We start from the raw sequence: 72089 nt of genomic DNA on the forward strand, positions 1-72089 counted from the left end.
TGCAATAGCAATTATATGTCAAAATATTAAAATATGGACAAGGAACAGTATTGGAAACACTGTAGTATTTCTCAAAATATACCCCTCATATGAGAGCGTATCAATGAAAAGCGAGATACGGATTTCTAGGACTTATAACAATCAGACAGCTATTCGCCCCAGTGTATATGGAACAGACATCTCCTCAGGGATACAGGTGAAGATGACAAACACGACGACTGCATATTTCGCGGACAACTCAACTTTGAGGTAAGATTATGTAATTTCACATGCACAATCGCAATTATCACCATGCTTAATATCTCAAACAACGTATTTCTGCTCCAATTCTATAACATCGCTTCCGAGATTCCAGATGTCTCCACAAGACTTCAAAGTCAGATATATCTGTGGTCCTATTTTGCGATCAGACTATATACTGATCAAAGTCAAATTATTTGATCAATTAAAGCCCACCGCTATATAATAATGCTCATATCGTTCCATATTTCCATATTTCCATTTTAATTCCACCCTCTATAACAGGGAAGATCACGGATCTGCTGCAGCTTACCAAGATATATTAATTTGGGCGAATACAACAACTGCATTTGACGTGGAAAACACAACTACGCGGTAACATTGTAATAAAGATGATGCACAACACAATTATAGTCATGTCGTAATAGTTACTCTTTCCGACGTTTCCATAACATAGTTTCCATAACTGTGTGGATTATTCTATTAGCTAGAGCTCAATGTACCATAATACATAAATCGTTCCATATAGCTTTAGTTCCATGCCACCGTCTATTACAGGGAAGATCCAGGATCCGCTCAGTTCGTACAAGATCTATTACTATGGGTGTTCGTGTCGTCGATGGCGGCGACAGGAATAATTGGAAATACAATAACCTTCATTGTCATTGGAAAGGACAAAAAGTTGCGAAGGTGAGTTCTGCGTTATGTCCAATGGTGCCACCGTAGATGACTCTCCGCACATAAGGCAGATGTGGTACAGATCAGTGTTGGGATGACTCGAGTCATGACTTGACTCGAGTCAGACTCGAGTCACCTTTTCCGTATGACTTGACTTGACTCGAGTCACTTTGCTAAAATGACTTGACTGGACTTGACTCGGCGTATCAGAAATGGTGATTGACTCGTGACTCGGAGCAAAATTCACGAGTCAATTTCAAGTCATCAAGCAATCGATGTCGATAAAAGTCACTGTATCTTGCATATGGTCGGATTGTTCGCGAAACACTGGTGTAGCCCGTGAAACCGACCAATCATTCAATGATCGTGTGTTTTACTGAGCCTCCATTGTTTTCTCACAAATAAATTGACCGCAAACGAAGTGACCGAAGCTTACAGCTTACGCTGTCGTAAACTAGTATAGTGAAGTAATTTAATAGCAAAATGTCTATTTCTGTTCTCTGTTCTTACCTTAACCAAACATCTTGTTTAATTAAAATTGAATTCGAATGAAGTTTATATAGTCCTCAATCATTGGCGCAGGTATCATATTAATCTGTAAATTGGTATTGTATTGCATCTTAGCAATTCGTTTTTCTATTCTCTATTTTGGCTGGTAACTACTGAGGCTATGCAATTACTTACGTAGTTTAATATTTCTACATATATGTGAGCGATGCAGCACCTTCTTTCGTGTGTATTTAACTCTATATTCGTTTATCGGTTCAGAATCCATGACCATTCAATTTGTATTTCAGAATGCTAGCAAAATGCAATGACGTAAGCATGCCTCATACTTCGGAAAAGCAGCTTGACTTGAATTGTGACTTGACTCGTGACTTGACTTGACTTGACTCGACTTGACTCGAGTCACCTCCAGAAATCGATTGACTTGACTTGTCTCGAGTCACCTTCGAAAATCGATTGACTTGACTTGACTCGAGTCAAAATGTGCAATGACTCGAAATGACTCGTGACTCGAAGGTAGTGACTTGATCCCAACACTGGTACAGATAAACTAGAATGCGAAATCGCTTCTGGTGTACAAACTTCCACCCATTAGAAGAGAGCTTTTAGTCATCAGACACCTTGGTGTTAGCGTTACCTATCCTGAACATATCCTGAAATCTCCACCTTCTCAATAGAATTTATGAACGTTGAAAAATTGTTGCTTAAACGAATGATCCATCCTCAACACGGTGATTCAACGACACTTAACCTGGCAGCTGATGAAACATTCACTCAAATACTCAAATGATCCGAGATCTTTATTGTGTATCAAAATCTAAGCAACGGAAAGTCAACAGTAATGTTTAATAGTTACCGTCAAGAAATGGAATGAATAATAACTCAAACTTTAGAATGTATTGATATTTCGGTTTAAGCCCACGGTTAAAAATATAATTCCCATAATACGGCCAGTGACCTCATTCGCGGTCAAGACTAGGCCTACCTTGACATTGCAATAAAGCAAAACGTGAAAAATTAATATTATAAACAATCATTACGACGTTTAGATAACGAAAGAATAGAGTCGGAATGGCTGAGTAATGGTAAATGTTACAAATTAGTTCGCAAACTAATTCGAGATTTATTGGACCCAAACATCTGATATCTATGGTTCAAGTGAAAACGCTCTATTACAGGCAACATGTTTCGCAAGTAATTTAGATTCCATTGCATAGTCCATAGGATTTTGTACATTTTTATCAAGGAAGTGGCTGTTCTTACCCTCCACTATACCCCCTATATGTTTTTTTTATGTTTAACCAACGGGTCACAAATACATCAGGTCAATAGAGCCTACTTACGTATCACGTAGAGCCCCAACTCCAGCTTCGCTAGACATGTACAGTACAGCTCCGGGGCTCCTCACCGTGACTAGGATTTCAATCCTCGTGTGTTGTATGTAATTTGAAATGCTCAAATTTCAGCAAGCCATTCAATCTCATCCTGATGGGACTATGTGTATCGGACTTCATGTCAGCATCGGTCAGTCCCTTAATGTATTACAAGTCAACTTGGCTGCCCAGAGACTACAATCTACCACTATGGATCTGCAAGGTGAGGTAACCGCGTCAGCAATCGAATGCGTCATGGGATATAGAACAACTAGAAATTGCTTAAATGTTGAGGAGCTTTAGCGCTCAAAATCACCTTTGGTGGCCATGCTGTATTGTAGTGGTCTTGGACTCATTCGTTCAGTGAAATTCTTATTGTGCGGGGAAAAATGGATTCAAGTTACGTTAGGCTAGGGTTGCCATACGTCCAGAATTTCCCGGACATGTCCGGAATTTCACTATTAAAACTGTCTAAAATATGCCTAAATGTCCGTCGCAAAAACTGCGATCAAATATAAATAAAAATAACATAAAGTTACAGAAATAAGTCTAATTGTAATCGCAATTACAAGATAACGGTATATTCATAGAGTCGGTTTAGGCCGTTTGGACATATGACTCAAGGATGTACAACACGAGGCAGTGTTGGGATGACTCGAGTCACCTTTTTCGTATGACTTGACTTGACTCGAGTTACTTTGTTAAAATGACTTGACTTGACTTGACTTGGCGTATTAGAAATGTGGATTGACTCGTGACTCGGCGCAAAAGTCACGAGTCAATTTCAAGTCATCAGGTAATCGGTGTCTATAAAAATCACTGTATCGTGCATATGTTCGGATTGTTCGCGAAACGCTGGTGTAACCCGTGTGAGCGAACAATCATTCAATGATCGTGCGTTTTACTGAGCCTTCATTGTTCTTTCACAAATAAACTGACCGCAACCAAGGTGATCGAAACTTACAGCTTACGTTATCGTAAACTAGTATAGTAAAGTAATTTAATAGCAAAATGTATATTTCTGTTCTCCTTCTTACCTTAACCGAACCTCTTGTTTTATTGATATTGAATTAGGATTGGTTTATTTTATAGTCCTCAACCATTGGTGCAGGGTTGAATTGTAACATATTAATTTCTAAATGGGTGATGCATTGCATCTTATCAATTCGTTTATCTATGCTCTATTCTGGTTGGTAACTATGAACTGAGGCAATGCAATTACTTATGTAGCTTAGCAGTTCTACGTATAGGCGCCCATGTGAGCGATGCAGCGCCTTCTTGAGCGTATATATTTAACTCTATATTCGTTCATGGGTTCTAATCAATGACTAATCAATCTGTATTTCAAACGGTTAGCAAAATGCAATGACTTAATCATGCCCCATACTTCGAAAAGGCAACTTGACTTGAATTGTGACTTGACTCGACTTGACTAGAGTCACCTTCAAAAATCGAGTCACCTTTAAAACTTGACTTGACTCGAGTCACCTTTAAAACTCGAGTGACTTGACTTGACTCGAGTCACCTTCAAAAATCGATTGACTTGACTTCATTCGAGTCAAAATGTGCATGACTCGAAATGACTCGTGAATCGAAGGTAGTGACTTGATCCTAACACTGGTACGAGGTAGCGTAAACCGACAAGATACTATAGCGTAATGGGGAGCGTCCGGCTTCGTGATCGGTGGGTCGTGTGTTCGATCCCCGGCTGGGTCAAACCAAAGACGTGATTGGTAGGTAACACCGGTATTCATGACTTCCGCGCTTGGCGCATTGGGATTTCAAGGAGCATATGCATTCATTGTATGCATATGCACAGATCATGTGTATGTCAATCATGAGTCGGTGTTTATGCAGCAAAAACGTCAACTCAGACCATATATATAATGATATGCGGAAGAACCAATGCTATTGACATAATTGATTGAAATCATTTAACGATCAGATGTATATAGAAAGCCCTCAGAAGTTGCTTCGATTAACCTACGGTCGGCTCAAGATCAGTGGTTATGTTGGCGGGAGGGGGCTGAAAAAATGTGGCTTTGGCCCTGGTTACAACTTACAACACACAACCACAAACTCCTGAACCGGATCGCGACCACCTTTAGTCTATTGGAAAAGCTTTGCTGGTGTGACGTGATATCGATCCACAATGTGCTCATACCTCGATTTGAAATCTGCTAATGGGCGCTAAAGAGCGTCCGGAATTTGTGTGACAAAAATATGGTAACCCTACGTTAGGCATTAATTGATTTAGCAGCTTTGGTTTCGGGTCTACCAATATGTAATATTGTATTTGCAATTGTATTTAGTTAGATCAGGGGTTTTACACCTAGGGTCGCGAACCCAATGAGGTCGCTTGCCTATTCTCTGGTGTTCGCGAAGACGAAAGTTACGTAATAATGAATATCACGAGAATGCTAATTAACCGGATACTATCGGCGGCACATTTCTGAAAATTAAGTTTGTTTTTCAGTCACTTGGGGTTGCGACCCGCAGGTAGCCGACCACCGATAAAGTATGTGTATTCATTATTTTAAGCAATGGACTTCCAACCTTTTTTCGGTTGTGGCCCATTTCCGGTTTGAAAATATTCAGTGGCCCACCTCTTAATCATGCTTAAAACCAAGCAGGAAATATGTACTTCTATTGTAGGCTAATAGTCGCAGGTTATATCATGCTTCTGAAGATTGCCAGTGAACTGGGACGAGGGTAAATTGAAATGGACGAAATGAGTTTTACTATTCAAGTTGTGCGTCTGTCTTGCAGCTACTGACGTTGCTATGGCAGAACATTAAACCCAGCGGTGATGCAATTAATTCATGCAGATCTTGCGTTTACGTACAATGATTTTGAGTTTATGATTTCAAGGCAGGGAATTTTAGACCGACGCCAAATATTAATGCGCTGCGCAAAATCCCCGATTATTTACTGTTCGCTCCCGTGGTACCGTATATTTCCACCGGAAGTTGATAATTCATCATAGTACTTATAAATTGAAATTATGGCAATTTCTATGCTACAATAATATGACCGACCGCAGTGATGTATGCCTCTATCAAATACACTTCAGACGACTTTAGTGGATACGACACGTGAGATATGACCCTGCCGGAATACTTGGAATACTAATTAATTTTTAGTTATTGTGTAATCGAAATTATTTTCGTTGCTCTTAGTCGTGGATTTTTGCCTCTCCCCCGCCCATTTTTTTCTTGATGCCATACGTGTCACTACGTCTCAATATCAAATTCACGGGAAAATTTCGATGTATAGCATATTTTGACAATGTGAATATATGTTTTGTCTGAAAAATATGACAAATATTGTTGAACTTTCGCTAACTTCATATCATAATTTTCCAAATAGCTTTGTGCCCACCTCGTTATGTTCCTAATTCTCAACAGTGGGCCATGGCCAACCGGTTCAAACCCCTGTTCTACGCTAACGACACAAAATAATACTGACTAACCATGTGTGAGGGTAATGCCAGACATGTTGCACGAATTGAATGGATTAAATATTTTTTATGAAAATATTCTTCGCTCATAGCTCATTTTCCCAACAACGGATCACGATATTGTTGGCGATCAGTGTTATTCTGGTGGGAACTGACTCTCGAAATATATAACCATGTTGATGTAGGCTATATCTGGTGATATGAAGGAATTCTGTATTGATATCCTAACAATCAGTCATGTTCCAAGAGATTGTAAATAAATCCACCAAATTGTGTTTTGCGGACCGTCCGGACCGTGGCGGACGGGAACAGAGTCCTTCATTGTGATTATTGTATTATCATTGAGTTGACTAACGGTGTAATCCAGTTATGGCCTCATTGAAAAATATCCGGATTTGAGGCCTGAACCTGGTCTACACAAGTTCACAAGTTGTTCAACCTAATTTTATTTAGGCTTGGTATCGCTTGCAGATAAACCCTCGACATTTATTATAAATGCTACTAATAAATGTCTAAAAATCCACAGCTTCAAGTACGCTTTAGGTAATCACGTACCATTAGTGGTACGTGTACCGCAGTTTAGGAATTTTAGAAAGCTATATTCTATTCCGCGATGTGCTCGTTATGTTTGCTGGTTTGTACTCGACTTATATCATAAACATTATTATTAGCGCACAAGAACGGCGGCCCTGACAGAACTCACATCAAACATACTACAGCATATTGGCAGAGACTCGCAATCAAACATTGGCCATCCACTTGTATGTCAATTTTATAAACGTAATTCTTTCATAACTCGATCGTAAGCAACGACAGTAATACGAATATTCTCCCGACTCAAAGGGTTCGCGCTACAAGCTTTTCCACAGTGCAATCATTCCTTCTGCACCAGATACACGCTACAGTCGCCCCTTAAACGCCTCATCTTTCGACTACGGTATGGGTCCGGCGGATAACATCCCATATATTTAGAATCGGTTACTTTGACTCCAGGAAACGTCCGATCGCGCGAATCGCGAATTTTTTTTCAGTTCACCGCTTCTTCGCGCCCCTTCAGATGCTTTCACGCCCCCCAGGTTGAGAACCACTGTTTTAAACCATTGCCAATTCATAATCTATCGCAATTCTGTAACCTAACATCTTTACATATTGCATGGAAATAACAATTTGACTTTATAACAGAATTTCTGAAAGTTAATTCCAATATCGACATTCTCCCTTTTGCGGACAGGTTGCTTCAGGACTGGGCTATGTGTATTTACCAGTTTTACTGTAATTAAAGAATATAATAATAATAATAAAAACGGCGGAAAAGTTTCCAACCAATGAAAGGTCGAAAATTACCTGTAGCCTATATAAACTAATTTCCGCGACGTTGATTTTCAAGGTGTCTGTCGCAATAGACCACTGGACAACGATCGTAACGGTACACCATGTTTTTGCTGTAGCAATGTTTCGTTTTGCTGGTATCAAGTTTCCCTTTCTACTGAAGAAACTCACTCAAAAGCGTACTGTGGTGAGAAAACGGTTGTTGAAATGAATGTTGCAAAGGTTGCATCGCACAGTACTCATTCTATTTCAGGTGTTGGTGAGCGTTCTATGGATCGAAACCTTTGCAACCAGTGGGTGGTATCCACTATTTGGAATGACTTTCGTGCAATCTCGACGCCGTATATGCAGAATAACTGGCTATTGGTAAGTGCTGACTCCCAACACGGTAACAACCCTACATCACATTCATCAGTTTTTACCTGCAATTAACATGCACCACTACTTCTCTATATCGATATATAAGCAAAGGTGGTGAAAATCCTAAATTTCTATTCAAGTAGAAGTAGAAGTAGCGATTTTCAAGTGAGTAAAGGTATGTATTCTAGGCCAAGTTTTGCCGCAGAAATTACAGAAGTACTTTAAAACCACTCTAAAGAAATATATGAAAATTTCATAAATATACTAGTACAGCAATAAGCAACTTTTTGATCGTGAGCTTACTTTTTTTGTTTTGCGAAATTTAGCAAATCGTATCTTGAGCTTAATGCAATTGTCATGTTATAACTGTTGCTTTTACAAGCAACGTATCGTTGTGAATGTGGGTTCTCAACAATGTCAATTCTGAAGACTAAGCTGCGCAGTATCTTAGATATTCAATGTTACATGCGGCTGCGGCAATTAAGACATTGTCAGACAAATCAAGCTCAACCATCGCATTAACTGAAGATATGATAGTTAGGTAATGTAGCCTACTATCATTTTTATCGTTTATTCACTTTATATAATGTTATCATTCCAACTACCGTTGCTGTACACACCAGATTTTAAACTACATAACCGTGTCTTACGTTTTTCATAAGGTTGAAAAGAAGGTTTCCATCGATTTTTCCAAATTTTCAAATGGGGCCACGGTGTAAAAGAGGTTGGGAAACCCTATTTGAAATCTTCCATTCTTGTGCAAATCCCTCGAATTTTTGAACTACAGCTCAGGTGTGCTTAAAATTCGAATTGCAAGATGATTTTGTTCTCCTAATCGTGGGATAGTCATGCCGAATCTATCACAATGTGGCCTCAATTGAAAGCGTTTACTGTTACCACAATTCAACGTTTGTCCAATCGCGTACAATACATGCCAAGTTCATAAATTCAAATCAAAGTCATCACAAGGGAACTGGATGATTTATATTTAGTCAACAGCTACCCAATCAGGATAATTTATTGCCAAATTTAGCACAATGTTTCCACAATGGAAGGTGACCACTTCTTTTCCTTTGATTTATCTATTTGCAAGACAACAGTAGACCTAGTTTTGAATAAATTGATATGGAATCGGCCGGCGGTAACTTATCAAAGTGTAATGCGGTCTGTATTCGAAATAATTTGGACATCTCTGTCATAGAGCATCAAAGTGGCGGCGCCCGTCTTATGTTTCAGACAACATACGGCATTTTTAGTTACTGGGCAACTTCTTCTTAGGGGTCTATGGAAATGACATATCTGTGCAGTCGTGGTCAGTCCACAGCACTATCACAAAGTGTATTGAATAGGCATGGTCGAAGAATATCAAATCATCTTCAATGTGATGTAAATTTGGATTATATACTTTGTGGTAGCGTGAACAGTACATCGGACCAGACATGATAACTTATACTATGATATATACCGCAGGTTTAAGTATGCGCTGATGTACACGAGATTTTACATCCCGTTGACGTTTTTCCTCGTGATATTGCTCACCATCTTCTTGTCGTGCTACACTCTTATGCTCATTGCCTACAGACGTAACAAGAAAAGTAAGGACCTTTATATGTGATAGTCTTACGACTTCTGTGTCAAACTACACTGCCACCAATGACAATTTGATACTGTTGCTTCGGATTCAGTGTTTCTACCGTTACATATTACAGGCGGCTGCATATAGTCGAATTATAGAATACCTATAATCAATTGGAAGTAATGCCGTACATTGTTACTATGTTATATGTAAAATTTGCAATTTCCAAGATATGGCAAAACAACTTCAAGTGAATGTAAAAACTGAGAGGTCTGAAAAACACTCAAGTAAGTATAGTCTCATAAATTACTTTTGGTCGAGAGGTCGCTAACTTTTAGAAGCGGCAGCATACTTTTAATATTACAAGATGTATCTTCACGACCAATGTAAAATGGCTATTGACACTACGAATAGGTAAAATTTTCAAAAATGTATGCAGTTACCGTGATGAAGGAACTGTTTCAGGCTGTTCCTATGTCGATTGCGACAGTCACTCGTAAAGGTGACAAAAACAAATCCCAAAACTACTTTCTACTGATAACTGAACTCAGAATAGACCACTTATATCATTTTAGGCCCATGTCACTCTCCACAAAAATATCTTATTGCGGCAATACTTAACTTACAGAAAAGGCAAAGTCTGATGCTGATCTGACTAAAGAGAACATGGCTTTCAAGCAGATATCATGCATCGTAGGCTCATTCATATTCGGCTACGCACCAGAGATAGGTACGTGGATGTAAAAATTTCGGTTCAGCTCGATTTATTGATTCTTTGGTGAGTTTTGCATTCAGAGGTATCAGTATCTCCAAATGTTATGTACACGGAGCTGGCATGTGGGCTACCATGCGTGTAAATATGAGGAAAACGGTGTGATGCCGTGGCAGCTTGATATAGATAAGGCATACGGGGGCAAGGGTGTAGAATCGCGTTGTTTTGCCAAAATGGGGTATTCTGACATGAAAATATGGGATCTGGTAGTCATACGAATCCTCTAGATCAGAGGTTCTTCACCTTGGCTCCAGCTCCCCCAGGAGGCGGAATCGGGGCTCTGGGCTCGGCGGTGGTATTCAATAAGCATGGAGGGCGCTGAAGGGAAAATGGCGTCACAGTAGATCAGGGGTGAGCAAACTACGGCCGCGAAAGGCTCATGAATCTCATTTAAAATATTGAAAAAATGCGCAGTAAAAATCTAATTTCTGCAGGGACTCGATTAAACTTTTCTCATTATGTTTCACCATGATAATTATAAGTTATATTCTGACTAGCAAATTTTTATTTCATTGCTGGTGCGATAGACCGACCACGCATTTTAAAAGGTTTCAATTGCTAAACATTACCGAAAGTCAAAATGGGAATGACTTACGGATCATGAGTGTAATTTTACATTGGCCACTCCAATGCTGTACTTGGATAAACCGATTCGCACGTGTTCTAGTTAGAATCGTTCTCTGTATGTGCAGAAGTATTTATATTTATAAAATCTATTTCAAGCTAACATATTTGAAGCTAACATGGTTATGACGCTGTCAGCATTGTGCGTCCTGGAGTTGAACCAAAAGTAGAATCAGCAAATCTATAAACAGGTGACTGCTCACGGATTCAAATCTCCATCCTGTTCTAAGAATCGGGACAACGAACCTTCATCCCTACTTTTGAAAATTGCTCATATTGAGGTTGACCAGCAGCTTTTGAAATCTCGCCAATGTTTCTGACGCGCGTACCATATCCTCAAATCAATGGTTGGTTTGTTTTAAATAAAAATATATAGAATTTTCTTAAATGCAGTGGTTTATTATAATTCCTGTAAAATGACTTGCGTGTACTTTTACATCGCCAATTTCCGGTTAAAACACTCACGTCACTCTAACTGAGGTTATTTTTCGACAAAAGAATTCAAACTGGGTATATTGTATCGGGCAGCGCACATAGCGTGTTGAAATCGAAGAAAGAGGCACTGTACCACTTTTGGGAGTGAGCCCTTTGTACATTAAAGATGCTTTGAAGCTTTTGATCAAAATGATTAACTAACTATACTTGTTGCCGGAATATTTCTTCATCTTATCATAAAATATGATACTGTTTATGGGGTTGTGGCCCACACAGCCTCACATGTGTGTTATATAATATTGGTTATGGGTTACTATGTTTACGATACATTCATGTTGAAATTAATAACTGGGTGCAGCAGTAAATTAAATGTGAGCAAATATATCCCTAATATACCGAGTTGATTGATCATTCACATAAAGGAATAAAACAAAACCAAATACAATTAATTTCCTCCTTTTGCCAAACGCAGAGATAAACTCGGAATGAGTACCAGAACCAGATGGTATGTGCTCGTATACGCAATGGATGTTGTAACAACCTTGAGTTGATCCCGAATATTGTACATACAATTATTATGTCGTTAATTAGTCGAGTGGTCCTCGGGCGCGATTCAAGGGCAAAATATTTCCAATAGTAAAGTCCCAACCTCAAAAGAATGACCGAACTTTGACCTCTTACACATTGCTTTTACGACAGTCAGATATGAGGGGAGGGCGCCGGACCTAGACAATTTTTGAAAAGGGCGCTTAAGGGAAAAGGTCAGGAACCACTACTCTAGCCAGCGCATCAGTGCTATTCAACATTTTTTTGATTTAGTGAACCGTAACGTGGTTGTAACCGACTCATGCACCAACTCCTGCACAATCATTTCGCTGTACAGTCGATGTCGCTTAATTCGGACACTTTGGTCCCGCTGTCACAATTAGGAGGGAAATCTATTAAAACTCAGCGGAATCATAAGAGCTCTCTCTCTCCCTCCCTCTCTCTCACTCTTTCGCACTCATTCTCTCTCTCACTCTCTCTCTTTTCTCTCTCACCCTCTCTCTTTTTTCTCTCATGCTCTCTCTTTTCTCTGTCACTCTCTCTCTCTTCTCTCTCTCTACTTGAGTCAGGGATAAGTTATAGATAGAAGTTATAGATATCCCTGACTTGAATAAGTACTACAAGTAGTGTAGAATTACTTGACTACTTTAAAAAAGTAGAAGAACTTCGTTACCTCTGAATTATTACTGTGTAACTGCCGATCTGTCAAAGGAAATCTCTCCCTTTTTTCATCGTTTTCTATGGTCAACAATTTCGCTTTTTCTGCTTAACGTTTCTGTACCATTCTGTTCTACAAGATGGACGCAATTCTAGTGAAGTAGAAGTGACTATGAAGCTGACACAACGTTAGATGAGTTCATTGCCGATTGTTACTGCATGTATCGTCATTGTTTCACCAAAGTCACTCAATTTGTGTCGAAACGAACGAAATACTGTTATTGTCTCATAATCTAACTATAGGAATTTCGAACATGTGTCTGAATCAAGCGGAGAATTGTCCGAAATAACGAGAGTTTTCCATGTGTAATATATACTTCTGCTCCGTTTCTAAGTATTTTGGTCGAATAAAGCGGTTGTCCGGGTTTTCCGATTTCCGAATTGAGCGGATTCGACTGTATTTCATTATATCGATTGCTATTGTCGGCAGGAAGTTGCTGGTAAGCTATGGGTGAGCTCTGAAAAGTTCGTGTCCTTTCTGTAGGTCGTGTCAGGGTTGTAACCAAGTCACATGGTTCCGAGTCACGAGTCAATCATACTTTTGTGGTTTTGACTCGAGTCGAGTCGAGTCATTTTTAATTCATCACAGACTCGAGTCCGAGTCCAAGTCACCGTTTAAGGGGTCAAGTCCGAGTCATGGTGTTATGATTCGAGTCGAGTCCAAGTCACAGTATTGAAGTCATGTTCAACTCATGTTTTCAATCCTGCTTGGTGATATCGAATTCCTTGCTTGCGAAACATGCTCATTTTGTCCCTATCAGAGTCTTAGCACGTGTTTATTTAGGCAGATAACGGACAGGTCCTGGCCTCATTTACCGATGCTAAATATAACTTTACTAATCTTAGAACTTAAAATCAAATATCTCTCTTGTCAGTCTGATACATCACCAATACCAGCATTCAGTTTTTATTATGAGCACATCGACGATAGCTCACGAATAGCTGATAGAGAACCAACGAATTCACGTCTACATACTATCTGATAGAGAACCGACAAATTCAAGTCAAGATACTAGTTGACAGAGAATCAATAGATGCATGTTTATGTAGAGGTATTTACAACAGGCCAGCATTCTGTAAAAGCGTGCATGCAACTATGTGCATTGTGCAGTGACAACAGAACAGATACCTTTTGATTATACTAAAGGTTTTCCCAATTGCATTACAGACTACATCGCAGTTACAGCATTGGATAAATAATTGTACAATGGGGCTGTTCAAAAACATTTTTTCAAATTTTCCGGCTACTTCTTAAAATTGCTAGATTGCCTAAAAAATCAAATTTGGCTCAATTCCAACCAGTAGAAAGCAATGCCATGAAAGAAAATTTTAGACTACTTACAAATAGAGATTTTAGAATTTTACCGGCTATCTCCTGATATTGTTACATTGTGTAAAAATATGATTCATAGCAAATTTGACTCAATTCCAACGAGAAAAAGTGAAGTTATTAGAGTAGAATGTTTTGGATATGAAAAAATAGTCGGCTTACAACTATGCAATTACATTATATGAAAGAATTTCTCACTAAAATACTCCATTTATTTTCAAATCCAAAATATTCTCCTCTCACATCATTGATTCCACTTTTTTCAAATTAAGCCAGATTCAGTGTTCCTTTTATGCAACATAACAATTTTATCAAGTAACCACCCAGTAAAATAAAAAAGAAGTTATTTGAGAACAGCCATATTGTACAAACATCACACAACATTAGCCATTCATTATTATACTCACGTGCACAATGCACATACCTAACAAAACGTCAAATGGACGAGGGGCATTGTGTGTTTTCACAGACAGCAGATCAAATCAATGAGTTACACCTCAAAAATACTAATGTGGAAAGGAGATCCTCAGATATGTTAAAGCGGCATGGCCGTAGAATGAATCCACATCTACTGAGTACACGTTCCACTAGAGCACTAGATGCAGGAATTGACAAGCATTTTTGAACCACACTGAAGAGCATTGAATACTCATTCTTTCTAGTCGCCCAAAAATGCAAAGAATCATCGCCTTCAAATCTACACATGAGCTTATCAGTCTCTTGACCATCTGAGTCATTTCATTGGCTCTAATTGAACTTTGCTTCAATTGTTTGCTTGTATAATTGAAAAGTCTTGAGTACTTTAATTGCGGAGGATCTATTACCTCTTCATCACTGGACGATTTTGTACAATACATGATTGCTACTATGTATCATTTTCTGTTGTTTTTACGGTGGCATATCTGATATCAGACGAGTGCAACGAAAGCAGTGGTGACAAATAGCGATGTCGGCAGAATTCTTCGGATGCGTTTATCTAGCCATTACGATTCGAAAATTTCTTCATCTTCAAGCCATATAAAATAAGCCGAGTCAATGACTTGGGTCGAGTCATGCGTAATGACTCGAGTACAAGTCGAGTCAATCCAAATATTGACTCGAGTCGAGTCGAGTCATTTTCCCATTTCAAGAAAATGACTCGAGTCAAGTCGAGTCATAAAGAAATCGTGACTCGAGTCATTACAACCCTGGGTCGTGTTCGTGTTTTATGGACATATCTTCATTCATTCACACATAGGCGCCGAGTTACGGGGTGGCGGCCACCCCATACAAAATGCTTGAACGTCCGCCGTCTGTGCTGTCAATCAGCGAGTCTGTGATTATCGCGTAAATGCCAACTATTTACTATTAACCGATACGCGCGCGAATAATTAAATACGCAGTTTAAACAAGTGCTTAAATCGACCTAATAAATTGTAATCAGTGATTAGTAATCATTAGGGCGAAATAGTAAAGTGTGTTAGTTAGTGTATGCCTGCGAATTGAAAGTCATTCCTGCGCAAAGTGCGCATCTTCAATTGCAAACAATTGTCGCGATGTCAGACTCGGAACCCCATTGTGCTATACGCAAGTTGAGGAATTACTGATTAGATACCAGTGTTGGGATCAAGTCACTACCTTCGAGTCACAAGTCATTTCGAGTCATTGCACATTTTGACTCGAGTCAAGTCAAGTCACTCGATTTTGGGAGGTGACTCGAGTCAATTTCGAGTCAAGTCAAGTCAAGTCACGAGTCAAGTCACAATTCTTTTCGAAGTATGAGCCTTGATTACGTCTTTGCATTTTGCTAGCTGTCAGAAATACAGATTGAGTCGTCATTGATTTTGAAGCGACGAACCAATACAGACTTAAATATACACGCAAGAAGGCGCTGTATCGTTCAAATATACGTAGAACTGCAAACTACGTAAGTAATTGCATAGCCTCAATTTATAGTTACCAGCCAAAATAGAGAATAGAGAAACGAATTGATAAGATGCAATATTTACAAATTGATATGGTACAATTCAAGCCTGCGCCAATGGTTGGGGATCGACTATATATAAACTATATTCGAATTCAATTTCATTAAGACAAGAGGTTTTGTTGATGTAAGACATGGAACAGAAATTTTGCTATAAGGTTACTCCACTATGCTAGTTTACGACAGCGTAAGCTGTAAGCTTCGATCACTTCGTTTGCGGTCAATTTGTTTGTGAGAAAACAATGGAGGCTCAGTAAAACGCCCGATCATTGAATTATTGGTCGCTCTCACGGGTTACATCAGCGTTTCGCGAACAATTCGATCATATGCAAGATAAAGTGATTTTTATTGACACCGATTACTTGATGACTTGAAATTGACTCGTGAATTTTGCTCCGGATCACGAGTCAATTCACATTTCTGATACGCCGAGTCAAGTCAAGTCAATTCATTTCAGCAAAGTGACTCGAGTCAAGTCAAGTCATGAGAAAATGGTGACTCGAGTCATCCCAACATTGTTAGATACACGCTTTCTCGTTTGCTATCATCTCCAGGCTATTAATTCTTGTCTGCTTTATACACTCGTGTTCCCTCGATGACTTATCAGTGTTTGATTTGTTATTCTTATTGCGCATTGTGCAGTTCATGGCGTTGAATCATGTTGTCAAATATTGATGCAACAAGAGATCGTCGGTGGCGGAAATTCTGAATTTATTCGATTAGTTTGAGCGGGAACCTTCTATGTTCCAACCAACTTCGCTAGACGGACTCTTTCGGGCGCAACCATGTCGCGGATCGAATTTCAAACCATCGGGATTTGTATTTCTATTGATAAGGTTGCGGCATGCGCCATATTGCTCTTGCTGCAATTACACCTGGGTAATTAAAGTCGCACCATTTCACGATCAAATTCGACTGGCTGATCGGGACTTACGTATGCCGTAGGCCCCTGGCTAATATTAATCAGCGCGTCGGTATTAAAACCCGAGGTGCGTAGCCAGTGAGTTTCTCAATTAAAACTAGAAATCCAGTCCTTTTGAAATGCCAATTCACTAATTCGTATTATCGATGCTGCATACTGCAAATTAGCGAGAATCATTTGTATGCGAAATGGGTCATCGATATCCCATGTGCACTATCGGCGGTGGTTTGATTTAGCGCGTCAGCATGCAGGCCTACTACCGTCCGCAGAAACACTTTCGCCAAACAGTAACAACCTCTGAGTGTAATATTGTTTGTGTTTGTGTATCTTTTTGATTAAAACTTATGCCCGCGTCTGAACAAATTGTGCTCGTTGCCATTGCCAAATCAGGGTATTCAGGTATGACTAGCGCACCATGTAATTGTAATTATTGCAGGTTTGCGGCATGTCTGCAATTTCGTTATTAGCGCAACCTTGCCGGCCGATTGTAAGGTCCGATAAAATTGATCAGTACTATGTATTTTGCACAGTGAACTGATGCTGATTTCAGCAAACTAACTATCCTTATTAGATATACAAATTCGACCTCATCGTTAGAAACGTAGATTTCATCGCGCGCTCTGAGAAACACCATCAACTATCGCGATTTGACGACCAAATATCCGTTCACCTTCTACAAATTAAAGTGCATTATTTGCATCGATGAGGGCCGCAAGCCGCGTTTAAAATATTTAGTGAACCATTTTTGTGATAAATATTCTCGGAGCGCAAGTTGAACAGTGTTTTATTGTCTGTGCCTGCTAGTTGGAATTTATTCCAGAGCCCATAATATTAATCCAATTATGCTTTGCGAACGTAAATCGGGAAATGCGACAATGCACTCAAAATCGATGCTTTAATCAGCAACCAATTGTCGCGATGTGAGCTACTCAATACTAAGTAAAAACCCATTGCGTTGTCGGTAAGGGATAATTACTGATTGGCTGCGCGCGTTTGTAATCATCATTCTTGCCTGTCTTTCGTGTCCCAGAATTGTCGCGTCATGTTACTGCTCAGTCCAGCGACGAATGCCGAGCTCGCGGCAATCAATGACCTAATTTCGCAATCATCTCAGCGGGAGATCGCGTCGCGTTACATTGTGCGTTGCGATATGCGTGCACAGACGAATCTCGATAATTGGCCCTCGTGGTAACACTGATAACACGACCTGTTGAATTGCAACTGAATATTAGCGTCAGAATGGTCATTTCAAAAGGACGGGGTTTTGCGTTTTAAAAGGAGGGGGTTTCGACACCCCCTGACTACGCGCCTGCCGCCACCCCATGCAAAAATAAAAGTCGGCGCCTATGCTCAGTTGCTCACATATCCACTCACCACACTACTCCCGTGTTTGGATCTAGTCACTACCTTGGAGAAGTGATCGAATGAATGAAAATAGTACTCCTTGAAAGACTGTCTCCATTCTATTTGGGTTGAGCATTGATGGGTTGCGGAACGGTAGACCTGGTGACATAATTTTATACCAACTATGCTCTAACCCCGAGGTCTCAAACTCGAATGTGCTCGCGGGCCAATTTTCCAGTTTTTGACGACGCCGCGGGCCGCAGCATCAATGAGGGTATTCCATGTCTCTCCAAGTAGGCCTTAGTTGCCGGGATGAAATTGTGCTATTGAAAGTGAGCTGATACAGCAGACTGACATTCAACACACATCATAAAAATATGATTTACTCTTGTATCAATTTAGGCCTGGCATGAAATAAATCATCACACTTATAACTATATTATTAGAAATGTTGTGGTACTTGATATATATTAATTAAAAGATATAGACGCCATGTGAGCGGAAAAATATATAATGTTATCATAAAGCTATCACGTTATAGTTTTGCAGCTACTATGAATATTGTGAATTTAACAGATTGATAATAATAGAGATTGATCTGATATCACAGCATTTGGGGTTCAGCAGTGTAGCCCAATCCAGGATTCGGGTATACTCCAGATAAGTGGGTTATTAAGCTCATGGTCAATTACGTTCGAATATTAGAGCAGAAAACGCCGAACAACCCATTGTAGTTACATCTTGGAGCGTACCCCAACGGCATTCAGTACCTTTAAGTAGCCTAATAACATGATTTAGCGACCCAAGATGTAACTAATAGATTGCCAATGGTTGCCATAACTACTTGCTTAGTAAGCGAAATACTATAGAAATTAAATTTATTTTCTATAGAAATACCAAGCTGTGACCTTCCGGTCTATTACTATTCCCATGACTCGTCGCGGGCCGCACAAAATGATCTGGCGGGGCGCGTGTTTCAGACCTCTGCTCTAACCCGATATTGACATGCCATCAGCTGTGTGCCAGCTCGCTGCTGAATACCAGTGACTTCAAATATGCAATTCAGTTTTCAGAGTTTTCATCGGCCTGAATATTTTGAGTGACGAGTACGTTCGAATTTTCGATTTGACACGTCTGATATGTCTGAGAGTTTCCGAATCCTTGAATCCGGTCTTCTACAACTTGTGCTCCAGGTGTGTACATTTATATACTATAGGCCAGTGATTTTCAACCTTTTTGAACATCATCCTCGCTTTTGTTAAAAAATAAATTTCATCCGCACAAACCAACCGAAACTTGTTATGCGAAAATAAGATAAAATACGGAACAATATTTTATTCAAATGTGCAACAGGTAGGCTACCGATTTCAGTTATCAAGTGTTTCATTAAAAAGACAACTCTTTCCCCTCGTTTTGAGTTCGACTAAAGTGCAATATAACCCTTTTCGACCAGATGAGTTTTGGGTTTCGTACAACACCTTTTAGCGCTTGGATGCCTAAGTCTTTATAATAACCATCCAGCACTCCCATCCAAAATACAGTGTATTTTCCGTGAGTGAAAAATGCCTGCTGGCATACAATTGTACCCTTTGCGACCCATACGTTAAGAACCCTTAAAGGAGAGAAAGTTACGTTACAGTAACTTGCAAATGCGAATGCGTAATGATGGTATTTACTACTATCTTTGTGCCTATAGTTCTAATCGAACCGCTATTGAGAAAATATGATGATTATTCGGAAAAAGAAAGCAGAAAGTCCATTTTAGGTAATTTTTCTCGTCTGCTACAGCCTCAGACGGGGCAGGGCGATGCACCATGCTTGCTACTATACACGCTTTCGAGTCAGACTTTGACTTCGTAATAATTACAATAAGCAAGTATTATTTGACTACGGCTGGTGTGAGACAAAGTTACTGTAAAAGCTGCGATTAATAGCGTCTCGAAGTCAAGTAAATATTTACAATTGCATCGCAACCAGGGCTTTGGAGCAGCCGTAAATTTGCATTGCTCCAACTCCGGCTCCGGAGCTTTCTTCTATCATACACTTGCTCCGGTTCCAGCTCCGGAGCCGCATTATTACCACTGCTCCGTCTCCAGCTCCGGCTCCGGCTCTGAAAACTATCGAAGGTGTCTGTCTATATCAGAGGTGGGCAACCCGCCGCCTGCGGGCCATATGTGGCCCGCGAGAAGGTTTTGAGTAGCCCGAGAGCTAATTTCCCTTTTATATATTATCGAAATTCTGTTATATTATCGAAATTGATTTGCTCAGATTGCGAACTTACAAGGCCAACCAAAAAACCGCGACGCTTGGGATGTTGATGACTAGAATATCAGTTCCGACGCATTGGCAGACCCAGGGTCCAGTCACATTTTTTAGTAAATTGTCGTACATTACAATAAACTAAAAAAGGAGTAAAATTTTTCTCAACGCTAGGCTACCAAGCAAGAAATCATGTGACAATTAAACACGCGAAGCTTGAAGAAAAATTTCGCTACTATTTTAGTTTATTGTAATGTACGACGATTTACTGAAAATGTGACTGGACCCTGGATCTGCCAATGCGTCGGAACTGATATTTAAGCATCAACATCCCAAGTGTCGCAGCCAGAATTGTAATTTTTGGTAGGCATTGCAAGTTCACAATCTGAGCAATTCATGTTCGATAATATAATAGGAAATTACCTAGCGGGCCGCATTCGGCCCGCGGGTTGGCCACCCCTGATATAAACAGGCCCATTCGATAATTTCAGAGCCGGAGCCGGAGCTGGAGCCGGAGCAGTGGTAATAATGCAGCTCCGGAGCTGGAGCCGGAGCTAATGTATGATAGAAGAAAGCTCCGGAGCCGGAGCCGGAGCAGTTTAAAATTACGGCTGCTCCAAAGCCCTGCCTGCAATATACCCAAGTAATATTAATATTAACTTTGAAAATTTTACGCGCCTGGCGCGGCTAGTGGGCACCGCACTCGTTCGTCAATTTCGTGTGGCCCTTTAGCCGAAAAGGTTGGCCACCCCTGGCCTATATAGATTACTAATTTACCCGTAGGTTAGTTATCTATAGCAATCTAGAGTCTGTCAGCCGTCAGTAACATTGGATGCAGCAACGAAGACATACGTGTCGCCGTGTCGGCTTGTGACTTCATTATGAATAGCCTACTTGTCAATTGTCGATAACATCATAGTTGCACTTTACGTATTTTAAACGCACTTTACTCCATGCCATTGCTGTGTACAATGCGACGTTTTAACACTGGCACTGTACTCGTTAACATTAAGCTCAATTAAATCTTAAAATAGGCGATTATTATTCAACTGTAACTGAGCAATATGGGCGGACATCACGACCTGATCAATAGAAATTCGATTTGTACCAAATGGCCAATGGTTCGACGTTCGATATTGGTGCACTCGTTACCTGTCCATCCGGTGTCGACCATGTTTATCGGAATGGGTAAATTTCCCGTTGAAACGAATCGAAATATCGAATTAAACACTATGCCATGCACATTGCGCCATGCCCATAACGAATTAAACTATGCAGTATGCACATTGCGCATTTACAAGTCACAGTCCACGATAATCCGGGAATACTAGAGTATCAAGCAGACATCAAGAATGAATTTACGAAACAGATGATTACAAATTGGAAATCGCGTATCATATCAGTTAATTCGTCTCCATCATAAAATACCATGGGGTCCTGACATCGCTTTGAGTAGCTCGCACCGCGACAATTGTTCATTGAGTGTAACTGCGTTTTGGGCTACTCTTCTGCCATCCCCGATTCACGCTCGAAAATCCTTACTGGAGTGAATGACGATCATGCGCAGTAATGAATTCCAATTCGCATGCATAATTGCATATTCAATAACACTGTCCAATTTCGCGGCCCGATTTAAACAACTACCACGAAAGAACGAGTATTTGCTCATCCGATTCATATCAACGATGAGATGGAATTTCTCGGCTCGTGCTCGTCATATCGACTTGTGCAACGAAATCACGTTTTTATCCTCTCTCCCATTTCGCGCAATACATAGTGATCATTATTTTCGAACCGTACAATTGGCCAACAAGGTTGTGCTGATGATGAAATTGCGGGTATGCCGAATACCCACAATATTCACAGGGATAACTAGCATACCGAGGTTCGGAACTCATGTATGAAAATTGAACATTGAATATATGACTGCTCTGCTGTTAAATCCCCAGGAACATGGTTGGTCGGAAAAGGTAGCGCCAAAGGTAAAAAATTCTTAATTTCGCGAAGGCCTGCTGTTGAATTATGTGAACTCAGCAGATATGGTTGTTGCATATAGCCTAGAATAGCATCTTATGTATTACGTCGGAGCCGGAGCTACCCCTCAAATACCTAGCTCCAGCTCCGGCTCCGGCTCCGGCTGAATTTTATGTAGAGCTCCGGCTCCGGCTCCCGCTCCGGCAAAAATGCACGGCTCCGGGGCTCCGGCTCCGGGCTCCGGCTCCGGCTCCAAAGCCCTGATCGCAACGACAAAAGATTTGGAGCCATCTGCACTTGAATTTCGTAATAGGTTTATTGCAATAATTCCACGTCAGAAAAAGTAATAATTATTTATTTACGATTTTCATCTGCACTCATCCGCACCTCGTTTGCCATCCGCACTGCAATTTTTTCATCCGGGCAAGTGCATACCATCCCACAGGTTTAAAAGCACTGCACTAGATCATGGGGCTTTTATGATCCCAAGCACTAGATTCCGTTTTGTTGAGCGAAGTCTTCGTGTGATAGGATGGCAGAAATGTCAATGCTGTAGGGCAAGGGTCGGCAACCTACGGCCCGCGGGCCGGATCCGGCCCGCCAAGCGAAATCGTCCGGCCCGCGACATAATAATTAGTTATCACAAGAATACGTCCCGCCGTTTCATAATGAGTTTCAATCTGCAGTGCAGCACTGCATGAAAAGAATGCGGCATTGCTACGATATAATAGTAGCCTACATCGTAGTAGTCTATTGTTACGCCATAAAACGAATGTGGTTGAAGTAGGAGATGGAGATAGACTAGACCAGGGGTGGGCAACATACGGCCCGCGGGCCGGATCCGGCCCGCGAAGGGATTTTGTCCGGCCCGCGGACAGTTTTCCGTTTTACATGATAATGTGGCCCGCGGCCCTACCTAGTCTGCCGAGATTTTCCACTACTTGCTTACAACGTCAAATTTTAGTGACTGCATAGTGCATGTTACTATATACGTATATGCGCAGCGTGCTAGAGTGGAGCTTACGCGTAATTTCGTCGAAGCGAGAAGACTTGCATTATCGGCATTTGCGATGTACTCAACCCTAATGTCGTTTGTGGTAATCATGGTGTTTGTCGACTACAATGGTCAATGACACCAGGCTGATATTTCTTATTTTTCATTCTGTAACCGCCGACTTGTAGCACGGCACACTTCTAGGCTTTTGTAAGACGAAAACACTGCTTATACCAAGGGGTCGCCAACTCAAAACGGGTCGCGGGCCACTTTTCAAATTTCGTAGAGGTCGCGGACCGCATGAATTCATTATCGAGATTTCTCAGGCCACACAGTTGAACAACGATGCTATCTCGTCACCTACTCAACCCTAACGAATATATGTGTTAGGGGTACCGGGGTTACCGAACTCCTTGAAATCTTAATTGAGGATTGCACCGTGTGTTGATTGATCAGATAGAAGCAGACATGGCGGCGCCTGTATGACAATGCTATTCTCAAATCCACATTGTCTTCGTCACTATCGGCGAGAAATGGCTTTGAAGTGACATTACTGTCGTTAAAATGTATTCATTAAATGCGATTTATTCCTTGTATATGTGGAATGTGGAGAAATGGGCGGATATTGTATCGATTCAGCAATCCGGCCCGCCAAGTACTTAATTTTCCGATATCCGGCCCGCCGACTCGAGAAGTTGCCCGCCCCTGGACTAGACTGCCATCAGTGCTTATCAATCGGGTGTATCTCGCAACCGAAGGTGTTCCATACTTTTTTAAAGGGTGTACCACTCTAACGGGGTGTGACAATAAAGGTGCCCTTCCTTTGCTTCAAAAACGCTTGGAACATCTCAGACGCAATGACAGAATCTCAAACTGTTCAATTATAGATAACTATAGCCTCCGTATGTTAGTTAGCCTATCTATAGTTTAATTCTCCAGAAGCCATTTTGTGCCAAGACAACAAACCTGAGTAGTGTTTTGGCCATAATGGCGAAAACTGTTAATATGATTTTTGTCTAATTAACTGAATCAGTTACGCCAGATATTACTAGAAGCAGAGAATCAATATGGCGATGTCCTGTAGGCCTATATCTGTCATGTTCGCGCATTCAAGCAGCTATGCTTACACGAGTGTGTGAATTGAGAAATGAAATAGCAACTTTCCTCGAAAACAAAAATATCATAATCATAATCATAATCTTGTAATCGAAAATGGGTATCTCATCTTGCTTTCCTGGTACATTTAGCGTCACATCTGAACGAATTGAATTTGCAACTTCAGGGGAAAAAAAACTAAATACGTGAGATGTTGAGGCGCATTCAAAACAAATCTGTGACTCTGGAAATGTCAACAGTGCAAAGAAAATTATGCTCACTTTCCTATACTGGAGGGGAGAAAACCTAGTACCAACACTGCATTTGTAACTGTGATACGAAATTTAACTACTGAATATTCACCCGCTTTTCCGACATTCCTTCTCTACAAAATGAATTCTGACTATTCAGTACTCCGTTTAATGTGGACGCCAATACCATAGCTTGAAAATTTCAAATGGGTCTTTCTGAAATGCGATGCAATTGAATTGAATGACAAATTTCATACAAAGAGCATATCACTGCACGACTTTGACAAAGAGTACGTTTTTGAAATTGGTCTTTATCCCAGCTTGACCAACAATGCAAAAGAAATTGCATCGATTTTTGGAAGCACGTACGCATGTGAACAATAGTTTTGAACAATGAAATTCACGAAGAGCAAGCTAAGATCACGTATTTCGGACGTCCATTTTGAATAGGGTCTGATTCTTGCTTCATCTGAGTTGTTACCAGAAGTTGAAAACCATTCACAAAGCAAGCTGCGTCAATTGTCACATTTATTCTGTGTTGTTGAAGGAGAAATACATGTGTCTTCTGATTGGTATGATTGAGATTGCAGCAATGTAGGATAATATATACCGAAGTGAGCGTAAAATATAGTACTAAGAAAAATTCCGGCCCGCCAAAAAGTTGTACACCCGAAATTTGGCCCGTGACTAGCAAAAGGTTGCCGACCCCTGCTGTAGGGTGACAAAAAGTTCTGTGACTGGATAATCATATAAGAAATGTATCTCACAGAATGATGAACAAAAAATAAGTGTGACCCACAAACTCTTTCTAATAACATTTTCTTTTTCAAACAAAAATGATATGAGGAAACTGGAAGGAGACAAGTTATTGTATCAGGGCACAAACGTCCTCTGTCCTGTAAATTTCAACGACCCCATCACCTCCGAATCTGATATGAGAACAAACGTGCGACCGCGTTTCCAAGTCCCACATGATCAGGTCGAAATGTCAAAGAATACAATCCGCTATCAAGAATATGACGTATCGGGGACCGCGATATACTTTCAAGACGGATTCAACAGAATAAGTACTAGCTTGGGCTAGAGATTACCGAGTCGAGATTTGACGTATTGATTTCACTAACAGGAATATGCCACTTCCTTGTCATTGCTTGTCAAATGTCATTCATATTGGACGGATAGTTGATTGTATGACTATTCCAAGTCATTTCGAATCTTTCCTATCCTTTCGACTGTATTAGTATTTTGTGATGTTTTGTATGGATGAAAATAATAATAAACAAATTAATGTAATGTGTTGCCGAGGATTTAGCAACAATGTTGCGACGGCTACAGTCCCGAATTACCTCTCACAACTATCTTCCAACAGTCCTACTGGAAGTAGTTTTGCCTTGTCTAGATAATTGCCACTGCTAATTGTGATTAAGTCAAAACTCACGACATCACATATGTTGGTGCGTGCGTTGCACATCATCAAGACAACTTACGACTACCTCAGAACCAAACCGCAATGATTACTTTGCCACTGTCAGAAAGTGTGTGCTCTTTTATATGACTACAAGCTTCAATTACGCGAAAGGAGTTACCATTTGTTTATGTCTGGTGTTTCCATACGAATCTGAATGTAGACCACAAAATGGATATCTAGAACTCCCTATAGATATCCCTGAGACCACAAACGACTTTTGGTAGTTTTCGAATTGTTGGTATAGGTTATTCGATCCACTTGAAAGCGGTGTCGAACAAAAGAGAAAGTGGGCAGAGATATAAGTCAGCAGCTCAAGATTAAACTATGTAATATTTTCGAGAGTGCCATATTTGTAGCTTATGCTCATGCTCAAGTAACGTCCACGTTTGAATGAGAGGGGTTGACGATTTGAAATGGCACAATACGATACTTACCTTGCACTACATGCATCCCATAACACCAACCTGGAACACGGGAAACAAAATATATAACGACTTCACTCATATTATTCAGCAATATCAGTGAGGCTACCATGCGATACCTGCGTACATTCTCGTGCAAAAAGAGCGTAAGCAGTGGTAATCAAAAAGGCTCCAACAACGTGTGACTGGGAAATTGCTTGGATTTCATCAATGATTCATCTGCAGGATAATGTGATAGTGACTCTAGCAGTTAGACTGTTTATTGCAAAATAAGTGTATATTTTAATTTGGTTTGAAAATATATCATATTTCTTAACACAGTTTATTAGAAATGTTTATTCAACTAGGCCAGGGGTTCTCAAAGGGTGGGCCACAGGAGCATTTGAGGTGGGCCACAAAGCTATTTAGAAAATTTTAGAGTTAATGTAAATTTAGTTATATTTGTTATGTTAAACGCTAAAAATATATTCATAAACCTTTTCATCCAACTCTAATGAGACGCAGTGGCACATGGAGTCATTATGTACAAGTTGAAAACAGGAGGGACAAACGGCGGCTTTTTCCGATGGTTATGACAACCTACGGCTAACAGCAACTAGAATAATTTCGAGTTTAGAATAACTAGAAGGTATGCTGAAGTAACCAAATACTCCGGCAGGGTCATAAGTCATATGCCGTTGAAGGGGGTGTGCATTAAACTCGGAATGAAGTGTAATTGATGTATAGATTTACAGTACTTCGGCAGGTCGTAATATTGTAAGATAAAAATAGCCATAATTGCAAATTATTAGCAACTTCTGGTGAAGGTATATTGCACCACCGCAACGAATCGTACTGGATTGAGGATTTATAGCGGAGCGCATTAATCTTTGGAGTAGGTTTAAAATGTCCGGCCTGTAAATCTTTGTACATAATGTAATAAGAGTCACATGAATTGATTGTATCATTGGATTGAATATTCTGACATTGCAACTTCAGTTGGTTTGTTACAAGACATACAATGTACATTGTACAGCAGGCATATTAAAAAACTATTTCTCCACTTCTCTGTAGTACTCCATTCGTTAATGAATTGTTTGAAGCTGGTACAGAATGATTATATTATTCCCCACGATAGTTGAACTAAAACCCCAATCACACAGTGGATGCCACGATTTGATCATTGTGTTTCGCGACGCGATTTAAGCAGTGGACGGTCATAATATAGCCTACACAGGAGATGTAGCCTATGATCTACCAGGGCCGTAACTGCCGCACCCAAACCCCTAATTGGGGGAGCTCGAAGGGGCCCAAGATTATTTCGTTGGCTGTTTGTTGGAGGATATTTATTCAACTTGAAAATTTTCGTCGCGCTTCGCGGGATTTCATGTTCCGAGAAGTCTAGATTTAATTATCATCAGTAAATTAAGAGTAAAATGCGCATATGTTGGAGAAATAGGCATATCGGCGCCGTCGATTAACATGCATTGAACGGGATTATGAGTCTGAAATAAGAGGTGGGCCACAGCACATTTTCTAACTGGAAAATGGGCCACGGCCAAGAAAGCGCTGAGAACGTAGCGGTGACGATAAGCGTCTTCCACTTAGACGGCCAGGGTTCGATTCCGCATCGGAGGTTTATCTGGGCTCCTCTTCCCCCGTAAAAAAAAACATGGAAGGACCTGTGGAAAGGACGCATTCACAAAGAATGGAAAGAGCAAGAAAGAGCCACGGCGTAGAAAAGAACTTTACAAAGGGAAGTAGGCCGATGTGGATCCCAGATCAAGAGACCACAACTAGTCGTTTCGGCACCCTTCTATCTGTTTATTACATCGCATTGTGTCTGGTGAATCGAATTTCACACTGTGTGTGCCTTGTTCCGAAGAAAATTTAATCTTACGATTATTCCAGGGCAATATCCCGGAAATATGGCCTGTATACCTGAATAGCGCAATTCACTAAAAATTGCTCAAAATTTAGAATAACTGGCATTAGTCGACTGTTATTGTTGCGCTGATTCTGAAAATCCATACATTCATACTGTTAGAGCACCGGAACCCCCTTGAAATCGCCAAGGAATAGAAAATTCTGCTGTGTTACGTACAATGACAGCGCGGTGAAACAATACTAAGTGAGTCGCGACTCGGAATATCTGTATTAGTTGGATGGTATAGGCATAGTAGTCTACGTCACGAAAAGCAATAGTGTTTACGACAGAATTTCGCGTTCATATTTCCTTTTTCACCCATGATCACTCTTGGTTGAAAAGCGGTAAGCAATCGTGATTTCGCCACTCTCTCATCAAAATTTTGAATCTACCCTAAGTGACTAATATTAACCCATATATTGTTAGTATGGGCCGCAACTGGAGGGAAAATAACACGCGGGACCCAGTATAAGAGTCCCTGCATTCAGGGCTTTGGAGCAGTCGTAAATTTTAAACTGCTCCAGGTCCATCTCCGAAGCTCTCTTTTATCATACATTAGCTCCGGCTCCAGCTCAGGAGCTCAGCGATAAGCACTGATCCGGATCCAGATCCGGATCCGGCAACTATGGTTCGGTTGTAGGCGTCCCAAGAAACCGTCATTTTGTGGGGGTATGCAAAGTCTTGTGACGTGATAATTACTTCATGTCTGTCTGTCTGTCGTCTGTCGATGACGTCATACCCACAGGAGAACGCACTTTACTCCATGCCATTGCATGTACTGTACACATTGTACAGCGTTAAAACAGTGACATGACGTTTTAATACCGGTACTGCGCTCGTTAATATCAAGCCACACATGTCCAATTTAATCTTGAAATGGTGCGATTTGTTCATCTGTAACTACAAAAATGAGCGCATGTCGCGACCTTGTCAGCAGAAATCCACTTTTTACCGAATATACCCAAGGGCTTGAAATTCGATATTGGTGCGCTCGTTACCAGTCAGTGCGTCCGTCGTCGATCAAATTTAGTGGAATATAGGTCCCCCTTCCAACAAATCGAATAAACTCAGAATTAGTGCCACTGAGAATCTGGTGTTGCATCTATATCCGAGATCTTAATGCAACGCCATACATTGTGCAAGTCAGTAACCAATTACACTGCAAGCTCGCAAGTGACATTGTGCAACAACTCAACAATACGAGTGTATCAAGTCGAAAATAATGAATACACAAAATTGATGTTCACAAACTGGAATGCGCGCATGCAATCACTGATTGCCCTCTTATATTCAACCCAGGGTCTTGCGCGATTTCGTTTCAAGTGAATGGTCGCTTTCGATTTGGGTATGCCATTTCCTCCGCCAAAATAAAAGTAGGAAAACAATCAAGGGTAAAGCATAAGTTACAAAAATTAACCTTGCCGTTTTCACAATTATAAGAGAAAGGTCGCTCGTGGCCAATGGGAAGCTTCAGTACAAGGGTGTGAAACCTGCTGGTGCGGAACTATCAGACACCGGCATTTCGGCGCCGGCCGTAAATTCCGCCCCAGAACACACCGAGACCTTTGACGTTTCGGTGCACCAGCGACCCCGTAGTCTGCATTGTCAAAGAGATCGGCGGCGATAAACATTTGACCCCCAAGATAAAGCACGTTGGTTGAAACCTTCGATATCGATATTTCCAGTAGCTGAAATGTTTTCTGTCCTTGAAATCGGAGTCCTGCGGTACAGATGCGCACTGTGACGAAAAGCGTGTCTCAGGAAAGGAGATTTGTCTCATAGCTTGGTCAGGAACGTGTGAGCGATACCAATATATAATTTGAGTAGCGACAATGTTTACCGGATGTCACGAAATAAGAACATAGGTGGCAAAGAAGCAATTAATAACAATGGATCCGCCCGAAGCTAGTCCGAGGAAACCATATGCGAGAACTACGTACGGTAAATATTAGAAGCCACCCCTACCAGAAGCCCTACTGGTAATCTGATCACGCAGGGCGACAGGAGACAAAATGAATAGTAATATATGTAACTACCAATATTATTTACAAAATATCCTTTGAGCAACTTTAAAAACTTTTCACGATTCGCGCGGGTAAGACAGCAAAAGTGTGGTTTAGGCCACGGACGGGCAACATACCACCCGCGACGTGATTTTGAGCGGCCACAGACAGTTTTCGGTCTTGTGATAATGTGGCCGCGGCCCCAGTCTGTCGCAATTTCCACTACTTGCTCACTGCGTCAAATTATAGTGACTGTAGTGTAGATTATTCTTTCACTGAATAAATCCAAGTTTGCCAACCGTGAAAGATGGCCATACCCATGAAAATACTTGTTCTCTTTGGTGTGTAACATACATTTGCGAACAAACATTTTCGATCATAAACATTGAAAAGACAATGCTGTGTTACAATCTAACTGATGTTCACGCGCAATGCAGGGTTTCTGCGTCCGACATGCAACCAGAGTTCAAAGGACTTGTTGATAACTTTGAGCGACCACAGATGTCTCATTAACTTCAACAGCGATTGAGGTAGCCTACATTACGCTAATAAATTCATCAATTACTGTTTTGCTACCTATGATGTAGTCTTAGAGTTTCATTAAATACATTTTATTCCTTGTTTAAGTTGAAAAACATGCGGATAACGTGTCGATTCCGGAAAACGGCTCGCCAAGTACCTAATCTTCCCATATCAGTTACCAATTACCACAGTGTTAATAAACTGTAGTTTTTGTATTCAATAGAGCGCACCAACACTTGCCGTATGTGGATTATGGAACCACATGCAAAATGAAAAGTTCTTTTTTTTTTATAACTTGAGCTAATCAGCGACTTTAATTGGCATTTTTGGTTTCAGAGTCCAAATATTGATACGAATTAACTCTTTTCGTATCGGAACCAAACAACTTTTGAAAATTTGTTGAAGAGTGTTATTGTTATTGGTTAGGTGCAGATCAATCATCTATGATTGTTTGCTAACAAATCCGACAATCAGTATCAACATTCCGTATCGTTGCGCTACAGATTACGCAAGCCAACAATGTCGTATGAATCATGGATTTGCGCCGAGAAAATACCTTCTCTTGCTGATGTAAATGTTAGGTCGATTGCTGCCGAACCACTACATGTATTTCCCATACCCATCATCAATTGCAATTGTGTAGTACCTTTTTATATAGCCCATGTGTGGCGAATGCTGATGACACAACATGTAGCCCCTTGATAAATCAACCGATTTGTGTGTGTATGATTGGAAATCTGACTCTGAAGGGGCCAGTGCGTCACCATCATGAACATCAGTGCACGTCACTACGATTGAAACATCGTTCATTGGCATTGGTGGTACTGCCTGCTCCAGACAAAACCACACGATATCGTATTCTAAATAGAGATGATATGAATAACCTCAAAATTGCGAAGTTCATAGTCAACTGTGCTGCGGTCCCTGTCATACAAAATTGAACAACTTCGTCGGTTCGGTATCATAAATTATTTTAACACACATGCGCACAAAATACGCCAGTGACTCTTCGTTTAAATTGTGGGCGCACAGATAATGCTCAGTCATGTTCGTAAGTCAGCCAATGTGAAACAATGTTTCTCTGGGCTATCAGTGTCCGCGTGCATGTTGAACTTGCGGGCACAGTTTAGGGTTGCATTTAAAAAGAAAAATCTATTTGAAACAAACATGTTTAAAAAACAAGGCCCTAATTTAAAACATGTTTTTTTATGTTTTTTTTAAGCCATGACGTCACGAATATACAATTGTGACGTCATAGTGGATTGACATTGACAATTGAAAATATAGGGTAAAAATAGCTCCTTTGACGAAATATATGTACTATTGCTGTTGAACCGACTATTTTGAGGGTTGCAACCATCCCATATCGAATTACGTCGGCAATATCGGGTGGTAATTGTCCGTAGGCTCATACAACATGCTTTTTTGTAATTGTCCGTAGGCTCATACAACATGCTTTTTGTAAGTATTTACACAATTATGGCATAATTGTTAAGACCTTTTTTTGAAACACTATTTAAAACAAAGTGTTTTTAAACACCGTTTGTTTTATATGCAAGCCTAGCACAGTTCAAGCAGGTTTCCCTGAATCAAAGTTCACTTTAGATCAGGGAATATCGGTTTTCGAAGGATAAATTTCGTCTCTGCCGCGTAACAACATGCGCTTCTTCATTTCCATCGTAATTAGGGGCATATGCGAAATAGATATGGCAAAACATGAATGTCAATCCCAAAGACACATGGTATTGATTCGTAAGAACCCGATTGAACTTTGTTTCGCTTGTTTATCAATTTTTATGCAATAGCATTGCTTGGTTGATGAGTAATATTATGCGTACAGGATAACTCAAATATTTGCAATACGATAGTCCAGGGGTTCGTGGAACAGCTGGGGGTCTGCGGACTAGCCGATCAAGGTCAATCAAAATCGTATGGAATAAAGCTAAGAAGCCGAGTAATTAGATCCTGTAATTACGGGAAATTCAATCAGTGGATTATTCATTTCATCAATTTCACGTTAAAAAGTACTCATTTCTATAGTATAATCAGCAGATTTTTGAATCCGTGAATTAGAATCCTATTCTGTGTATTTTTTATTTTGTTGTCACCTACATGATTTTGACAGATTCAGCTCCATTTCTGAACTTTTTTTGCCTGGCGTAAAATTAGTCATGTCATATTGAGAATTGAAGCCCCTCATAAAGGGCAAGGTCCTAAGCAATGTTCCTTACTTTTTGACGAGTCTGCGCGCACTCACCAACTCACTGCGCGGTCCCTTGGACAACATAGCGTAACGCATACGGATTTTTTGTGCGCAGTGACCGTGTCAGCACTGCGCAATTGAGCACGTGCGCAGCTTAGAGGGAACATTTGTCCTAAAGTCGTCGAATCTGTCGTAAGATCGAGAAGGGAAGTCGAAAAGAGGCGAGTCAAGCCCACGTTACACGATTACGATGCGAAACGCCATACAGGTGTAATATTTCTGTTGTCGTTGAGGCAAATACATCGAAGCAGCGTGTTTAGTTTGTCAAATAAAATAAGTTTTGCAAAGGCCGTATTATGCCAATGGCAGCCTCTCCAGTTAATCGACTGCTTCCCGAAAATGTGCTCTACGTTCGGTAACTGACCTACCTGTGAAAGCATTTTTTTCGGGTATGAAGCGACGTAAAACGACGCATAGAACAAAAGCACCACGAGAAACAGATGTCCGCTTACGGCCATCGACCGCCGAAATTATACCGGCCCATGTCCGAATGAAGAGCAGTAATAGCAGGTGGAATCTGGTACTTCCATGCTTGTTAGACTATCTATATATTCCGTACTGGTTAAAAATCGCACTTGAAGAGTCGTATAAAAATCAGCTCTGGCAATCAAAAGGTACGTAGGGCGTGCTGAAAATCAATAAAATTTAGATCGATCCAGAGAGTGAATTATGTCGTCTCAGTATATTGGGGTTTATTCAGCTCTCTAGGCTATTCTCTGTGACCATTCCCGTCTTCAGAAGCTACAGTAGGTATAGAGCAGGGATTATCAAACTGGTCTATTCGTGACTAACTGCAGCTTATCCGTATAAATTTTGTGTTTCCAGTTTGATTAAGCAGGGTTAGTACTGAATGGCGAAGGATTAGTCAGGGTTCTCAAACTCAAAGGTTGTCAAGGGCCAATCTCCTAGTTTTTTTACGACGCCACGGGCCGCAGCATCAATAGAGTCATTCAGCGTTTTTCGAAGTCGGCGTTATTTGACCGGATGAAATTGTCGAATTGAAAATGAAAATGTGACTCAGGTAAGGAAAGGCAAGATAATGGCGAAGGCGGGGGTTCAAGCCTGGCTCGAAAAAATATCACATTTATAAATAAAAGAATAAAATTATTGTTGTACTTGGTAGAGAGTTAGCATAACTTGTAAATAATTCTGATATATATATACTATGCCAGAAGACAAATGTTACATTTTATCATGAAAGCTGTCGCGTTATAATTTTGCAGCTAGCGGACGTTTGGTGCATCTATGCAGTCAATGAGAATTGTGTTCACTTCTGCATCAACATTCTGATTACACCTCATAGACTAATTTCGTCAAGTCACCGTACTATCCAGTCACAGGTCATCTCGAGTAGTTGAAGATTTTGACTCAAGTCAAGTCATGTCACTCGATTTTTGGAGGTTACTCGAGTTAAGTCAGGTCAAATTGTGAGTCAAGTCACAATTCAAGGCACGTTGCTTTTTTGAAGAACGAGACATGATGAAGTCATTGCATTTTTCTAGCTGTTTGAAACACAGATTACAGATACAGATCGAGGAACTAATATACTCAAATGTCAACTACATGAGAAAAGACGTTGTATCGCTCATGCTTACTTAGAACCGCTTAACTACGCAGGTAACTGTATAGCCTCAGTCAACAATTTAGCCAAAACAGAGAATAGAATACGAATCTCAGAAAGTTGAAACGAATTGGTATCATGCAATACATTAACCCCCGACACTTACACATCCATGAGATACAACTTAAGCCTGCACTAATGGGTGACAAGTATAGGCTAAAATAAACTTGTAAACTATATTGCAATTCGATTTAAATCATATATGAGGCCTGGTTAAGGTGAGCATGAGCACCCAACACAATGAACAGCCTCTAAAACAGAGATAAATACGTTGCTGCTACATTACTTTACTACTAGTTTACGACAACGTAAGCTGTAAGCTGCGATCACTTCGTTCCCGGTCAATAAATCTGTGATAGGGCAATTGAGGCCCAGTAAAACGCACGATCATTGAATGATTGTTCGCCGTCTCAGGTCACACCAACGTAACGCAAATAATAGGAGAAAATGCAAAACACATCGATTTTATCGACACCAAGTAGGCTACTTGATGACTTGAAATTAACTCGGTAATTTTGCTCCAAGTCACGAGTCCATCCACATTTCGGAAACGCTGAGTCTAGTCAGGTCAAGTCATTTTAGCAAAGTGACTCGAGTCAAGTCATACGAAAGAGGTGACTCGATTTATCCCAACACTGCCTCACTTAGATCACAAGACTAATGATTCTGGCCGCTATGAAAATGACAACAAAGTTTCTGTGATATCAACAACTCAGGTGTGAATTAGGTGCCAAATTGAAAATTGATCACACAGTGATATCGTATAGTCAAATGAGCCATACATCGCTCGCGAACCACAGGATCCCGACCCCTGAACTAACATGATGAAAGTTAGACAATAATGCTAACTTAGAAGCCTATATATGACGTGGTAATTGCTCTACTTTATCCGCAATTTATCGTCACATAGAGCGCTTCCAAGTCGCATATACTTAGTCCAGGGGTGGGCAAACTGTGGCCTGCGACAACATTCTGCAGTGCAAGCGAAAGCCTCAAGAAATTCTTTGAAGTTATCGATAAAAATCTAGTTAATGCGGCGACTTGAATAAACTTTTTCTTAATATATTTTACCATGATATTCAAAGGTTATTGTCATACTATCTTAGGGTTACCATATTTTGGAAATCTGAAAAGAGGACACTTTTTGAGAATTTTCAGACTTGCAAAACCGGAGAAGAATTCTCAAAAATTGCTAAATTTCTCCCACTTTATGATCGATTGACGAAAAAAAGGTCAAGTTTCTCGCTCAGTGCCCAAAATACTGATTTTCCTTCACATAGTCAGGTGGTTGACTAAACAAAAAGCTCAACTTTCCGCTCAGCTCCCGAAATACCCGCCGGAGCGTCACTTCGGTGCTGATTTACGGCATCTCGGTCGAATTTTGCTATAAATATGACCAAAATTCTAAACAAGTAAACCAAATCTCAAAAAAGAGGGCAAAAGGGCGTTCTCTGAGGACACTTTCAAAAAAGTCAAAAAAGACGACAAATCCTCTTAAAAGAGGACGTATGGTAACCCTATACTATATTGCTGGTGCACACCCGACCTCCGGGACCACGAATTTTGAAAGGTTTCGATTATGCTACATATATACCAGAAAAAACAAAAGGTAAATGACTTAATCCGCATGGCGTGTGTGATTATAGATTAGCAACTCCAGCAAGGTTATTACTTTCAGTGCTGTACCTTCAGCGCGTGTTGTTGTTGTTGTTTGTGGTAGGCTATACATGGTATTAGTAGACTATTATCGTAATTGGTCACTCTCACCATGCCACTTTTCTTCATTTTTATTCCGTAGTTTCCGACTTGTAGCACGGTCCACTTCTAGGCTTTTATAGGACACCCTTACACGGGTGAGATGGCGAGGAGGAACCGAGATAAACCTCCAACACTTGGGTAGGAATTCTGGAGTCAACCTCGGTCGGACTCGAATGTGCAACCGATTGGTGTTGCAGCTGTGGAATATACCAATAATCTATCTTACCTCTATTCGTGCGTGTGTTAGGTAGATTCGTTCTGTATGTAATGGTAACACTCGCACCATGAGCTCTTGTTCTACTTGATGCACTCCGACAGCACGACACGGGTTGGCCTGCCCTTAATAATTGTGTGTAATCAATCAATTAGTAGCGATGTAGCGATGCTGGTGGACTTCGAAATTGTGCGCTGCATTCTGGTGTGTCTCTAGCTGAGGAAGGGTAGCTGTCGGGCATATGCAGATAGGTATTTTGGCGGTTGCTATTCAATTATGTTGTTATACTGATGCTGACTTGCTGCTTGTCGCAAGCTATGCATATACTGTCTGTACTAAAGGATCCATTTTGATCTTTATCAGAAGTGAATTAGTGTAAGGCTACAGGCGAATTGGATTTAACATTCTGTATTCATTAATTTGGCTGGTTTACTTAACCGCGCAAATGCTGTTCACCCTTGTTTCCTGGTCGAATGATGCGTCGCTTCGTGCCGTGAAATTGATGCTAGCGTACGTCGACGAATACAAACTCCATGAGGAGGTCCAGACCAGATATCCGACTTGCCGGGGCAAGTGTATGCACAATATGCACATGGCCAGTACATGTTCTGCGTGTCGTCTTCCATATGTCTGCGACACGACCACCGATGTTACGAGCGGTAAATTCTGGGACCTGCATCGTTTTGTCGCGGGAAAACTCGGAGCAGGGCTCTATCCGAAACAGAAAGATATTTTGGAAACTTGCATCCGGGTCGAGGGTATGCCTCATTTTTACTATTACATTGTATGAAATTTGGTAGTAGGACAACAGCAATTATAATTATAACTTTAATAGACAAAACCCTTTAGTTCAGGGGTGGGCAAACTTTTGAGCTCGCGGGCCGCATTCAACATCTGAATCTATTCGCGGGCCGCACTATATAAAATTGGGATTATAAACCAAAACGCAATTATTGATATTTGATTAGGAGTGAGGACATGGAGATAATTTATATGCTTATTTAAAACAAGTCAAACATTGTTCTGATGATATCGTACTCGCGTCAGAAACATATATAGTGGAGAGATTTCATAAGCTGGCGAACCTCGATAACCAATTTGTCAAAACTATATAGAGATGAATTAAGTCGGTTGGCCCCATTCTTAGAACAGGATTGAAATTTAAATTTGTGAGCAGCGATATGTTCATAGATTTACTAATTCCACTTTTGGTTCAGTTCCAGGACACACAATGCTGACAGCACCACAACCATGTTAGCTTCGAACACGCTTCTACTATCTGTAGATAAAATACAAATACCCCAATGCTACCCATACAGACAACAAATCTACCTAAGACACGCCCGAATCGTTTTTTATAAGCACATCACTGAAATAATTAAAAATGGAGTGGCCAATCTGAAATCCCACTCGTGATCCAAATTATGTCAATCTCCTTGCAGCTATCCCGCTGTGATATTAAGAATTTACCTTAGATCAGGTGTTCTCAGACTTTTTAATACATCCCCCCCTCCCTTATGATGGTGAAAGGTTTCGTGCTCCTTTATCGTCATGTCACAAAACGCGCCCAGGATGCTAGCAAACCTAGCGGGTAGTTTGATGGCATGGAAGGTTACAACTGTGGTTGAGAGAATTTTAAATATGTAATTCACACTAAATACAGAGCAAGAACTATGAATTGGATGTAAATCGCGCCGAGCTCGAAAAAAAATTTCACTTGTGCTCAGCTTCGCGCCCCCAGGGGGGGAAGCGCCCGCCAGTTTGAGAACCACTGTCTTAGAACAGAGATGCCACTCCTGGGTTTTTCCACCCAGATCTGGGTTTTTTGAGCATCACCTGGGTTTCTGGGTTTTTATCCTTGAAATCTGGGTTTTTTTAACATCCACTTCGCCAGGTCAGTTTTACGCTCAAAAATTAATTATTAGATTAGTATGGTCGCAATATCGTAAAATCCACGCACTTCAGTTCGCTATTGTCGATGGATTTTGCTGTTATTGTAACGACAAAGTGTTGAGAATCTATTTCACTTCTAAAATAAGAGGCTTCCGCTTGATGCGATGGAGCTTCATTGAATGGAATGGTAACTTCCAGGTCGCAGAAAGTTATGTTCAATGTTCATATAGCACGATTGCCAGTAGCGAACTCGGCACTTGGTGAACAATTCGGCATGTATCGATAAATATCATGTAACTGTATGGTAGGCACAAGCACATGAACAGACCAGGTGATGATCCGACTAATATAATCCTATTGTTATCTGCATGAGTATATTTATAGTTTTAACAGGGACACTCAGAGAGAGAGAGAGAGAGAGGTAGTTAGTTGGACACCCCTAGCAAGTTAATCAGAGGCATTGGTTATCAGCACATTCGAACCCTAACCCTAACCCTGAATTTCATGATTTGGCAGTTGCGGTATTTATTTTCACTATACATTGGTCTGTGATTATTCCAAATAAAATTGATTGTCGTAGGATTAATCAATCGAGAGCTACTTTCAATCGGTTCAGGTCGCTGAAAATACATGAAATCATCCTTGGAAATAGGAAATGGATGGCATTACATTCAACTTTCGCAGGGCGATGATATAATTAGTACCGGTACACTATTAAGTATTCACGCTGCGCCCCAATTGTTTCATTGCGATGTGTCGAGAGGAAAACAACATAAAATGTGTATTATGAACTGTTGTAAATTCAATATCAAAGGCTTCAATGACTGTATGAGTGTATTCGACGTATGAGTGTATTCGACGACTATCAGGCTCCACTTTCACAGCTATCTCGTGTCTTTTTAGTGAAATGCAGGATCTGGGTTTTTCTGGGTTTTTCCGAAATATCCCATAGTGGCATCTCTGTCTTAGAATTATCATGGTGAAATATACTAAGTAAAAGTTAAATCGATTTTAGTACGCATTTTATCAATATTAAAATTAAAGTTTCTTCAGACTCTCGCGGGCCGCACAGAAGCGTGTTGCGGGCCGCATGCGGCCGCGGGCCGTAGTTTGCCCACCCCTGCTTTAGTTGAACTATCGGTTCAACCATGTAAATGCCGTGAAACATAATTTGAAAAGGCATGAAAGTGACATGAATCATGCGAGTTTTCTTAATTATTTTGAGTTATCCCGGGAACTCTCTCTGCTCATCACTACTTTCTCGGTCGCTGTCGGCGATGGCGTGATTAGTGATGGCTAATGCCATTTGTTTTACTTGAAGCACGGAAGATTTTAACTTGAAAAAAATCAATATTTTGACATTTTTCAACTTAAAAAACCCAATTTTGACAAAATCTGATCTCGTTTATGTAAATTAGGTGTTTACGCACATAATGTTGAAATTGTTCTACTTATTTTCATTTCTGGTGGAACTGTTTGCCCTTACGAAAAGTTGGCCTGAAAAGCCTTCTTTGACTTGAAAACTGATTAATTTTTCACATGAGAAAACTTTATTTTCACGAAATCCGGACCTATGACGAATTCCAGTAGTTACATCACGCATTATGGTAGAAATAATTAAAAATTTGTTGTAGTAGGCTACAACGAAAGATACTTTCCTACATTCTCGGGTGGAGAGCAATGTTCCCTCTAATTTTTTACGAGTATATGCGCACACTCACCAACTCACTGCGCAAACCCTTGGAAAACAGTGCGTAACGCCTAAAAAATAGGTAATCACTTCGGATTTTTTGTGCGCAACTTGGATTTTCTGTGCGCAGAGATCGTGTCATCACTGCGCATTTGCGCACGTACGCAGCTTAGAGGGAACATTGTTGGAGAGTCTCTCTCTGTCTTTACTAAGTATCTTGCTGAGAGCTGAACGTTCAACAGCAGCAGTTGTTGGCTGGCAACACCGAAGTTGTGCGTACACTGTTGGTGACACGCAGTGTTGCTTCACTCTGACAATGTTGTATACATCACAATTTTCCGTCATGCGCTTCTTGATATAAGAACCAATGCCAACGCATTCTTGATTCAGTTAGGATATCACGGTACGTTGACCATAACGCCATGTCAACATATTTGTTTCATTTGACCGTTGATGAGTCACAATAAGCAGACAATGGGCCGTCTACAGCGGTAGGCCTATAAAGTGGGATACACGCTGTAAAATGTCGAATGATAAGTTCATCGACAGTGCAAACATCTACGATACAAACTAGATACAGGTTGCAAAAAATTACTTGACCGACGACAAATTTGACAATTTTTTAGTTTTGTGACCTAACGCTACAATTTTGACGAAGTTTATGCTTTTGTTACATGTCAAAAGAATCGCCCTAGTGATGACAGAAGTATATATTCGAATGTTGTCAGCAGATGCCCATTCGAAGTAATGATGCTTGCGGGTCACTGTCATTTATGTAACTCCACTCGCAGCCCAAATTGGTTTAATGTCCGGCTGCATACATGTTGTTGGTATATAATCGTGAATGTTGGTTACAAAGACAACTTTGGGATTCCTTTTGCTGGTGTCGGGCTCGGTAGATATAATCTCTAACCTAGCGTAATATAAGTATTCAATGCTCGAAACAACTCTGCTGGATTAAGAAACATCACTTGGGCGGCGCAGATTGCAATTGGTGACATCTGTCGACCCGCTTCAATATTGAATTAGTCTGATCTTCAAATCATGTCTTATATTCGACACATCTTTCGCTCGTCTCGCTGGAAGCGAAAAGGCACCCTATTTTGAGATGCGCGACTATGCCATCGTGCATGTGCCGTTGGCGCTACAGTGCCTATTTACCTAATACTCTAATAATAGGGATGCTGTGAACGTGAGGTTCACGTTCGCGTTCTGTGAAAAAAACGCAGAATTTAGTGGTTCACCTTGACGAATGAACCTTGATAGGTTCTGCACTGTGAACCGTTTTTATTCTATGCATGGTGCTGGTAGCACGAAAAAATTTACACTAAACGAGCATGCACCTTGCCAAGTTCAAATATTTTGTTTGCTTTTCAACAAAAGTTTGCTCGAAATATTCAGCATACTGTTCGTGAACATTTAGCAGGGTTGTAACCAAGTCACATGGCTCCGAGTCACGAGTCAATCTTACTTTTGTGGTATTGACTCGAGTCAAGTCGAGTCATTTTCAATTCATCACCGAGTCGAGTCCGAGTCCAAGTCACCGTTTAAAGGGTCAAGTCCGAGTCATAGTGTTATGACTCGAGTCCGAGTCCAAGTCTCAGCATTGAAGTCATGTTCAACTTATGTTTTCAATCCTGAATTAGCTTATAGCTGATACAGAACCAACGAATTCACGTCTAGATACCAGCTGATAGAGAATCAACAGATGCATGTTTATGTAGAGGTACAGTTTTTATTTCAGATTATCAGGTGGATGACTAAAAAAAGGTCAGCTTTCCTGGTCAGCTCCCGAAATAGCCGCCGGAGCGTTACTACTATCATGGAAAATTTTGGATTAATTACAAATAGAGATTTTCGAATTTGACCGGCTACATGAAATTGTTATATTGTGTCAAATATTATTGATAGCAAATTGGGCTCAATTCCAACTAGCAAAAGCGATTCCAACTAGCAAAAGCGAAGTTATTAGAGTGGAATATTTTGGATACGGAAAAATAGTTGGCTTACTACTAGTAGCCTATGTAATTATATTATAACTACTAGTAGCCTATGTAATTATATTATATGCAAGAATTTCTCACTAAAAACACTCCATTTATTTTCAAATATAAAATTTTCTCCTCTCATATCATTGATTCTACTTTGTAAAATTAAGCCAGATTGAGTGTTCTTTTTATGCAACATAACAATTTTATCAAGTAGCCACCCAGTAAAATAAAAAAGAAGTTATTTTTGAACAGCCCCATTGTACAAACATCACACAACATTAGCCATTCATTAACACTCACGTGCACAATGCACATACCTAACAAAACGCCAAATGGCGGAGGGTATTGTGTGTTTTCATAGACAGCAGATCAAATCAATGAGTTACATTTCAAAAATACTAAAGTAGAAAGGAGATCCTCATATATGTTATAGCGGCATGGCCTTAGAATAAATCCACATCTACTGAATACACGTTCCACTGGTGCACTAGATACAGGAATTGACAAGCATTTTTGAACCACATTGAAGATCATTGGACTCATTATTTCTAGTCGCCGAAAAATGCATAGAATCATCGCCTTCAAATCTACTCATGAGCTTATCAGTCTCTTACAAGTAGGCTACTTGACCATCTGAGTCATTTCGTCGGCTCTAATTGAACTTTGCTGCGATTGTTTGCTTGTATAATTGAAATGTCTTGAGTAGCCTACTTTGATTGCGGAGGATATATTACCTCTTCATCACAGGATAATTTTGTACAATGCATTGCTACTATATATGTACCATGGTCTGCTGTTTTTACGGCGGCATATCTGATATCAGTCGAGTGCAACGAAAGCAGTGGCCACAAATAGCGATGTCGGCAGAATTCGACAGATGCGTTGATCTAGCCATTACGATTCGCAGATTTCTTCATCTTCAAGTCATATAAAATAAGCCGAGTCAATGACTTGGGTCGAGTCATGCGTAATGACTCGAGTACAAGTCGAGTCAATCCAAATATTAACTCGAGTCGAATCGAGTCATTCTCCCATTTCAAGAAAATGACTCGAGTCAAGTCGAGTCACAAAAAAATCGTGACTCGAGTCTGACTCGAGTCGAGTCATGACTCGAGTCATTACAACCCTGACATTTAGTGACTCTTTGTTGCGAGATTGACCCGCATGATATCAACAACGAAATACACCACATGTATGTAGTCAGCGACTGATGCTTATTCAACCAATCAATGAAATTATTGTAATGAATACATTATACATTGCTATTTTATGTAAAAAATCTAGAGGCGTACGGCATCCATCTTGATTTGATATGTTTATTGTATCATAAAAACCAAATCAGTGCGGCTTGGCTGTTCGCTACTGTATAACTTGTTTATGGGGCAATATCAATAAACAATAAGTATAGAAACCCGTTTTACGCTGCTCAATATCAATGTAGCAGTAGTCACACGCCGAATACATTGCCTGGTCTCGCCTGGACCTTCATGGCGAAAGCTTACATTCCCTTGCAAGTCCTCATCGAAACTTTTGGTAAAACGACGAAAGGTGTTGTTGATTTTGTGGGAATAACGTGGCATTTGATTGCTCTAGTCAGTACATTTGGCAAACTCCAAAAAATTGGCATGTACTACAGAATTGTGGCATAATGAGGCCTGAGTGGTCGCGCGGTATCGCGTGTAGGGCTACTGTACATTAATATATCACTTGTCACTGAAATGTAGTGTCGAAAATAGCAATATGTCACGTGACGTTAAGAGAATCATGTTCGCGTTCGCACAGAACCGTTCAAACATTATCGCGCTCACACAAACCTGAATCTTTCAAAGGTTTCCACCATCCCTGTCTAATAATCATGAATTCATCTCCTGTACAAGGCGAAAAGGAAGCAGCTTCTTTTGCACAAGCGTTACCTGATCCTGCCAAGAAATGATCAGGCGTATGTGGGTCCAACAAAGCCACAACTATTCACGATGCGGCTGCGTGATTCTGCAATTTTTGTTTCGTACCTCAAACGTCGTCCCACGCTCCACGTTTGGGCCAAGATCCCGGTGCCAAGTGGCACAATCTGGATCGAGGATGGGGTTATAAAGGGTGGGACCGGTTATAAATGTTGCCATCCGGGAAGCGAACAATTTAGTAATATATGGTCTCATTTCAGTTGGTTTAAGCTGTGTTGTTAAGTTCCACAAGTCGGCATTCTGATAGTATAAAGATTATGACGCGAGTACCATTGATTGTGTACAGAAATGATCGACGATCTTCGTATCTCCTTCGAAAACGGGATCTATGAGGAAGACTACACTCTGAAATTTCGTCATCGTCAGCGAGGGCTTGCGTCCAAGATCGACGAATGGATGAGTTCACGAAAATATCTGGTTGGCAGTACTCCTACCTACCTGGATTTCGTTTTGTACCAACTACTGTTTCGCCACGATGTTCTTTTTCCTCGATTCGTTAATGTACTGCCGAATATCAAGCGTTTCGTTGAGAACGTTGAAAACATACCAAAAATAGGAAGTTATCTGGAGACGGTAGTTTACGATGATCACGCTCCTCGTAACGTGAGTTTACTCGTTCTGAAGAAACGTCGAGACTTGTAAATGTTTCACTCTGAACATATTTCGTACATTTCGAATTTACATCAGTCTGAAGCGTTCCGTTGATTAGACTACCGTCCCTAGTCTTCCTAGGATGTATTTCAGTTCATGTTTTTCCGTGTTGCGACGTCAATCGTGTTCCTTTTTTCTCGACAAATGTGATATCGGATATTATGCTTGTTGGCGTTATTGTGGAATGGAACTAAACGCGATGATCAATTCGAGCAGAGCCGCTGTGAGTGCACGGAAGTAGTTAGTTGAGCAGCTCGGCGTTTCGCTGAAAGGTGTATTGAGCTTGTGTTTTATGGTGTTCTTTTGCACAATCGTTAGTTTTCTCTATTGCGATGTTGGATTAGATGCCCAACATATTCGGATGCTCCGCAATATTTGCACTTAAGTAACCTATTTCGTCTCGGTTATTTAACAGTGGGATTTATTGTCTAGCTAGAACATCAATCAATCGAGAGATAATAGGTCGCCATTTCATTTGAGGGAATATGAAGGAAAATTTGGAATTTTTTTCTTGACTTTAAAATATGGTAACGTCTTTAACTATAACGAGCGTGACTCTTCATGCCCAATAATCGTCAGATGCTATTTTCATCTGATCGAGACGCGCACAATGCCATAAGACGCAATGCGAAGTACTGAACAGATAGGAGAATGCCGAACGACCAGTTGCGGTCTCTTGAACTCGATAGGGGTCTCGGCTTTCCCATGGCCACTCGGTGATTTTCGCGTATCTAGTTTGATCAAAATCCGCCTTTACATCCACTTCGACTATACTCTGGTAGAACTTCTCTTTCTTTGCAGTACGAAATTGGTGGCTAGGTTTGTAGACGGCTTCCACTAATATTGCACATACTTAAATTAGATCAACGCTCAACTAATTCGGGGATGGACTCATAATTACCACGACTAAACACATGCTTACTTCCTGTATTTGCTGTATATATTGACCTTAATTCTCTGACTATTGAAAAATTCCACTGGGGCGGTGCGTTGTAAGCTTACACCGAAACGACTCAAAAAAGGTAATCACGTCGGATTTTTAGTGCGCGGCTTAGATTTCCTGTGCGCTGAGACCTTGTCAGCACTTCACAGCTTAGAGGGAACATTGGTTGATAGAGTAATATTGGAATTTCACTTATTGCTTGGTCAGACAAACTTGACTTGATTTTAAAACTGGTTTCTGTAGCTGGGGTGGTTTCTGTAGCTTCCCCACCAGGCGCTCAACGTACGGTGGTGCAGTCTCGATAGCCTTGCAGTTTCTTCGCGTTTCCATCGCTCAGGCCCCTTAGTGATGCAAACGAAGACAACCTGCCTATATCTTCATTTTATACCTCATATTTTGCTTCAAAAAGTTCGTTTGTACCGTTAACAATTTCTCAAAAATCAAAAGCTAATAAAGATATGATTCCAATCATTCATCTACAAGTAGTTGAATGCAATGTGTCGAATACATGCTTTTCACAAAAAGCACCCTGTGAGGAATGAGAGATCAGATGGCACTTTACAGTGCGATAAGTACTTTCACTGCATTCTGATGACGAACTATAGTAAACGATTGGAACTAGTCTGTGTCATCAAGGTCTGTCCCTGAACATTGATGGGAGGAAACATTTCCATTGTTCCTTGCATCAACCACAAATATATTACGCCTATATCAGTGGTTCCCAACCGGTGGGAATGAATTCCTCCACTGGTGGGGAATTCAATGGTTTCCGGCGGGGAATAGATGCATTTGTTGAACATTATATACAGGATAGTCTACATATGTACGGAAACACATGCGCGATTACCATTACCAGTTAACTGCTCTGGTACGTATGTATCGAAAAATATTAATTGAATGTGGCCTCGAAGTCAGGGCTTTGGAGCCGGAGCCGGAGCCCGGAGCCGGAGCCCCGGAGCCGTGCATTTTCGCCGGAGCTGGAGCCGGAGCCGGAGCTCTACATAAAATTTAGCCGGAGCCGGAGCCGGAGCTGGAGCCCGTTATTTGAGGAGTAGCTCCGGCTCCGACCTATTACATAAGATGCTATTATATATGCAACAACCACATCTGCTGATTTATCATAATTGAACTGAATTTTAATGCTGTGCACAGCAATGGCATGGAGTAAATTGCGTTCTAGTGCAACTCTGATGTTGTCGACAATTGACAAGTATTCAGTATGAAGTCACAAGCCGGCACGGCGGCACCTATATGTCTTTGTTGCTACATCGGATATTACTGACGGCTGACGGACTCTAGATTACTATAGATAACTAACCTATTAGTAGATTAGTAATCCATAGAGACCAGGAATGGCCAACCTTTTCGGCTAAAGGGGCACATGCAATTGACGAACGAGTGAGCGATGCACTAGCCACGCCAAGCGGGTAAAAATCTTTAAGTTTATAAATAAACTATAGGTGAGTATTGCGGGTCTATTGTATACCACCCGCTAGGCTCAGTTTGCAAGGACACGAAACGACTATTCAGCGTCTAGACACATCGATATCGAAGGTCTCCGATAATATGCGACAATCATTTTGTGCCTACATTTCACCGTCGACGATTTTTATGCGAGCGCAAACGCGAAAAGTCTTGCTTCCGTAAATGCGAATACAGTTAGACTCAATCGGGTAAATTATAGACGTTTTTTTTCATTTTCAGTAGGGGGTAGGCTATCAAGCAAGAAATCGTGTGACAATTAAACACGCGAAGCGTGTAGAAAAATTTCGCTACTATTTTAGTCTATTGTAATGTACAACGATTTACTGAAAATGTGACTGGAACCTGGATCTGCCAATGCGTCGGAACTGATATTTATAGTCATCAATATCCCAAGTGTCGCAGCCAGAATTGTAATTTTTGGTTGGCATTGCAAGCTCACAATCTGAGCAATTCATTTTCGATAATATAATAGGACATTACCTCGCGGGCCGCGCAAAACCCTCTCGCGGGCCACATTTGCGGGCCACCCCTGATATAGACAGGACCATTCGATAATTTCAGAGCTGGAGCCGGAGCTGGAGCCGGAGCCGTGGTTATAATGCGGCTCCGGAGCTGGAGCCGGAGCTAATGTATGATAGAAGAGAGCTCCGGAGCCGGAGCTGGAGCAGTTTAAATTTACGGCTGCTCCAAAGCCCTGCCTCGAAGGACACCCAAATGTCCTCTGTTTTGGGGATTTTTCCTCTTTTTATCTAAAAAGGATTTAAATGACAGGAAAATATGCGACTACGACACAGTGAACGTCAGAGTTTCTTAAAAAAGCGGGAGCTGAGTCAAAGTGATGACCTTTTCATTTAAACACGAGTTTTCTTCGGGTCTTTCAGAATTTATAAAAAGCGTGCTCTTTGTAGGATCTCAAAATATGGTAACCCTATTTTAAAGGGTATATAGGAGTTTTGGGTAGTGGGGAATGAAGACTCGAACTAAATCTGAAGTGGGAAATGGAGACAATAAAGGTTGGGAACCACTGGCCTATACATGGTCAATACGCAGGCTAGGCATAGCCATTTTTCATCGAACGATGGTGCAGCATTTGATGAAGCTAAGTATCTGTAGTCGTCTATTCTAGTAACAGTTATTTGATCACATAACATGCGAATTTACGTCCCGTACCCACCACATCGGTTAGAAGTAGCTTTGCATTTATAAAAAAAATCGATGCAAGACAAACATGCTTAAAACAAGGCCCGAATACAGAGATTTCGTGGAAAAAAATACTCATGAAAAATAAAGCCTTTAACAAGATCGTGAAGAGTAAAGGGATAGTCATGTCTTTCAGAACAGCACACGATGGCTACTTATTCGGAATGCAAAGAATACAGAAGAATATAATGATGAATAAAAAGGGGACGTATGCCCTGACGAAATGCCGTCAATGTGGCTCCTAAAACGAAAATATCATGCACATAATGTAGGCTACTACGGTAAATCATCAAGAAAAATCCTAAGGAACCCGAAAAGACTCCTTTTGGATGCAACAGGCTGCCAAACGGATCTTGACGAAAATATAACACTATGTATTGACACGAAAAATAACACAGACGCAGTGACGTTCATCCTAGGCCTGTACAAAGGAAAAGTCGTATAAAATAGAATGACGCTTGAGATGGAAAACAGAATGGAAGATGATACAGATATCTGTGTACTTAAAACGTGCGGATCCGTCTACAAAACTGCCTTGAGGAGACTCGACACCCAAGATGTATTAACATCGTCTTACCGGTCTCTAAAGGCCTCCTTGGAAATGAATAACACAAGACTTTGAGTAACTTGCTGCCTCCTCACCACGAGTTCCAAAAAAAACTTATATAATACTATTCTAAGTTGACTTATAAATGACTCACTGTTCAAAAAAAGGAATAAAACAAAAATAAATAATATAAAACCAATGTAATAAAGACCTCGAGATGGAGGTAGCCCTAAAGAGAGGGCTGCTGAACGCCGGCGGACACGGAGAGCCGTAAAAAAAACTTGTTTTCTATTGTTTTTTAAAGACATGACGTCAGTAATATTCAATTGTGACGGCATAGTGGATCGACATGGACAATTGAAAAGATTGACGATTAGTTGCTTGTCAAGTTACCCCGTGATGGCAAGAATGTTCCTCTGCCTCTCTGGTTCACACAAGGCACTAATGCTACTCTGACCAAGTTCAGTGCTTTACTCAACTTCCCATCATATCTCCAAAATATCCGAGAAAATTCGAGCACAATTTACTGGAAGAGCTTCAAAATCTAATATATTACAAGACTGATGGCCATGCTCCAATTCCATATTCATCTGAAATGATTCGTTTTGCTCTATAACTTCGGTACACATCTGCAAAAGCTTATAGAATGCTTACAAGTAGCTTTTTATTTCCCTCAATATCAACCTTGGTCGGTACAGCCAGGGAAGTGTTGAGACGCGGGTAAAGTCCTTGGAATTTTGAAAGGAAAGAGGGAGATCTCCACCGATATGTTGATGGTGGATGAGATGTAGACCTACTTACAGAAAGGTGTTCAATATCATGCTGGTAAATATTATGGAGCAGATGAAAGCGGTAACTTATATAAAGGTATCGTTGTAATGATGATCAATGGCCTGCGAAAATCAACTTCAATCGTAGTGAAGGCACTGTCAGAGACCGAAATTAGAGGAAATTGGTTAACAGAGGATTTGCTGTATTGTATTGCTACTCTCAATCGCCATGGATTTGCTGATCGAGGACTTGTGTCAGATATTTATCCTTCCAATGTAAAAGCATTTGAAGTAATGAGAAGAAATACTCTTGAAATGATGAGTTCCCTTTTCATCATCCATCCTGCGCCAAGAAAATGTATCCATTTTTAGGTGCTGTACATCTTGTCACGAACATACGAAACAATTTACTCCGAGCCAATAAATTTGTTTTTCCTCCATTCTCATTCACCATTGATTCTTCAAGTATACCATCGCCTGGTGGATTCGTTGCATGGCGCGTTCTTCACAAAATCAGGGAAGGTGATGATAAGCTGGATTCGAATCTGCGTAAAGCGCCAAAATTGACATTTGCCCCATTGCATCCAAGCAATACCAAACATAATGTCAACATAGCTCTTGCTCCATTCCATGAGTCAACTATTATAGCTTGCAAAAGTTACTTGCCTCACAGGCAAGATATGGATTCAGTTTTTAGTCTTAGTATTGCTTGGTGGACTATCGCCAATTGCTGTTAGAGATTTTCACCAAACCCCTTGGCCAAGGCAGTGGTCACACAAGATGCAGAAATTGATTATTTACTAGACTTTGCTAATTGGCTTGTAAAATGGAATGGATAGAACGCCCAGAAATATTGTTTGTCAAAGCAAACCTTAAAAGCTCTGATTGAAACCCTGCAGTCGCGGCCACTGCTTATGCAAGATTTGTTAGCAGAGGGGTATGAATATGTGATTCCCGGAAAATTCCGAAGTGATCCGATTGAAAGAAGGTTCTCGCGGCAAAGGCAAATGAGTGGGGGAAGATTTCTGATGGGTTTAACGGAAGTTACCAATTATGAAAAGATAATTCTGCTCCGTTCCATCCTAAAAATTGAGGTAAACTACTGGGAGCATGATATTGGTGTTTCAAGTTCAACTTATTTTGATCATTTTAAACAAGTCATTGAAGATGTGACGATTAAAATTACCGAATCAGTTCTCTCTCCCGACAGCGAGGAGGTGTCGTATGTTGTGGCTGGGTACATTGGTAAGAAGGTCTTCGAAAAATTGTCTTGTCGAATATGTTATGAGTCCTTTTTTGATGAGTCCTGTGGCGCAAGCTCACGTTATTTCGACTTACTCGATCGTGGGGGACTATGCTTGCTCCCTCAGAACCTCTCGCCAAGGGACTGTGCTTTCTCCCTCAGAACCTCTCGCCAAGTTTGTTAAATCCAGTTTTCCAATCCTAGATGGTTCTGATAAAATCATCTGCTCTCACCCCCAAGTCGCAGTGAGGGAAGCTGGTCAATATGTTTTGCGTCGTTTGGGGGGACCTCAAGCTTTGCATGTTGTGATCATCGAGATCGAGCCTTAAATTTGGCGAGAAAAATCGTTGTGAACATATATATAAAAGCATACAGAAGCTGGTAAATGCCTCTGTGAGAAAAGATGCTGTGAATGACATTAAAAAACGGCAGTTGAGCATGCCGTAGTTTGCTTACTGCAGTAATTCATTTCACTAGCAGAACTTCAATGGCTAAGCTTCATATGCGTTTTTCAGAGTAGTTCCGAATGAAGGAATTTCATTTTCACGTGCTTGAATTCGTTTTACCTTGCAATAAAATACTTTTACATGCCCAAGCTGGGGATTCTTGTTACATTGTCTTCTTCTGCGTTGGTGGATAAATACATTGCGACGCTGTCACTTGGCTCTGCATTGGGTTTTCTCATCTGAAAGTACTAATTTTGCCTGTTATAAGACTTCATTAGACTTGTATGGCGAGGCGTCTGGTATCGAGAAGTGAGATCGCAAACAATCATTGAGTCAGTCGTGATGTCTGTTTTGTAAGCGCCGGCCTCTTATATCCTGGAAGTGTAATGTGCCATATTAGACCGTAAGTATCGTAGGCCCAGTGCAACTCTAGTTGAAAGCTTGATCTAACAACAACATCGATACAAAACGATCCTTGCACCAAAGTATCCTTTGGCATACACGGCATTGATAGTGACTGCGACATCCATTTCATTCGTACATGGTTTGTTCCGACCTGGAAGAACGGCACCTAGATAAATATATAAACAAATTGGGATTGGAAACGCAGTGTTGTAATGACTCGAGTATGACTCGAGTTGCGATTTTCTGGTGACTCGACTTGACTCGGACTTGACCCAGTTGTGAATTGAAAATTACTCGACTTGACTCGAGTCAAAACTATAAAGTTGAGATTGACTTGTGACTCGGAACCTTATGACTTGGTTACAACGAATATTCCCTCTAAGCTGCGCGCGCGCGCGCACTGCTGACAGAGTCTACCCGCACAGAAAAATCTGTGCCATGCACAAAAAATCCACCTGTGGTTCGAAAAGAATTAACTCTATCTCGTTTTGTAGAAAATGTATTTAAATGCAATAAAAATAGCTCGAATCCGACGTAGCGGACGTCAGTTTCGTAAAATTCGGGGAAACCGGGGGACGAGTCAGTGATGACCTTTTTTTTATTGAACACTACATATTACAAGAAAAATGGGGGTCAATCAGGACTCCAGCCGTGGTGAACCTATGTTATTCATTCTTGTCCAGAGGACTGCGCAGCGCAGCTATAACTTTTTAACTCTCTCAGCCCACGTAGTCAGTTTTATCGCTAGAGCTGAGTGGGTCGCTGTGTTAGAATATTTGGGGCACGTAATTAATACATAATTTGGGGCTCTTTGTTATAATTACTCTGCCACATGTTGTTATCTCGTGACCTCGTGTCTGCTATAAAAAAAGATGTTGAAATCGCCCAAGCGTATTAAACTAAAATACGCACACGATTTCAAATTGGTATTTCTTCCCTACCAAATATTGCCTATGAACTGTCTGTCTTGGGACACCATTGTAGATGGGAATGGGATCAGACTTACCAAAGCACTGAGACCGGGAGAGCATATATAAGAATCGGCGACCATCAATTACCGACGACATAGCTCAAATTGGAACACGGCGAAGAGACGTAATTCTACTGAGATTAAAAAGCGGCCATTGAAGACGGAATCAACATCTGCATAAGATCCGCTGTTCTGAGACGCCCCTATGTCAGCAATGCAATACAGAAGAATCTGTAGAGCACTTTTTGTTACATTGTGTGAGATATCAGCATCAAAGGAGACAACTACATGATGCTGCGATAGTGAACCGAATAAATTGGACTTTGAAAGACGTTCTAACAGATTCAAAGATACTGGGTGATGTTGTAGCGTTCGTGATATATTCGGGACGATTTAGATAGTATAGCTAGTAGCCTACATGTAGGCTACATTCATTATTTGTATAACCAAATGTTTGTATATTGTATAGTGTCGGCTAGCTCCGTATATTGAATGTGCATGTTGATATGCCATTAGTACTGAGCAATGCTGTATACATTTGGATAATGCAAATTCATTGTAATAACCAGTATAGAAGTGGCGCACAAAACCTGTGCTGTGATAAGCGCCACTATCACGATTTCTACTTATAATAATATTAATAATAATTAGACATATATAGACGATATCGCGGTTTTCGGTCAACATAAGGACAGTTCTTTTCGGTTTTATCGCTGCCGAACTTTTTCTTCCTTTCCTCAGTTAATTTGACCGAAAGTTGACCGTGTTGACCGACACTTTATACGTCTTGATGCTTCGTGGCACGGTAATGGCTGACTCCGAAATGCCCAATTCTAGAAATCATTTATGACTAAATCGCGCCTAGCGCGAAAAAAGTTTGAAAAGAGTTGCATAAATTTTCAAAAAATACTCTATAACAGTGGTTCTCAACCGCCGGTCCGCGGCGACTTTTCTGCCGGTCCGTCAGGTATTTTCAAATTTTATAACTTAATTTCGAGATGCAAAATGTTGAAGGCTTGTCAATTGATCAAATAAATAACATCAAATTTGAAACATATTCAGCACTTTTTAAGGTAATGTTAAGCCTTGAAACAAGTTCGATTTAACTTAAAGTTAAAGCCATCTCCCATGACGGCATGCAAGGCAGGGATATCTAGAACTTCTAGTTCTAGGAAGTTCTAGATATCCCTGATGCAAGGTATACGTCAACACTCGGTAAACCGCGCAGTTTGCATGATCATTCGTTTTCGCTGGACAGCATTATGTCTGAGGTAGATTCGGACTGTATTATAGCTAGAAAATCCCGTCTGGGCATGTTCGGGCTTTGTTGCCACTCAGACATCTCATCTGGCGTAGAATCGGACTTGTGTTGCCACTAGGACTGGTAAGTTCGTAGTGTGTTGCAACACTCGGATATCATGTCTGCGGTGTGTTCGGACTACCCCTCCACTCGGACAGTATATCCGGTTTGATTCAGACTGTGTGCCGCCACACGGACGTTGTTAGAACTCAGATACCACATCTAGGATGTCTTCGCACTGTCTTCTGCCACTCGGACCTCATGTGATTAGTATGTTGACATAATGACCGAGTGGCAATTACCGTCCGAATCTACCTCAGACACGATGTTCGGATGGCGCAGCACAGTCCCAACATACCAAACATATGATGTCCTAATAACAGGACATCGTGCGAAGATATACCAAAGACATCAATTCCGAGTGGAAACACAGTCCAAACATTCCCCGGGCATGATGTCCGAGTGGCTCGGACAACACTGCGAAAGAAAAACGGACATGGTGTCCCAGTGCCAAGACAGTCGAAACATAACCTGTCATAATGTCCGAATAGCCATAACAGGCAGAATTTACCCCAGTCATGATGTCGTAGTGACGGAAGACAGAGTGCAAAGACATCGCAGAAATGATGTACTATTTCTACCAAAATCCAGACAACCCCCAGACGTGGTGTACGTGTGACGGAACACAGTCTGAATCTTCCCCAGATAAACTCTCCGATGGGAGGTGAGACGTAGTTCGGACACACCCAAGACATGATCTCCGAGTGGCGAAACACATTACAAACATACGAAAGACATGATATTCCAGCGGAAACACAGTCCGAATCTACCCCAGATATGGTGTCCGAGTGGCAACAAAACCCGAACATACCCAAGACATAACGCTGTCCGTCCGCTGGCATACAATATCTGTTTACGAAGTGACCAGCTATCGCTAGCTTCATCTGGGTACTCAACCGTTAATAACGTGTTGCGCATCTATTCGGAAGTTTGTTAGTTATCTATAAATGGACTCTCAGCGTTAGCACGTGCATCTAGGCCGCATAATCTTACCTCGACTCAGCAGGCTAACTACCTTAAATTCACATGAATACCATTATGAACATATTTAATTACGAATAAAACCCCCGAAACGTCACTCTCTACTACCATACTTGCAAAGCAAATTATTGCATACTTTACATTCTGGGTTGATTGCAATTCTCAAGGTCCACCTGTCCGCCAAACATGTTTTTGAAATTTTACCGGTCCGCGAGATTAAAAAGGTTGAGAACCACTGCTCTATAATTTATGTTCATCCACTAAATAATTTTGGGCCTCCTTCGAGCTCGCTCCCCTAATTTGGGGGTTTGGGGTGAGGCAGTTACGGTCCTGCGTTGCCCACTACACATCCTACTATAGATAACTAACTTACTGAGGCTAGTTTATCTATAATCCTGCCGTATGAAATTCAATATCAGAGCGGGGGAAGCACCGACCACAGCGAGCTCCTAGCTGTTCTGTGGACGGCCACACAATGTTGTGTGAATTGCACAGCTTTTATGGAATTTATAGAGGATTTTTCACATATTATTGGTTCTTTGATTCCGTAATTGTTTCTTAAAGGTACTATGATTACGGGATTTAGCACCGACAACAAGAAAATTAAAACAACAGGTAAAATGTTCGCATGTTGTTTGGACAAGGTGCTCTGTGGCCGGTCACAGAATGTCAAATTAATTTCACAGCTTCTGGGGAACTTATACAGATTTTCCGACATATATTTGATATATAACGTTCTCACGATTTCTCTACTAGTTGCTGACGATTACCCCTTGATGGGCATTTGCTGCTACGCATGGCTTTCGTTGAAAATGCCCCCCCTCCTAAGTAGAACGCAGCAAATTTCGACATAATTTCATGTTCAAACAAACAATTTTTTCAATAATAATAATTACAAATAATATGCCGCGTCTCAGAAGTTCTATATTGCTTGAGAAAGAAGCCTCCCCGTCTCAGCGTTTATGAGGCCAAAGTTAATAATGACAAGAATTGGTGAACGAATGCATTAGGCCAAGGACGGCCAACCCGTCGCCCGCGAGAACATTCTGAGTGGGCCGCGAGATAATTCCCGAGATCAGCTGTATCAAATAATAACTATTCCATGCGAATTATCACGTTTATATATATATATCGGCGCAACAAAGTATGTAAATTATTGTGAATTTGCAAGGCCAACCAAAAATTTGATTAGCTTGACCGCAAACTTTGAGTTGTTGATGACTTAAGCATCAGTTCCGCCGCATTGGCGTAGCCAGGGGCCAGCCACAATTTTCGAAGATATTCGTATGACCAATTGACAATAAAGTAGGCTTACCATACGTCCTCTTATAAGAGAATTTGTCCTCATTTTTGACTTTTTTGAAAGTGTCCTCTTTTTTGAGATTTTTTCCTCTTTTTCGAAAATTTAGGTCAGATTTAGATCAAATTGCGAGCGATATGCCGCAAATTAGCTGAGAAGTGACGCTCCGGCGGGTATTTCGGAGGGAAAAGCGGTGATTTTAGCTCTGAGCGAAAAGAAGACCTTTTCTTTTTCTTTTTTTTTTTTTTAGTCATCCACCTGGCAATGAGGAAAGAAAAACGTTATTTTGAGCTGTGAGCGAAAGTGATGACCTTTTTTTTTTTTTAGTCAACCGATCACGCAGTGGGAAAAATTTACCGGTTTTTGAGAATTCTTCTCCAGTTTTGCATGTCTGAAATTTCTGAAAAAGTGTCCTCTTTTTACATTTCCAAAATATGGTAAGCCTACAATAAAGTAAAATATTTCGTGGTAGATTTTTTTGACTTGATATTTTTCTTAGCACCATTTATTGTCACTCAATATCTTGCTTTTAGTCCCTCCTACTGAAAATTTACCGAATTGAGTCCGACAATACTCGCAATTATGAGAGAGCGTGTCGTCCAACATGCGACTTCGCATCTGCACAGAAAGATAGTAGGCGATGAAATCTTTGCAAAAATAATAGACGCATCTACGCCGGAATCTTCATTCAATCGCTAGACGTCGTCGAGTACGGTCGTCTCTTGATTAGCTCTTGTCTTCTCTATCAAAGCACCGAGTCGTTCAGACAGAGTCGCTTTGTCATATTATTACCTAACCGTAGCAGTTAAGAACCAATAGATACACTAGTCAGAGTAGTCTAGTCAGTAGTTCTCCAATTCCTCTTGTAGGAAATGGAGAACATGGACGCAGAAACGTCTAGTCGTATGAAGCGCAAGAAGTGTAGCGGTAAAGAAGCTGAGAGTGATTCCGATGAAAATGGAAATGGCGCTAAGGTTATAGCTAGAGACTATGCAACTACGCCCAATAATCCGGAACCTTGTCCTAAAGTAACATCTCCTTCGCAAGTATCTTCTGCCGTGCCGTCTTCCGTCCCTGTCTCGGGAAATCTCAAGGTTTTGCTCAGTGGAGAGGGAAGAGTAATGAAATCGTATCATCCAGACTTGGTCAATAAGGCACTTTATGCGTCAATAGGCAGCTATGCTGATATCAAGGTTCTTCGCTCGGGTGACATCCTTATCACTTGTAACAACGAAAAGCAAGCAAAGCAGCTCCTTGATTGCACCACTTTGAAGTCAGCATCGACAACCATTAAAATTAAGACATCAATCTTTCAACCCAGACCGTACGCTAGTCGCGCAGTTGTCCCCGGAGTACCTGTCGAAATATCGGAACAGGAGCTCTTAGAGAGTTTTCGCTGCATGAATGTAATTCATGTTAAAAGGCTCACCAAAAAAACGAAAGATGGCACTGTTAGTACAACTGCAGTTCTGCTGTCTTTCAGCACGGTCACGATTCCACCGCACATCATGTTCCACTATCTCCGTTTTAAAACCAGACAATACAATCCACCGCCAACGAGATGCTTCCAATGCAATCGCTTTGGGCACGTCGCCAAGCACTGCCGCGGGAAACGTTGCTGCTCCAAATGCGGTGGCCACGATCACACGTACGACGACTGTCCAAACAACAAAAAATGTGTAAATTGCAACGAGGAACACAGCGCTGCATATGGTGGTTGCATAATATACAAGGAAGAAGCCAAAATTAATGCGCTTAGAGAGCAATATCATATGTCCCTCTCACAACCACAACCTAAGGAAACTCCCGAGTCCATGCCTGAGTACCATGAGTCGGTAATCGTAGACGATCCTGCCCCCAACAAACTTAACGTACACAGGATCTCAAAGCCATACCCGCAGCGGCTTAGTTATAAGAATATACTAACCCGTGGTCGGAGTTACAGGCCTACCACGCCACAGCCCAACGACGGTGACCTGCGCCACTGGCGACAACCACCACCCGCTCGAACTGCTGCCAACCCCACAGTCAAAACCGCAACAAGCGGGCTTGCTTCTATTGACCCCGTAGTCCTCCTTGCGCTCATTGCTGAAATCGTTAAGATAACTGTAAATGCCTGCAAATCTAGCGACAGTGGTACCGTTCTACATACTATTGTAGCCAAAGCTGCCAGCAAATATTTGGGATTTTCTGTTGACCCAGTCTCTCTAAAAAATGTCACAAAAAGTTTCGGTGAGACCGAAGACACTCCCTCCCAGACGTCAAATAACACTTAAAATGGATAATCACAACTCTTTAGTCCTGTTACAGTGGAACTGCAGGGGCATCTATCGCAAACTACACGAATTTAAGCACTACTTGTCAACCTTAACCATTCAACCAGACGTTATTCTTATTCAAGAATCCCATCTTGTCCAAAAGTACACACCAAAACTAGGGGGGTACCAACTATTCCGCCGTGATAAGACGGTGCACTCTGGCGGCATTGCCACTTTTGTTCGAGCGTCGCTCAATGCGTCTCTTTCGAACAATGTCTCGTCACCCGTTTTCGAGGTACTATGTGTGCGAGTAGGGAACTTGAACATATGCAACGTTTACATACCCCCGGACTGTGAAACTACAGCTAGTGATTTTAGGATATTCGACTCGTTGTCATCACGCTCCATTATATGCGGCGACTTCAATGCGCACCATTCTTCATGGAGCCACTCGACAAATGCACGTGGCAACCAACTCTGCGAAATGATGGATAGAAACGACCTTGTCCTGTTGAATTCATCGTCACCCACTCTAATGAATATTGCGTGTGATGCCGTCCATCGCTGGTCACTTCTTGACCTGTCGATGTCGTCTCGTGACATTGCGGCGAGATGTGCCACAACAGTAACCGACCAGCTCATCGGTAGTGATCACGTTTTAGTCCAAACCACATACAATAATAGGGCGTCGTGCAATTCATCAAAACGAAGATGGGATTACAGTAAGGCGAACTGGTCAGCCTTCTCGGCTGCTGCGGATTTCCACCTCCAATCCAACTTCGTTCCTATGGGGGAAACTGAAGGCCCACCGCCATTTCACAAATAGCCTACTTTTAGCGGCGTGAGAGTCGATCCCACGACCGAAAATATCAACGAAAATAGCCGTACCTTGGTGGAACGTGGGATGTACCCGTGCTGTGCGCAGGAAAAGGGCTGCTTACTTGAAAATGAAACGTACTTTCCACATTCGAGACGTGATCGCCTTCAAACGTATGAGAGCCGAATGTCGAAAAACCATCCTTGCTGCTAAACGCAAATGTTGGGAGGATTTTTGTGGTACATTGGGCTCCCGTACGCAGATGTCGAAAGTCTGGCACGTTATGAGATCTATGTCGGGAGTGCATGCGTTCAATTCCATACCAACGCTGAAGTCGAACGGGTCTATTTCACAAAATAACAAAACCAAAGCTAATACACTGGCTTCACACTTCGCAAAAACGAGCAGCTCCTATAACTACCCAGCAGGATTTCGTATAACGAAGGCTAACTTTGAAAACACGGTTCATCTTTCCGCTGACAACGAACCAGATCGGCACAGGAATTCGAACATAAACATCGAATTCACTCTTGCCGAACTGAATCAAGCTTTGCGTAGCCGAAAATCCACTTCACCCGGGGAGGACTCCATAGGGTATTCGATGTTAAAACACCTATCATCCTCCGGTCGCGCCGATCTTTTGAAACTATACAATGCATCCTGGGAGACGGGGAAATTGCCAGTCTCGTGGAAACATGCTATAGTCTGCCCAATTGCCAAAAAGGGCAAAGATCCTACCTCTGCGGAATCGTACCGCCCTATATCTCTCACGAGTCACATTTGTAAAGTCATGGAAGTAATGGTCACCAATCGCTTAAGATGGGATTTGGAGTCAAAAAATCTGATACATCTCTCACAGTCCGGCTTCCGGCGTGGTCGAAGCACCCTGGACCACATACTGCGTCTCCACGACACGATTTACAAGAATATCCATCATCAGCGATCGGTGGTGGCGGTCTTCTTAGACATAAGTCGAGCCTACGATATGGTGTGGCGCCACGCACTTCTGTACAAACTATACCAGCTTGGTATACGCGGACACATGCACCGATGGATTACAAATTTCCTTTCTGACAGAACTTTCCAGGTGACCGTAGGAAACACTCTTTCCGACAGTTATGTACTGCAGAACGGTATACCACAGGGAAGCGTTCTCAGCCCTTTGCTGTTTGCGGTCATGATCAATGATTTACCGAGCTCGTTAGGTCATCGGTCTGAACATGCGGTGTTCGCAGATGACTGCGCTGTTTGGGATAGTGGTCTTCTTATCCAGCCCCTCTTGTCTTCCATTCAATCATCACTCGATGTAATCAGCGACTGGTGTTCCAGATGGGGGTTTACCATCAGCAAGGCAAAGACCGTAGGCATGCTGTTCACGAAGAAAAGGAAAATTCCTACACTCATCTTGAAAACTGGGGACCATGAACTTGAATTTGTCGACACCTACAAATATTTGGGTATCACGTTTGACAAATTGCTTAACTATAAGCAACATATCGATACGATTTCCAAAAAGTGCTCCAACAGACTGAATCTAATCAGAGTCGTGACTGGTACCGCATGGAGAGCGAGTAAAAAACCATTGCTGCAGCTTTTCAGGGCGCTGATACGCTCACTGATTGACTATGGGTTACCAGCATATTACTTCGCCCCAAAAAAGTATCTGGACAAGTTACGCACCATACGAAATCAAGCTCTCCGCCTCTGCTGCGGAGCAATGCGCAGCACCCCCATTTGTGCACTGGAAGCATCATGTGACGAACTTCCTCTCCATCTGCGCCACAAACAGCTTAGCCTTAATTATCGCTGTCACCTTAGACGTTACCAGGCTCACGAACACCCAACATTAGGAGTGCTTGAAGACTCTTGGCAGGAGATATATAGCCTCATGAACCCAAAATTCATTACCTTCAACATCGCCACCAATGTCGAGTCTCTGAATAACCTTGTCTTGGAAAGAAAAACTCTTCCAAATTTGCCTCCATGGCTGATGCAATCACCTAATATTGATTTAGACCTTGCAAAAATCATTAAAAAAGATATCGCACCTCTGTCACATAAACCCATAGCCCTGGACTTCATATTCGAACGATATAGGGATGCCACTGAAATATACACTGACGGCTCTAAATCAGCAGAGGGAGCCGGTTTTGGATTTACCATCCCCTCGCTGATGATAAACTTTTCCCAGCCGTGTTCCACCCTTAAGTCAATCTTCACCATAGAAGCACAAGTCAATCTTCACCATAGAAGCACAAGCCATTCTCCACGCTCTAAAATGGATCTGCCAGAACGGCTCATACCAACAAACATATCTGATTCTCTCGGACAGTCTGAGCGTGCTATCCGCTATGACCAACCTGCAGGCACAGCAAACGCAGAGTGTTATATTTGAATGTGGTCGCTCGCTGAATCAAGCGCTGGCCTGGGTACCGGGGCATGCTGATATCGGTGGTAATGAGCTAGCTGATAAATTGGCTTGGCAAGCTGCCCGGACCGATATCGAAAATACCCCTTCTCAGACGCTTCCAGACGAAATTAGCCACGTTGAGGCGAAAGCCAAAGTACGTCAATACTGTAGAGCGACCTGGAACGCCGAATATCAACGAAATGAGCGAGGAGGTCACTATCGAAATTTCCATAGATCATTGACTGATGGCCACTTTCCATCGATGCATCGACATATAGGCTTTACGAAGGATTAATATTTCGGCTTCGTTCAGGCCATTGCCGCCTGAAAGCGCATTTATATAAAATTGGATGTAGCGACACCGACCTATGCGACCATTGTACAATACCTGAAACAGTCGAGCATTTTTTGCTGCACTGCAATCGATATGATTTTCATCGGAACTTTTTATTCGACAGGGCGCGCGAGCTCAAAATCACTGCAACGCTCGAAAATCTACTGATCATCCCCGAAATGCTATCCCATGTTGCAGAATTTGTTATATCTTGTGGTACTTATTTGTAAATCGGTTCTTGCCCATATTTTGGTATATCGCTCATTCTAGTCCGTGACGCACCTGGCCTTACAGGCGAAAAGCGTCACTCATCTTTTCATCAATAATAATAATAATAATAACGCCGGATAATAATAACGCCGGAATCTTCGATATTTATATGTGTAAGCGCCGAATAATCCTGTCCTTGTCAAATGAGCCCAGCGGAATACAGATGCAACCCGCAATATATGCAAGTGACATTGGTATAGGCCAAACTCATTTATTAACTTTTAAGAATGTTAACGCTTGGCGCGGTTAGTTCATGAGTGCACTATATGCACGCTGACTTTACATGATGTAATTGTTATCGATTTTGATGCGTAGTAATATAACTCTTGTTTTCATCGTTACGTATAATCCGACACGCTCCTATCGGACGACTAAAGAAAGGTCATCAACATTCAACACCAATGCAACACCAATGGGTGCGGGTTCGAGTCCGACCGAGGTCGACTTCCGAATTCCGATATCTAAGTGTTGGAGGTTTACCTAGGCTCCTCCTCGTCACCTCATCCGCGTCAGCGGTGTCTTACAAAAGCCTAGAGGTGGGCCGTGCTATAAGTCGGCAGTTACGGAATATACAAAGAATATCGGCCTGGTGTAAATGACCATAGTAGTCGACAGACACCATGAATACCCCAAAAACAAACAAACAAAACAAAACATTCAACATTCAAGTGGCCCGCGCAATGATTTGCAAATCTCATGTTGCCCTCTGTATTAGGCAAATAGTATCAATAGTCGCCTCAAAACTGAACTTTTCGGCTTTCGCCGAAGCGAAATCAGCGACAATATCCTCAAAATCAAGTTTTTAAACGTAGTCCCTTTTTTATAGAAAGAATGGATGAAGCTGATAGCCAATCATCATTCATGGTACAACGTAAATAAGACTTTATCAGTTTGAGAAGTTTCTCTCACAGCTCGCAATAGTCGGACAAAGTTTCAGAGCATAAATATGGTGTCGAATCAAGTAGGTGTGATTTAACTAACCTCTGTAAAATAAAACATCAAACGCCGTTACATTACGATCAAACGTGGTTTCACTGTTCCGCACCAGCCTCTTAAATCTGTTTTCGCAGCTAACTCTTATTCAACAATACTGATCTTCTTCAAAAGCTATTGCTGCCGCCCTGATTCCGTAAATGCAATGTGAAAGCAGGTCAGGTCAACGGAACCACCCTGAAATAGCCGTCTAAGTTGAATTATTATCATAGATGGTAAAAAATCTGCATTGTTCCGAATAATCGCTCGATGCAATTTCCATTATCATGGTCAATTGTTCATTGTGTTGCGGCGCTCCGATTTTTCGGAGCAATCGGTCTTGACAGCTATTACGGAGTGGTTCCATTGTCATGCTCACATTTTAATTTGTGTTTTCGGAATTGATTCGACACTAGCTTTCAATTGAGACCAGTTGAATAAATTTGAGCTCCCGGGTCGCCAGCTATAGGACTACCAATCATATACACTGCTTTTAGCCGGCTGTGTACACTGTGCAGTGGGGGTGTTCAAAAATGACTTTTTTTCTCAAATTGTAACGGCTATACTTGATAAAATTGATAGGTTACCTAATTGAAGCCTGCGCACTAAATTTGGTTCAATTCCAACCGGTAACCTCATTGCTACAGAAGAAGAAAGTTTTTTATTTATTATATAAAAATGAATTGAAAAAAATTTCAAAATTTTCTGTTCACCCTATTGGGCTCGAAAGTCACGTGACTTTTCATCATAGCAACCACCGTCTACGGCCAAGCGCATTTCTGGTATCATCTTCTCTGCGTCAGTAATTCATTTGTATGTCGCAATTTCTGCCACTGCGCTGGTCTTTGCTGTCACATCTTGTGTTTGTGTTACAAAAGTGACTAACTGAAACAGGATATGAATTATTTCCGTGCAGATAGATGACAATGTATAGTATTCAATTAACATGATGGAGTAGCCGTAGAGCAGTTTAAGATATGTCAAACAAGTAATTCCATGATTAAGTACCTTAAACTGGACCTACTATATTCATCGTTTGGCTGTAGCATTATTATGCTTCAAGTTTATAGCCTACTTATCGCCACGGAGACAGTGATCACTGATCAGTCAACATCAGAGATTAGTAATATTGTAACATTACCGTATTAAATTTGATTTCAGATGGATTTGGTTAAGCTATACTTTTACGATTTGCGAGTTCCTCAAAATTAATCCGAATCTGGCCAGAAGAAGTCAAAATGATTTAGACAACGACCATCCAATATCAGCAAAGTATGGTGGTGATGGCAGAGCATTGGGAAATATTCAGTTCAGCCACGAGTAGAAAGTTTATGACGTTGAGTTTGGTAACTGCAAAATTACCTGAAAGATTGGGGAAGCGTTAGAAATGAGTTAGAATCCCACTTGACGCAGTTGGGTCGGAGGCTGATGAGGACTCCCCATTGCTTACCTAACTGCATAAGCAGTGTCAAGTAATCAAGCCCAGATGGCTAAGAGAAGCCGATGAGGCTCGAAAATCGGCACCACTGACGAGGACGTATGGAAGCAAGCAAGAGAAGAAAGATGGTGAACGAATGTCTGACAGGAACTCAACAGAAAAAGCTTATCAAAAAGCAAAGAGACCTGTGAACTTTAAAGCATTCATGTTGCGGTGCAAACAGACGATGACCCAAAATTGTGTGTGTGGTGCAATAAAAAAAACGAACTAAAAAGCTTGTAAAGAAACTTTTAATTTCTGGATAAATACTTGAGAAATGCTGCATGCTAGTATAAGAATGAGTTTCTTACAGAAGTGTTCAGTAACGTAGTATTTCCACCTTTTCAGAGTACTATGTAATATTGCATACTTGCTGCTAGAGTGTTATATTTTTGAAAGTAGTTTTAGGACAAGTTTGCAGCACTGTTATAATGTGTGTATTGATAGATATCAAGTGTCCCTATTCTACCAAATGAAAATCATTAATAGACTTGAGCGTTTAGAAAAGTCGTCATTTTGAAATGAGTCGGTGATACTATAGTACTTGCCCAGAATCACAAGTACTTTGATAAGTGCAGGGTGGCTTACACATGGCATACTCAAAACTTATGCCATTTATTCGTTTTGGACCCCAACAGAAGCGATGGTTCGGATAATACCCTAAGATTCTGAATAGAACTACCTAATTCTGATGAAATAATATTTCCACAACAATACTTTTTTAATCTTCATACTCTCACTTGATTTTACATAATTCTAAGAGTGCTGACGAAATCAATAACTGCCCAATAAATTTGACAAATTCACAACTTGAGAATGTATTATGAAACAAATAGAATGTAGGTATTGGTGACAGATTAGGTATTCCTGATTAATGTAGCCAACTTGCCATAAAAGGATGCAGTTTTGACTTATACACTGCTACTGTGGAGGTGTTCTTAAACTGACAACTCACTTAAACACACAGAGTTGGCTTGAAAATGGGCAGGCATAAGCAATACAATTAAGAGGACTGTGTTGGTAGCAGCAGCAGGTATATCGAAATTGACGTAAACGAGAATAGCAGCAAGCAGTGTAATTGTAAGTACTCCATGGCAGTCATTGCGTTGCTGCATCACGTCGACATCAGTATATCATCCATCGACAAGCCAAGATCCTGAACGGCGTCTATGTAAATTTAGGGTGCTCTGGCCCTGGCACTGAGAACGACGGTAAGGGATACAAGTGTTGTTGGGTCGGTATGGTTACGAGGCTGGTCCGACATAAATGACATGGTGACGTTGATGCACCGTATGTCGACAACAATGTCAGTTCCTTCCCAGCGTTTTTGAGTGGATTTCTACCTAGTTCAGGAAGTATACGTGTCCCGACTTTTAAGGCCAGTAGCGTCTTGAAGTGTTCGCTCCACCTCCCTATGGTTACGTCATTCCATAGACAGTTGAGCTACAGTCTCTCACGGTTCAAGGGGTAAATAGCGTGCGTGTGCTTCTCGTTCTTGCGATAAAGGAGATGGTGTCTTCTGGAGAGCAGTTTTTGGCAGAGTTACCAATTGCATCATACAAGATGCCCCGGATAAGGTTTACGTATAGCGGCACAGTGCAAACTTCACTAGCACAGCAATCGAGTACAGGTTAGTGAGGCTAACATCAATGTTTGCATTGATTTGTTGAACATCTAAAAGTATCTATAAAGAGAATAAAGTGGTTATGAATTACTCTATGATTTTTGTTCAAGAAATTTGTGTACATTTTGTATAGAGCAATGCAAAATCTACCGAAAGTAGAACATTTTAAATTTGGCTCAACTAGCTAAATTCGCTATGCATTTTCTTGAAGACTTGACCATTTCATGGCATAGCCAGTAAAATTTGAATAGAACTATTTCATTTTTTCAATAAATTCAATTTTCTTAAATCGGATAGCTTCACTATGCAGAAGTGAAGCTAAATTTAGCGTGCAAAGGTTTTCAAGCCAACCTAAACAATTTTGTTCATGAGCCAGTGAAATTTAGAAAAAAGTTATTTCTGAGCAACACTGGTAGAAACTTAACCAAAATGTAGAAAAAAACATTGGCAACAGTGCCAGTACTAAATTATACGAAGTATTGTCATGAGTATCAACAAGACCTGGTCTCCCATTAAAAGAATATTTATACATTCCAGTTAAAATGATACCAAATTGTAAATTGCTGCATCATCACAAAAACCAAGTCGAAAGTACGGTACTCTTGTCCTTGTCCGGTAACGAAGTATAGATAGCAGTCTTCTCAGCACAATCCTCGAAACTATCAATAACTCGCTTCTGATTGGCATGGTTAAACTTAAACTTGGCTGACCGAAATTCTACATTTTCTTTTTCGATAAATGGCATAGATATCTTAATAGCTAACCGATGCCTGCAGTTGATGCATCTATTCTTAGGCCACTTTCACTATACAAACACATTAGAAAAAATCTAATAATTGTGGCTTATCTTGAATCATTTGCTATGGAAGCTGACTCGATTACGCTGTCTTGGGGCACACAAGATACCGGTATGACATTTGATAACACCAAACAAACTTGTCAACATAGTTCAAATGTAAATTATATTCATCAATCCCACTGGAGTTATTAAATTCAGTCACTTTTTCTGTCGTTTTCTGGCAATTCAGAAGTCGATGGAAAGACAACTCCGAATTGTTTTCTCATCCATTATAACAAATTGGCACGTTACACCCTGGCATTTTGCGCGCCTGCAAAACAACATAAACCTACCTAGTTAGTATCTAAAAGTCCTGAATCTAGCTTGAAAGTCTACGAAGATAACACAAAACCCAGAACTGTACTTCAAACAACCTCACTGAGACAGAAAATACGAATTGAAAACAGACCAATATCGCAAATCAACACAGGGAGCGGCTATCTAAGATAGTTATTTGGCCCCAGCGAACCACAAGTCACGTGGCTTTCGAGCCCAATGAAGTTGTTGAGTTGTCTATAGAAACAATGTTCACCAAGTTTGGCTCAATTTCAACCCGCGGAAGCAGAGTTACTGATGTCGAGAAATTTGGAATTAAATAAAATAGTATTTACGGTGGGCACATCTAAAATAAACAATTCTTCAATCAATCCGTGCATATAGGCCTACACCTCAAGAGTGGACTGGTGGGAGGCGGTCAAGCGCAGGATAGCTCACCTAGCGAAAAAACACGGGGCAAACATAACAGCTGAAACCCAAAGTCGTCACGGCGCTCAGGAGCAGGAGCTCATCAGGGTAAGACAAAATGCAATCCGTAACAATGCACCCTTTGCAGAATATAAAAGAACCAAACGGAAAGTCTGGAACGAAAAAGCTAATGAATTGGTCAAACTCCAACTATAGAGGCGAAGGCGGAGGTGGACCCGGTCATCGACCAAAAGCCATATCTGCTCTGTAAAAAGATCAGAAAGAGACAAGAAGTGGCCTCCATCCATGAGTTAACGGACGCCTCAGGAAGAACCAGTTCGAAAGAACTGGAAATCAGAAATATCGTGGAAGAATACCGCGAGGAACTATACCGTAAGAAACATACAGATAACCAAACTGAGAAATCCTTTTTAATATTGCAAAGGAACCGTCTCAAAGACCATCAAAGAGACAAAATGGATGAACCGATTCTGGAAGAGGGACTAAGAATGGCAATCGTACAACAAAAAGAAAATAAGACCCCGGGGGAGGATGGAATTAGTTAAGAATTTTATAGACAGAACATCGACACAATATCAAAAGACATCACCGAGGTATTCAATGAAATCTACAGAGGAATTGGACCGACGGAAACTTTCGCTCGATGGATAATTAAGGTTATACACAAAAAGGTGACAACGGGGACATTCAAAATTATAGACCGATAACCTTGCTTAATGCAGATTATAAGATATTCAGCAAAATACTGTCCAACAGGTTGAAGGCAATCCTCCCATACATTACTCATCGACACCAATTCGTTAACCCGCCAAAATCGATCGGACGGCTCAACCTCATGCTAAGAGAAGTGGCAACGGAAACGAGAAGCAGGGAAAGGGGAGCAATCATCTCGATCGACTTCAAAAAGGCATATGACTCCCTTGACCACGAGTTCCTTCAGAAGGTGGTGGAGACAGCAGGGTTTGGTAACGTCTTTCGAAGTTTTCTCAGAACGATATATGATAGAAGCAGGGCACGGATATCCATTGGAGGGAGAGTTGGGAAACCAATCCATATCGACTCCGGGATTAAGCAAGGAGACCCGCTCTCCATGTAGGGGAGATGTGGTACCGATGGATCAAAAATTGCAAAATGATCTCTGGCCCTCAAATCTTCAGCCGAGAATAGCAGATCTTTTGCTGTCTCAACACTTCGATACAAGCACTACCTATCGCGGACATTTACATGAATATCCGCCTTTTCAAAAAATATTTATAAACGTTTAAAAGGCACACGACCATGGTACCTATGAGACATAAGCTCAAAAACTCAAATTTGTTAATTTGTTTTGTTGTATACTATAAGCTAAGCTACAGCAAGCCAATGAAGAATGTTTCGTCGCGGTCTTCGAGAATAAAATTGATTATATTATTTCAAATGTTGGCATAAAATCACGTTTTGATTTACGCCTACCTAAACTTACAAAATTAATGCCACCTACATATTACCCGCAAATCGACATTTTGACTTTCAAATACCTCGTAATAGCAATAAAACACAACAGGTAACTATGATTTACAGCCTATATATATGTAGGCGAGTTTCTGTTGTTAAGTGATTAGTTGCTCAATCTATTTTGCTTGATTTCGCTATGGTACTGCAGCTATCCAGCTGTGATCACTCGCCCATGATATTTCGCTATGTCTCGGATAAGAAACTACTTCTTGTGAGTACTCGAGAGCAGTGTTGGGATGACTAGAGTCATGACTTGACTCGAGTCACCTTTTTCGTATGACTTGACTTGACTCGAGTCACTTTGTTAAAATGACTTGACTTGACTTGACTCGGCGTATCAGAAATACGGATTGACTCGTGACTCGAAGCAAAATTCACGAGTCAATTTCAAGTCATCAAGTAGGCCTAATCGATGTCCATAAAAATCACCGTATCTTGCAATCGGATTGTTCGCGAACGCTGGTGTAACCCGTGGGAGCGACCAATCATTCAATGATCGTGCGTTTTACTGAGCGTCTATTGTTCTCTCACAAACAAATTGACCGCTTACGAAGTGATCAAAGCTTACAGCTTACGCTGTCGTAAACTAGTAAAGTAAAGTATTTTAATAGAAAAATGTCTATTACTGTTCTCTGTACCTGAACCAAACCTCTTTATTGAAATTAAATTCGAAGATAGTTTATATAGTCCTCGGCCATTGGCGCAGGCTCGAATTGTATCATATCCATTTGTAAATGGGTAATGTATTGCATCTTGTCAATTCGTTTCTGTATTCTCTATATTGGCTGGTAACTATAAACTGAGGCTATGCCATTATAATTGCGTAGTTTAGCATTTCTACGTATATGTAAGCGGCGCAGCGCCGTCTTACGTGTTTATTTAACTTCATATTCGTTCATCGGTTCAAAATCAATGACCAGTTAATCTGTATTTCAGACAGCTAGCAAAATGCAATGGCGTAGGCATTCGAAAAGGCAACTTGACTTGAAATGTGACTTGACTCGTGACTTGACTTGACTTGACTTGACTTGACTCGAGTCACCTCCAAAAATCGAGTGACTTGACTCGACTCGAGTCACCTTGGAAAATCGATTGACTTGACTTGACTCGAGTCAAAATGTGCAATGACTCGAAATGACTCGTGACTCGAAGGTAGTGACTTGATCCCAACACTGCTCGAGAGTCGAGACTCGTATATAAGTGTCTGTAACAAGTGTTTTAGAGGATTATTGATTGAGACTCTATACGCTACTTACTGCATCAACGTTTGAATAAACCGATTGTATTGAGCATATATATGTTACGAAGAACTTCACCCAAGGCAACAGCTTCTCGAGATAAGTATTGTATAGCCGAGCACCAAGACGATTGGTTGGCTGTACTTTTATACAGATCATCAGAGACAATAAGCTCCAATTGCTGCAGTACCTTAGGTCCCCCACCCCATAAATATTGTAATTGACTTGAAAATAGTCCACTCGAGGGTGGTATTGATTCAGAAATAATGTGCAATTATATACCCTGATACACAAGCCCTATACTTCACATCAAAAATTATGGCGGGTTTGTTAGCCTGAAAGGTGATATAGAAAAATGCAAATGTTGATCCAAATTTCCTTTACACCCCCTAAAACGTAAAAAATCATTCGCCACAGTAGTATTATATAGTACCGTTAGGGCCCGCCAATGAGATTACGCCACGTGTCCAGCCACGCCCACATTCAAATTCGAATTATCCCACCATTTTTCAAATTTTTTATTAATCCCTAAATCCTGCCCGTCATTCAGAAATCTCTGCAGCATGTGAACATACCCTCTCCTAGAATTGAACTGAAGACCTTCTGACTTGTAGAGCAGAACTGTAACCACTACACTATCGCACCGATCTACATACCCCGTCTGTATTGCAGTTTTTAACTGCTATTCGCAGCTGTCAAATAAGATAGAGCACAAACTAGCAGAGATGAGCATGGATTAGGATTAGGTTTTGAAAAAACAGGATTTGTGAAATTTTGTCGGATTTGGATTGGATTTGGATTAGACATTCTTTTTGGAACGGATTAGGATTTGGATTGGATTTAGCTATTTTCTGGGAGATTGAGATGTCGTGTGGCGAATGGCGACAAAC

At 41.1% G+C, this 72089-nt stretch overlaps 3 protein-coding genes across 3 annotated transcripts; all 3 read left to right on the forward strand.

The window, feature by feature from the left end:
- The first annotated feature begins 520 nt into the window (after positions 1 to 520).
- LOC145450894 (growth hormone secretagogue receptor type 1-like) lies at positions 521 to 26992 on the forward strand. Its single transcript, XM_080329395.1, has 8 exons — positions 521 to 930; positions 2892 to 3021; positions 7646 to 7774; positions 7841 to 7953; positions 9418 to 9542; positions 10152 to 10253; positions 19243 to 19369; positions 26731 to 26992. Exons 1-8 carry the CDS (start codon positions 860 to 862, stop codon positions 26822 to 26824), a joined length of 891 nt encoding a protein of 296 aa, XP_080185521.1. The 5' UTR covers positions 521 to 859; the 3' UTR covers positions 26825 to 26992.
- Positions 26993 to 37280: 10288 nt separating this feature from the next.
- LOC145449372 (glutathione S-transferase-like) lies at positions 37281 to 45329 on the forward strand. The gene is made up of 2 exons (XM_080327721.1): positions 37281 to 37684; positions 44748 to 45329. Exons 1-2 carry the CDS (start codon positions 37372 to 37374, stop codon positions 45101 to 45103), a joined length of 669 nt encoding a protein of 222 aa, XP_080183847.1. The 5' UTR covers positions 37281 to 37371; the 3' UTR covers positions 45104 to 45329.
- A 12118-nt stretch (positions 45330 to 57447) lies between these two features.
- Positions 57448 to 59283, forward strand: LOC145450769 (uncharacterized). Its single transcript, XM_080329276.1, has one exon. It carries the CDS (start codon positions 57635 to 57637, stop codon positions 59036 to 59038), a length of 1404 nt encoding a protein of 467 aa, XP_080185402.1. The 5' UTR covers positions 57448 to 57634; the 3' UTR covers positions 59039 to 59283.
- The last annotated feature ends 12806 nt before the right edge of the window (positions 59284 to 72089 follow it).

The sequence above is a fragment of the Botryllus schlosseri genome, chromosome 11 (genome assembly GCF_051294905.1).
Source record: "Botryllus schlosseri isolate E-star chromosome 11, Bs_hap1, whole genome shotgun sequence".
Lineage (NCBI taxonomy): Eukaryota > Metazoa > Chordata > Ascidiacea > Stolidobranchia > Styelidae > Botryllus > Botryllus schlosseri.

Bases quoted from the DNA above. Each gene is read 5' to 3' on its own strand.
- LOC145450894 (XM_080329395.1), top strand. From the start codon at position 860: ATGGCGGCGACAGGAATAATTGGAAATACAATAACCTTCATTGTCATT. The intron at 3,022-7,645 runs GTGAGGTAACCG...TTGATTTTCAAG, and splicing joins TACCACTATGGATCTGCAAG to GTGTCTGTCGCAATAGACCA. The intron at 7,954-9,417 runs GTAAGTGCTGAC...TATATACCGCAG, and splicing joins TGCAGAATAACTGGCTATTG to GTTTAAGTATGCGCTGATGT.
- LOC145449372 (XM_080327721.1), top strand. From the start codon at position 37,372: ATGCTGTTCACCCTTGTTTCCTGGTCGAATGATGCGTCGCTTCGTGCC. The intron at 37,685-44,747 runs GTATGCCTCATT...GATTGTGTACAG, and splicing joins AACTTGCATCCGGGTCGAGG to AAATGATCGACGATCTTCGT.
- LOC145450769 (XM_080329276.1), top strand. From the start codon at position 57,635: ATGGAGAACATGGACGCAGAAACGTCTAGTCGTATGAAGCGCAAGAAG.